General features: G+C 36.9%; 1 protein-coding gene across 5 annotated transcripts; it reads left to right on the top strand.

Moving 5' to 3' along the window:
- The first annotated feature begins 12259 nt into the window (after positions 1–12259).
- On the top strand, positions 12260–69607 carry LOC122841394 (RNA-binding Raly-like protein). 5 transcript variants are annotated; one of them, XM_044134669.1, is made up of 10 exons: positions 12260–12387; positions 37487–37761; positions 61973–62048; positions 64316–64363; positions 64976–65169; positions 65293–65352; positions 66246–66359; positions 66596–66753; positions 67579–67616; positions 68866–69607. In XM_044134669.1, the coding sequence occupies exons 2-9, from the start codon at positions 37506–37508 to the stop codon at positions 67609–67611; spliced, it is 939 nt and encodes a 312-aa protein (XP_043990604.1). In that variant the 5' UTR covers positions 12260–12387; positions 37487–37505; the 3' UTR covers positions 67612–67616; positions 68866–69607. The 5 variants fall into 5 exon arrangements, with proteins under 5 accessions (XP_043990604.1, XP_043990602.1, XP_043990606.1 ...); XM_044134667.1 differs by having other exon boundaries at positions 37484–37761; XM_044134671.1 differs by lacking the exon at positions 65293–65352 and adding an exon at positions 12810–12880 and having other exon boundaries at positions 12373–12387; positions 37484–37761.
- Positions 69608–72089: the final 2482 nt, after the last annotated feature.

The raw sequence follows: 72089 nt of genomic DNA, 5'->3' as shown, positions 1-72089 counted from the left end.
CTGCCTCTAAAGCAGATATCTGACCAGTGTGCAGCTTGGAGGCGTGCTCCAATGAAACAGATGCTTCACAGATGCCAAGGTTAACATGTGCAAAGAGGAATTCACTTTTTGTTTAACAAGCTGTTGGGAACATGCCTCGGAGCTGCTGCCTTTGGAAGTCTCTGTCTCTGTATTATACTGTAGACTTTCAACCCTTGCAGTCAAAGCTCCATATTTTTATGGGTTTTAGTGTGGGATTCAAAGAAAAAAGGAAACAGTGACAAAGTACACAGGATCAAGAACCAAGATGACTATTGACGCTCTCTTGAGCTCAGATTGAAGGCAGCTGCCATCCATGAAGGAGATCTTTTCTCCAGATAGAGTTGAAGAAGGAGCCGTGCTGACTTTTGGGGCTTATAAAAAAAAGACCAGGCTCCTTCTTTTTTACTGGAAGCATGCTGGAGAGAAAAGGCAGTAAAGGAAAAGCAGATTGCTGGGTTGAAGATGTCAGAAATCTATGTAAATTATTTTCTCTGCAGCAATCTTTAAAATCAGGACTTAAGATATACCTTTGTCACTTTTATTTTGGAATGATGTTCATCAGAGGGGATCTGAGTGATATTCTGGGTAATCATGAGGAAAAGGCCGGACGTGCTTGAAGGAAATTCCCTTTCGGAGGATTCTGAGTGATGCTTGAAGTTTTATGGCAGTGAGAAGACGAAGAGGAGGCAGCAGCTGCTTTTTCATATTTGACAGTAACAGCTTCTCACCAGAACAGCCCTCCCATTAGAGTCAGGCCTTCCATTGCCTCAAAGCTATTCTCACATGTGCATACTGGTCTATTTGGGGGAGAGCAAGCATGTCTGTTTAGGTTCGCACTGCACCTCTAAGTGAAAGTTGGCTTTTTAAATTATTCTCCGCATCTTGTGTAGTTTGATTCTGGTGCATACTTGAGGCTGCTTTCAGAAAGTTAACAAGGTTGCCTCTTTGTCATGAAGAAGCTGGAGTGAGTAGAAAATTACCTTGCTGAACACGGCACACACAAAGCGTTTGTTCTTCTGCTCTTTTGGCATTGATAGTCAGTTGCAGGAAAAATCAGACTTGGAAACACATGTCTCTTGATAAAAAAGAAAATGTATTCATACCATAACCTCTTCTTTTCTCTCCGGTCTAGCCATTTGCACACACTGCTCTGCTAGCAGTTAGATACAATGATTAATTAATAATGTGCTCTCGCTAATACCCTGCAGTCATGTCCTGTATCGTCTGGTCTGCAGGGAGAAAGCTTCAGTCACACTGCATCAGCTTCCCGCTACTTTGGGTCGCCGTCAGGTCAGCTCAACAGAACCTCTTTAATAATACAAGAGCGGCACTGTAGGCCTGGGACCCACATGTCGCGCACAATGAGAGAGCGCATGACACTACGGTCCAGCAGGGTGCTCACAAATCATCATCAGCCGCTGACGCATCATGAACCTAAATGAACTGACTTGAGCTTAGAGAGATAAATTAGGTCCAAGGAAACGGGGGGTGAGAACAGAAGACAGTCAGGTTGAAGATGGCATATCTATTTCTGTCTAATGTTTATGCAGCGTTCAAAGGAAAAGTTGAGAAATATGAGAAGTAATGTTACACCCACTGTTTCACTTGTAATCTTTTTGTGGGTTTGAAATAAATGATGTTAGCAAAAAGTAAATAAATAATAGTCTGAAGGCCGCACTTGCTGCGAGAAACACTTCACTGCTCGTTATGGGGTCCAGCACTTTCATACACAGCAGTACACTTTCTTTAATCATTCTGCTGAGTGCTGCATGCAGGCCAAGTGCACAAACACACACTGCTGTTGTCGGGAAAGTAATCCTCATTTCTACCAAGGCTGCTTTATTTAACTATTTTTGTTCTTTATTGAAAATCAAGAAATGCCTCCAAGACAAGATCCTACCAAAACATTGTTAAAATAAAATAACACATTTTCAGAAGATTGTAAAATTGCTAAAACACAACTACTGAAAACATTTCCCTGCAATACAATCCATATAGACGGTAGCATGTTTTTAAAACAGACACAAAGCATTCATGGCAAACCCAAATTCACATTTTTGCAAATGTAACAAAGCACACTCTGATTTTAACTTTGACCTATGTCACTGTGTTTTAACAAAAAGTCACTTCAGATGGCCTTGTAGAACCACAAAATACTTTATTTTTGGTGTCAGAATATTTTGACCCATCCAAACTCATGACCTATCCTTTCGTTTAGCTACTTTGCTCTCCTGTGCTCACAATAAACAAGCATTGCTGCTGAGGATATTTAGCAAAATCTTCTCCTAATAATGCTTAATGTAAGTGCTCATGAGCTTGTGGTACAGGGTTACCACAACCTATGAACATTTCAAAAACCTACAGGAGGTTTAATAATCCCCCTGCTGCTTCTAAACGAACATGGGAGGGTAAAGAGCGTGGGCATCCAACTTCTGCCTCACCTGAATTAATCAGGAGCATTAGAGCGCTCTTCAGCACGCAGGCTAGCATAATATCTAATGAGTGAGAGTTAGAGTACATTGTGTTCCCGCTTGAACCTTATACACTTGAAAAACAGAAGAAGAGAGGGAAGGAAAAATAACACCGTGTACCCCTTACTCTTGAGCGGAAGTTCAGGCTGAAGTCGTACAAAGAGATGAGCTCCCAATGGAGCTAAAGTTGCAAATACAGTTTTCCGCTGAAACAAGAGTCAGTATAAATGCCAGGGATCCACAGACCATATTGTGTTTTGAATTTATTTGCAGGGTTTGGAGTTTATTCTTCCATATGAACTTTGTCACTGCGCAGTACGGTCTTGCTTTGTACAGCTGGCAGTTATTCCCAGGTGGCCTTTAACACATCACACAGTTTGCATAGCAGGCAAGTCCATAGGTCTGCATTTGCAATTCAAAGCGGCTTCGCTCACACGTCCGCTGCAGAGTAATAGACTCCTGTCACTGATGAGTCCCTGAGGTGCACAGAGTGAATCCTCTCTCACGTCCTTATTGATTGGCCTGGGAGTCCGACCTGATTTACATCGACAAGACCATTGGGGCCCAAATGAAAGTAAGCATGTTTTCCAAGTTGGAAACACAAGGGCAACATCGCTCCTCAAACAGGCAGCTGGGAAGGTAAACAGTGATATATGGATTGAACCCTGGTGAAGAAAGCTGACTGAGCTGCTTTGGCTGGCCATTTAAATACCTGCTCATTTGTGCATTTGTTTTCCAAGGGCCATTTCATAGTTCTACATCTGCAAACAATTCTTGTTTTACTTCCTTGCAAAGTTGAGTCTTTAAGGTTTAAATACCTAAACTAATAAATATTCGCTGGACATGACATAGTATTAGATTTACAGGCTCTTTTGTAGCTCCTAAAGTTGGTGATAAAATTTTTCATTGGTCTGTGTTTTTTGTTTTTGGCAGAATAGAACTGCACTCAGTTCAGATAGGCTAACTTCCCCCTGCTGGCAGTGCAAGAAACTGCAGGAGATCAATAAAGGTTGAAACAATGCAATGAAGATGTGTTGTGCACAATTCAGAGGCACAGCATGATCTTCCAGCATCCATCTGACCTGACAAACAGGTAAATAATGCTCCAGCAATGTTTCAAAACAGAGAAACACAATCTCAAGCAAATGTTTAGGGAAATTTAGTTAGGAATAAACATTTTGTCTGAAAGAAAAATCCTTTTTTTCAACCATACTCCTCAGGCAAGATGTGGAGAAAATGGTAAATTGTTGCCAGTTGACAGAGATACCTGTAGGTCCTTCAATGTTGCTGAAGGGCTGTACGCAGCAATCCTAACAATTTCTGTTTTGTTCTATTTTATCCATGAAGAAGAAGCATCCAGTTCTTGTAATGTTACTGTTTTTGCCATATTTTACTGACATATTGATGACTGTATTTACTCTTTTCATAGTTAACTACATAATTCCTTTTTATGCCCTTTTCCTGATTGATACCTTTGCACAATACATTTTTTTAACTTCTCTGCAAACCATGACATTAACTAAAGATGCAGAGGTGCAGAAAATCCAAAAAGGACAGCTGAACTGTCAGATTCTCTTTCCCAAGAAGACAGAATGCATAAAATTGTGAAGCTTGGTTGATGCAACTTTACTAATTTGACAATTTAAGACATTTGTTTGTTTTCATTTGGATAACACAGGCTATGCATCATATAAATGGCAGAAATGTGCAGATATTATTTATTAAGGTCATAGTTTTATTTACATAATTTATACCTGACATGGTATCAATCAGGTATCAGTTATGTATTGTGTAGTTTAAATCAAAGTACATGCAAGTCCAGAAAAAATGAAGAGATCACTGCACTGAATCCCATTGAAAACCTCAAGGTTATTCCACCAAATATTGATTTCTGAACTCTTCTTGAGTTAAAACATTATTATTTTTGCTTGTAAATGAATATAAACTTTTTTTCTTTATGTCATTTGAGCGCTGAAAACACTGAATCTTTTGTTATTTTGACTATTTCTCCTTTTCTGCAAATAAAAACAAAATTTTTGCTTGGAATTTTGGAGACATGCTGTCAGTAGCTTATAGAATAAAAGAACAATGTTCATTTTACTCAAACATATGCCTATAAAAAGTAAATTCAGAAAAAATGTTCACTTTAAGTGGCTTCTTAATTATTTCCAGAGCTGTATAACTTTCATTTACAGGAGTGGAGATTTTAAAATAGATCTTTAACCTTAGAATGTTTTATCCCCTAAAAGACAAGAATCTGTTTCTGCTGCCTTTAAGCTGGCTACACTGGTTTGCTTTTCACCACAATGTTTGGACTGCAGAACATTAAACAGGATAACTTCCCTCCAGTTGATATTTCATTACCAATTATGTATTTGCACAGATTAATAATACCTCAAAGTGAATTGGTGAGTTTTCCGGGTCAATTCATAGTGTGAGCCCGAAACCCGCAGCATCTGGTTGACCATATTCAGAATCCAAATGAAACAGATGGATTAAAGCCACAACCTTTTGGATCTCAGAGCTCATTTCGAAGTCAGTATCAAAAGTGATAGATGTTGCTTTTAAGGTTTCATAGGATGCAGCTGGAGGAGTTTGATTAATTTTTCAAACCAAACTCTTTAACTTCCCACAAAGTCTTTGAGAAAGAAAAAAAGAGTTCAAACATGCATAAAAGCAGAGGAACAATTTGTTTCCAAGCACAAATATTAATGCAGAATTTGACAGAGGCAGATGAGGCACTGATGTAATTATGTCGTTGACGCTGGCTTCGCTTGGCATGAGTGCTGACAGAGCCGTCAGCTCAGGGAAATGTGAGTCTGAAGAATGTCAAGGGTTTTGGTTTCAGCACAGAACACAGCAGATCTTTGGAAATGTCACTCTGTAAACACATTAAAAGGTTACGCTTCATCAGTCACATGCCCGTTGACAAGTGCATGGGACGTCTGATCTGATGCTCGCTCGCAGACGTACAAATGAAAAAGAAACTCACGATTCACACAAACACGCCCACGCACACACACACACACACACACAAGCTGAACTAGTAAATGACCTTTTCTTTAATCATTGCTCTATAGTAAACTGTGTTGTCTTCTTGATTCCCACAGCAGACAACTAAATTACTTTCAATGCATCATAATTTCTGTTGGAAATGGCAGCAAATGCAAAGCAAGGCTGCATAAATGAGGTGTGAGCCGAACATAACAAAAACAAAGCAACAGAGGAAAAAAGAGGAGAGGAAAGCACTCACTTTTTTCTCTCTCTCAGAGCTGTAATTTTAACTCCATTAAAATGCTTTTCTCCCCTCTAAAGAATCCTGAGTAATGTGGGCTGTATTACAACAGAACAAAGCTTATGTGGTGCACAAAGATGCATCACTCAGCCACCAGCTTTCACTTCCATTTCTGCATATCCTAAATTGTATTTAATAGCTTCAATCAGAGTGAGGAGAAAGAATCCCTGCTGCTAATGCACTATTTGTGTTTGAAGAGGGGACATTGTGGGCGAACCATCAGTCCCTTTGCCATTAACATTGCATTATATGTACTTTCCCCCCATTATAATTACAGCTCAGCTCTGCCAGAGCTCAGACTCACATCTCAACCTGATGCCAGGAACAAATGTAGTCTATCAGGTGGGAGAGAGAGAAAGAAAAACCCAACTGTCCAGCCATCCTCTCTTCCCTGTGCAGGATGGCTCAGCACTGGGAGAGTCAGCCAACGTATCAGCTGCAGAAGACGAGCTGCGTGCCAGATATTGTTGAACCTTTGGCTCAGGGCCTGGGATGCCAGCCAGAGAATTACCACGCATCGTGGGGTGGAAGAGGGCGGAGGCAGATGAATGGGAGGCAGAGCCGTTTGGTCAAACTGTGCAGGAGTGGCATTTGCTCTGAGGTTTATGTGTGGCTCTTAGCAGAGGAGAGTGGGGAGCAGTTTCCTTTGTGCTGACTTCTCGGAGCACTCAGATGTGTTGTTCCGGGAACGGGAGACAACTTGTTTCTACAACTGGAGGAGGAGGAAATCAACCTCAGCTGTTATTACTGACATGCATGAAACCTCAGGACTGAGGTCATAAAAAAAAGTGACGCAAGTTTTTATTGAACCAATGAACCTTTAACAATCTGTTTCCCCTTTTAATTTTGTTTAATGGCATCCTGGAATAAATCCTGCTCCTAATAAAATAGAACAGGTAGAAAATAGCTGGATTACAGATATCTATTTAGTTTTTTTTTCGTAGTAAAATGATACAATGTGGGACTGAAAGAAGCCTCATGATAGAAGTGTTTCATATCAGTCAATATTGATAATCGTTGGGTCGTTTTGTTGTTTTAAATATCTGAAAAACTGCCAAACTGCTGACATGATCTATCCTGTTTAATCCAGCTTCCTCTCAAGTTGTTGCACTCATTTTCTCCTGTCACTCCGCTCTGCTGCAGAAGTTACTCAACAGGTTGTTGCTAGGTAACAAAAAAATTAGTGTGTTGCTAGGTAACCAAAGAGTGAGTGAGTTAGTTGATTCCACCAACCTAGCTTAGCTGGACATGAGCGGTCGAGCAGCTAAAGTCTTTCCCCTGCCTGCATCTCCCAGAATGCTGTGCAGCTCTAGATGGGAGTTCAGTGGAAATATTTAACATTTTATCAGACGTATTTTTTTATTAATATTGATTATGTGTCTGTTGTGATATATTGTTATTGATTCAGCCCTAATACAATCTCCTATTCCTAATCTTTCAAGATTGAAAAGATTAAATGCTCATTGAGGACAAATATGATTTATTTGATTTTTTTGCTATAATGTCATCTCCTGTTTTTTTTCCATATTGAATGACTTTCTAAGTTCTTTCTTTCTTTCTTTTTCTTTCTTTCTTTCTTTCTATCTATCTATCTATCTATCTATCTATCTATCTATCTATCTATCTATCTATCTATCTATCTATCTATCTATCTATCTATCTATCTATCTATCTATCTATCTATCTATCTATCTATCTATCTATTGTTCTTTCTTTCTTTGTTTCTTTCTTTGTTTCTTTCTTTGTTTCTTTCTCTCTTTCTTTCTTTCTTTCTTTCTTTCTTTCTTTCTTTCTTTCTTTCTTTCTTTCTTTCTTTCTTTCTTTCTTTCTTTCTTTCTTTCTTTCTTTCCTTCTTTCTTTCTTACTTAAGTAATTAGCACTTGTGGCCTTTCTTAACAGGTACCAGACAGGAAATGGGCAAAGAGAGAAGAAGGTAAACTCTGCATCAAAGTTTCAAGGTCAGGAATCAAACGCAGGACAGACACATCGAGGATTTTAGCCTCCGTATCCAAGGTGACCACCCTACCGCCACACCACACGATGCCCCAGACATGGTTCATTCTTCTGTTAAGTCTGTTGTGTAAATCTTTATCCATGCCTGTAACACTGTGACTACAACTTGAAGATTTATTCCAGTGTTGTGTCGACAGACTAGCAGCTTTTTAGACACTGACAACAGAGTTGTTACCACAGTAACGCATGCAGACAGGTGATGGATGAATCAGAGATGAAATCATTTCTAGGTAACTTTGTGGATGATGAGAATTATTCAGATTCTATGAAAGATCTGCAGTTCAGGAAATGTTGCAAGAATCATGGGTTGAAGTGGAGCTGCTATTCTATTACACATGCAATTCTGAACTGGATTTTATTTAGGGACATCGGACAAAAGGGGAGCTTTTGTCCGATGCATGCCACACTTTATCATTTATCTTCTAGTTCATACTTACGCAATGCTTCACATTAGGGCATCACTTCAAATCTCAATTAAACACAATAAAGTTTATAGTTTAAGTTAAAAGAGTGTGAATGCTTTTGTAGATCACTGAAGCTCCACATACGTTTTTTAGATGAAACCTGCAGCTTTAACTATTTGTAATTTAATCCCAGGCAAACATTTGCAGAAATCCAGAAGAAGAATCCTAAATAAGATCCTTGCAGTTTCTCATTAAAAACTACTTTAAGGATTAATCAAGTGAGCCCATATTGGGTCTTATGAGAATATTGATGATCAATGAGGATGTCAACACCTGCCGTTCTCTAACAGAGTTTAAAGCTTGGTTAATGTCTGCAACCCTCAGGTGAGACACAATATTGATTGAGCATTTTCCAGATCATTAAGGCACCTCCAGGACATGAAAAGGTGCGTCTTTAATGTAAACTGGAAAAAAAGAAAAGATGTGAAAAACTTTTTTCCATTTTGTCATCATGTTTCATTTGATCTTGTTCTGTAAGGTTGACAGCTCCTGGGTTTGTGCTTCTTCTTGACGGAAACGCAAGTGGTCATGCTGTCAGGGAGGAGCAGAAGTCCTTGTTGTTGCTGAATCGTCTGTCGGTCGTGAGAGTGAAGGGTCTTTGTGGATCAATGGCTTCTCAAGGGGCTGATAGGCAGAGGCGCGCACATGCAGGGGCAGTAAGATCTGTGTTTTGCTTTCACAAAGACTAATTATGTGATAGATTTTTACACAATACACAAGAGCATCCTTCATCAGACAGTTTTGTGTAGGAATGTGTTTGGGATGTTGGATTTTGGATGTTGCTAAAATCTTGGCATGTATGAAAATACATGCGCTTGTTTCTGAAGCAGCTTAGTAAAATGCAGCATGAATATAAATAAGCAAAACCTTTGAGATGGATTGTTGTCCTTCCCTAAACAACTCAAAGCAAAGGTTGACTTTTTCTTTAGTCATGATACTTCAGTAAACAATAATATTTTAATATTTTATGCTTCTTTACGAGGATGCCAATAAAAAAGAATAAAGGTCTTTTCATAAATGTTCCTCTTTGATTCTACATACGACTTCAATACATCTACATTTGATGTTGTTGGATTGCAATGCTGTTTTTGGTTAAATATAAAATAATTTGGAACACATTTCAATTTAGAGTTGAAACTAACTTTTATAATTCCTTAACAATCAGTAACATGTCTTTAAAGACTGTTGAGACAAGTAACAACACTAACTTTAACAGGTAGCATACAACTCTGCTCCCCCTAAAGATGCCCTGGTTTTTCTTTTTTGTTATACTTAAGTGTTTCAAATCACAAAAAGAAGTTAAGAATATAAACTGCTAGATACTCTGGATAACTGCAAAATGCAGTTTTCAAATGAAACTATTTATTAAAAAGGTAAGAAACTATGCAAATCAAGTCACATCTAGACTTTACCACTGCCAGAATTACAGAATCAAGACATTATTTAAACAGCTGTGACGTAAAATAAAAGATCTTAAAGCAACACCTCATGTTCTGATCCTTGGCACTCCAGTTAACCACAATGAGAGCAATTAGGCTAAAAACAATTAGTCTAATTGGATATTGATGATTCATCCAGGGGATAACAAAGGAACATCTAAAGCACCGCTGGCCTCATTTGCCTCAGTCAAATTCAGCGTTCACTGTTCAACAATAGGAAGAAACTGGGTAAAATGACATTTGTTTTAAGAGTTTCATAACCAATATCAACAATAAATAAATAAATGAATAAAAATGTCAGGCTAACATTTGCTAAAAAGGAAAATAATATGTAGGTTGATGGCAACAGAACAGAAAAGAAAAACATTTTGGACGCTGCGTAAAGGTCCATCAGGACTAAAACCAGAAGAAAAAGTGTAAATGTTATAATGAATATAATGAATGTTATACATTCATTTACACTACAATGGTAGCAGTGTGATGGTGTAGGGTTGCTTTGCTTTATCAGGATCTGGACGACTTGCTGTGAATGTTGAATTTCACTCTACATCACAAAATCCTGAAGCAGAAGCTCCAGACATTAGATCGTGATCACAAGCTCAGGTCTGTGCAGCAGGATTATGATGCAAAAAACGAAACAATTAAAGTCTGGACTTAAATCCAATTGAGATGTTGTAACTTAAAGCACGCCACTCGTGCTTCAGAAGCCTCCAATTTGGCAAAGTTATAACAATCCTGCAAAGAAGAGTAGGACAAAATTTCTGCACAGGAACATGAAAAACTATTCACCAGTTGTTGCTGCTTTTAAGCAATGCTGAGATTAACCATCGGGAGAATAAACATTTTTACATGCAAGAAATGCCTTCCATGTTTAAGGAAGAGTAAATTAGGACCACCGAATAAAATAAAAAAAAAAAAATCTGACTTTAAAGTCAGAATTCTTTTTTTTTTTTTCCGGTGGCACCTAATCCTCTTCCATACATGTTGCTCTTTTTCTTTTGAGAAGAACTTCTCAAGTTCAGGTAAAACTAATGATTTTTTTGTTGCTTGCATTCACCTCTGCAGGAGCAGCTATTCCTGAGTATGATCGATCTGTGCTCACGTTCGACTAAATTAGGCTGGCTGGTTCTTACTTTTGATGCAACTGATCAAAGATGTGCTTCTTTACATTCAGTGATATAATTTCTCCTCACAGTCTCAAATGAATACTATAATGACTTCCAAGATGATCAAACTTTAATAAAAATTTTAATGAGACTTCGAACTAAATACCTGAACTCAGGGTTTTTAATCAGGCCGTCCGATCATCTCTCCACATACCTCCCATCACAATTTATATACTGAAGACCTGGAGCTTTGTCTTTTAATAAAAAATGATTGACGAATCTATGAATTTCTTGTCTGTTTTACACCTGAAGATATCGACTGAGTGTTATCTTAAAAAGTGAGAGCAGAAGAAGCAAGAATTGAACATAAAAATTTATTGAACTATGCAATCTTCCTTTTAGTGCGGAAAAAGAGAATAAATAAATGAAACTCTGAACTGGGCTGCACACAGTGGCGCAGTTGGTAGCACTGTTGCCTTGCAGCAAGAAGGTCCTGGGTTCGATTCCCGGCCCGCGGTCTTTCTGCATGGAGTTTGCATGTTCTCCCTGTGCATGCGTGGGTTCTCTCTGTGTTCTCCGGCTTCCTCCCACAGTCCAAAAACATGTCCAAAAACATGACTGTCAGGTTAATTGGTCTCTCTAAATTCTCCCTAGGTGTGAGTGTGTGTGAATGGTTGTGTGTCCTGTCTGTTTCTGTGTTGCCCTGCGACAGACTGGCGACCTGTCCAGGGTAAACCTCGCCTCTCACCCGGAACGTAGCTGGAGATAGGCACCAGCAACCCTCCCAACCCACTAAGGAATAAGGGTGAACAGAAAATGGATGGATGGATGGAAACTCTGAATTACTTATACACACTTTTGCCTGTTAACTGCACATTTCTTAAGAACTCTTGCTTGCTTGTTCTGCCAGAAAACATGCAGAGATTTCATTTATTTTTACTTTTAAGTAAAAAGAAACACTTAAAACTTAAATATCCAGTCAAGTAAAAAAATATTTAGACAAATTTCAGCAGGATTTTTCTATTCTTTTTTGGTTCAGACGAGTGATGCCAATAATTAGAAATTAAACCTCAATCAAGGTATTTGTTAGGCTTTATTTTTTTAAATTCACAAATAAAAGTGGTAAAATCTGAATCCTTTGCATGCCACACTTTTATTTAATGGAAAATGATTGCATTTTGTGGTGATGCATTCCATAATAGATGCATTAAAGTTTATGACTGCGAAGTAGAAAACCTCAATGGGTTTGGGGGCTACATTAGGAATCGAAAATATAAGAAAACAAAACAATGTCTTTCCGGAGGGATCCTCCACAGCCACCAAATCACATTCCCCCGAGCTCTGAAAAGGAAATAGTTTAATGAGTGACAACAGAGGGGAGGAAAAGCCCCCATCTCTCCAGACTCGGACTGCCTGAGAAACTCCGAGCCAAGCCCGCGTCACGTGACTCAGCCACCGGCAGCGAGGAGCGAGAGCGCAGCCGGAGCGCCGCAGATCCTCGGTGCTCACAAGCCTGCTAACACCAGCAGCCCTTCACCGCCCAGTTTCTTTTTAACTCAACCCTTTTACTCCCTCCCGGTGAGTACATTTTCCGCTGACCTTTTTATTAAGCAAATTTTTACCTCGTTTTTGTCCTCCTCCTCCTTCCTTGCCTCGGTGTTTCGCCAACACTGGGGTTAAGCGAGAGAGAGAGAAAAAAACAATGTTTTCTGGCTCCCTGCATGCAGTCATTGAGATCTTGGATGCTGAGTGTTGCTGCTCCGGCAACATCCGATGAGAAATATAGTGCTCGCACACACTCTTGATATTTTTGCCCCTCTTCTCTATTCTCCCTCTTCTTCTTCTTCTTTTTTTTTTTTTAAATGCAGCTTCTTAAAACGTGTTGATGTAATTCCAACATTTTGCTTATTTTCTGCCTTTTGCCCCTCACTCACCTTTCTCATCATGGCTTATTTTGGTGCGATTTTATCTCATTTTGAATTGTTTCTCTGCTGTTGGAGGCTGTACCTGTGCCAGGTCGCAAAAATGACTCTTTTGATTTTCACGTTTAAGGATTTTGCTTTTCTAATAGGTGAGAATTTTAACTTTTGCCAGAGTTTGTTTTGGTGTTTTCATTGTGCTTCTGTTTTCTTTTTGACTGAGCTGGATTTGCACTCAACTGACGAGAGGTTTCAGATCTTCTTGTTGAAGAAAAACACAGCTGAAGCATTACATTATCTATCCTTCAATAGTTAGAAACATTTTGATCTTTATTCCTTGAAGTGTCTTTTTTAGAGAACTTGTTGAAAAATGAAAGGAAAATGTATTTCTCTTTATATACAATTTCAAACATCACAAAATGTGAGGCAATAAATACATGTAAACATGTAGATAAACAACACAATGAAATGCTGTTAATAGGTGTCATTTATCACCTTTTAGTTTCCACATCTAAATTTATGGTAATTGCCAAGCGACTACAGGGCTGAACATTAAACCTTTTTGCTGTTCTTCTCTTCATCCATTCCCAAAAACAGGACAAGCTGATGTTAGTTGTTTAATTAGTCAGGGTTCCTGCTAGCCTGCAGTCTGCTGCTTAGCAAACAATACTATCTTAATTGAGGTTATGAGTGGAGTTTTGCTTTATGCGTTTTTTGGGGGTCAGGCATGTTTCCAAACAATCAAATTTGTCTTTTCTGTTAGTGTGAGAAAACTTGTGGACTATGTTGTTGACCAAATCCCCCTTATAGGAAAGAGTTGCAGAGAGAGCAACTCGAACGCTTTTAATCAAGTCCTACACATTTAAGAACAAAGTTCTATGTTTCTGAAACAGGAGAGTGGTCATTATTAAACATTCCTGTTTAATAATGATCTTAGGCTATAAACTTCAGTATGAGATGGTTACTTGTAAATTACTTGATATCAAGAAAAGGAAAACTCGTGATCAAGACATTCTTAGTATAAATTCTTATGCAAGGTTGTTCCATTCTCTACTAACCTTAGAATAAGGTAATAGTGCCCCTCCCCTGCCTGTTACTGCACATTGCCTTCAGCTCTCTAAGGGAGGGCTATTATAATCTTTTCAGAAATACCTATAGAACAATTTCAGTGGTTTGGAAATACACCAAGCTGTGACAGAGAATCAAGGTGAAGAAACGACATGTTATTGTTCTTCAAGGTCTTAAAGTCTGTATTTAAAATTTTAATTGCTGTTATACAGCTCAGTTCCTATGGATTAAATACCCTTTAATGTGATGCCAAATAAAATGCAGGAGGGACCTTTAAGTTTTCTCTGGAGTTTTGGAGTGCCCCTCCCCCACTTGTTGTTACATGGTGCCGTCTAGCTAGCTGAAAAAGGCTAATTTACTTTCCCCTCACTTAACTGAAAGGACGATTTTGCTCTTTCAAATATTTCCACTCAAAAATACCAAAACACAAACAGCCATGGTAAAAGATTGTCCAGGTATGAAGAAGATTCAGAAGATGTACTGAAAACCAGAACACTTCACGTTTAAGGTGTCACCTCAAATCAATCAATCAGTCAAATTTTATTTGTATAGCACATTTCAGCAGCAAGGCATTTCAAAGTGCTTTACATCAAACCAAACACAGAAACACAATACAAGCAAATGTTGCTTCAAGTACAGACAGTGGACTTAGCCTTAAGTGTAAAGATACTGATACAGATTCAAAGCAATACAAGCTCAAGAATGTTTGTTTATTGATTTGGCTGTCAATCAAGTTGCATTTGATGTGAAAAATGTATTGTTACTGTCAGAGATTGCTACTTGATTAGCTAATTAATCAACCCAACAACGATTTCTTACCCACGTTCATCCTACTATGGAAGTCTCTGACTGGCTCCTGTCTTTTAAGTAACACTGATGTACTTAAAGTGTCTGCACCCGCCAGCTGATATGGCAACAGGGAGGGGGATCTTCAAGGCAAATTCTGCAGCAATTCATTATGCAAATTTTGCTGACGGATTTGATTAATAGCTTGACCTCCACTTGCTGCCTGAACTCACCCATAAAACCTGCAGGCGACAACCCCTCGTCCGACCCAAAATAAAACACACACACACAAAATGCCCTAGAATTCGTGGACAGAAAGTCCTTGAAGTGACCACTGGAATTGCTTCTTTAAAATCCTTGACAGAAGTTTTGTTCCTGAAAGCAGCTGGAGACGAGGACCTTTTCAATCACGCTCCAGAGATACCCGAGCAGGGGACATTCGACAGCTTCTCCTGCCTTCAGACTTTGCAGGTCAGAGGAAACAGGTGGGGGAAGCCGAGCATGAAATATGCTGCTACGCAAACAATACTTATCTCTCGCCGGGGATGAAGTGGGAGGCTGGCTCTGGGATGCACATGCACTGAATCCCTATATGAGCTCGGAACGGCAGGAGGAAGTGTATCCAGCCGCCGGTAGACCGAGTCAGTAATCTGTCACTGTCCAGTTCAGGCACGTCCTGCTGCACCCGCAGGTTGATCGCTGACCCTTAGCAGGTGCAAATACAGACAAAAATCATTTTTTGAGCAGCCCCAGAGAGGTCAAGGAACGGATTAGAGGAGCAGCTTCCTCTTGTCTCTTTTATGTCCCTGCCTGGGAGAGATAAGCAAAGAGAAAACAGATGAAGGACTCAAGACAAGAGAAAAGAGAGATGATGCCGGTGTAGGTGTTTCACACATATATGAGATCTATGAGATACACAATGAGGCAACACCCTCTGCTTCTTATTACATCCTCCGCTGCTGTATCCCTATTTTCACCCATTTCAGGACATGGCCTGTGTGTTTTGCTACTGGGAGACAGCAGTTTAAGCCAGTGTGTGTGCCTATGCATGCATCTGATACTTGGGTTTTGTTCTGAGTGCCATTTGCCTTGCAGTGTCGGTATCTCAGCTCGGCGGCCAGTCGCTTTATATTCCCCCGCTCAAAGAGATGGAGGCTGATTTCAGCACCAGGGACAGCTGCCAGCACTTCATTACTCTGGCAGCTGGAGCTAGCTGATTCCTGCCTGAAAGTCTGGAGTGGTTATAGTCACTAACCCTGCGCCCTGGCCGCCGCACGTCTCTCTCCGAGCTATTCCACCTCCCATTCACAAAAGCTGGGTTGAGGTCTCACCCCAGATAAGAAGCAGAATGACAATATTCATCCAAAGCGAGTTCAAACAGGGTTTACGAATGCTGGAGTTTATTTTCTTTTTAAGATTCAAAATCCTAAATCTGACAGGACGCGTGTAGAAGCAACGCCGACATGCGATCAATTAGTGGTGTTTTTTTTTCTAGTAAGCATTTAAGACTGAGCACCTTAATAAAAGTTTTAAGTTTTACTGGGAAACATGGGAAAACAGAGTGCTGATGAAATTAAATAATTAATTGTTTTAAAACTATTACAGTGGAGCAGAAGTGAAAAGGATTTAGATGTTTTCAGAAACAACACATTTCCTTATCATTTTTTAAATATAATTTCAGATTGGCCTGACGTTTCTAAAGAAAAGCTTAATGGAGAGCTGTTCTGAATCACTTTAATGCAAAGGTTTAACAGAAATCCTTTTTTCATTTGTGTTTCTTAACCTATCAGCTGTCAGAAGTACAAATGCCAAAATCTATAACAAACATACAGAAGACAGCGATCTGGTCATGGGGGACCAAAATTTAACTTTTCTGCCGTACGAAGTCAGAGTTACAATGAAACATACTCACTTGTTCAAATGGACCAAAGTCTACATTTTAGTTGAGAGTTGGAAATTTCTGATCACAAACGCTCTCCATCCAAAATAGCCGCTCTTGAGTTGTTTTACAAAACAACTAATAGAAAGCTAATAGAGTCACTCCCCAAAACACCTGCAACACAATGTAGTGCTGCAAAATATTGACTCATAGTTCAAATGGACACCACACGTTTTAGATCTCCATTTATAAAATATGTTTACTACATTGTTTTCATCTAATTTGGGATTCCTCAATATTTAGCATTGAAATAATATACATAAATAGAGTAGAGTAATGAAAAAAGTTTCATTATTTCAGTTGGTTGTTTTATGACATTAAAAAACAAAGAAAGATGCACTTTTATCCAAGACCTCAAAATTTAGGTTGGAAAAAATAAACAAACAAGTCCATTAAGTCATGAGAAAGTTGGAAGTTTCTTCCCTACCTTGCCGTCACATTCCAAAATGTCTCTTTATAAAACCTTAGTTGTACCTCATTACACCCACTATACCACAAGTCTCCCATGCTGAACATGTAATATGAAATATATTTTCCTAAGTGGGGCTGCACAATTACAGAAAATGGTAAATATTGAGAGGATTATATGAGTTACAATACATGAAGTTTTCTTTTTCTCTCTCTTTCTCATCACTGATGAACTTGTCATTTAAACGTCTCTTGCTGTGAGTCTCTGTCCAACTGGCCAAATATTACATTAAAATGTTACATTAAAACATGGCTTTTAGGTGCGCCATATAGTACAGAAAATACGGTATTTATCTAAGTCTTTTTAAAATGTTTCCATTTTTTAAGTCTTTGTAGTTGGTGTTCAGGTACTAATCTCCCAATATTCCAATCATAATTATCAAGTGATATTGTAAAATTTTCTGTGAACTTAAAACATTTTTTAACTCAAAAACAGAACAGGCTGCTGGATGAAGGACTGCTTTAGCGCCCAACTGCCTGACTTAAAAAGCTTTCTGGAAGAAAACTTGTATTAATATTGTCCTGAAGTTAATTTTATAGTTATGATTATATTACAGAGAACACACCAATTTAAATATGAAACAACTTGGAGTTTTTTCTGAGTTAGGCATTTGCTGCCATACTGTGTAAAGCAGAAAACACTTTAAATAATTAATATGATTTGCAGATGATTTTTGAGTAAAATGCAAACACTTTGTGTCTAGTATATTCTCTGACTGAGCCACAGAGCCACATTTACTTGATGGGTCATATCTGCTTTTTTGGCCTCTGATCAGTAAAAGTGTCCTGCTGGTGGAGAAGTTCATCTTAATAACAAAAAGACTTCAAGAAAAAATTATTTGATCCGCAGGTTGCAATGCCACTGCACAGGCCAGTTTTCATTCCTCATCCAAACTGCACGTTTATATGCTTTTATCAAACTATAAAGCTGCTTTTATGTTCTGTTAAGAAATAATTAATGGCCCACTCCTACTGTGAATGTTTTTAGCCTAATAAATAAGAGTTGTTCCAATTTTAGTACCAATGTGGATTTGATCATAAGTGCCCCTTTGTAACCTCTTGGTGCTTAAGTGGTCCAAAAAAAAAATAAAAAGATAAACAGAAGACAACAAAAACTCAAAGCCCTCAGCAAAAAGCACTGGTCAGAGGTTTTAAGTCGTCACAGTTTTTTTGTACATCTCTTTGTGAAGCCAAACTTTAAAACAAAACACTTCTTGTTATAATCTTAAAGTCTTAAATGCAAGGAAGACTAATGGTTGTTCCCTGAAGAAAAGATTTTGCTGCTGTTGTCTAATGACATATTTCAGCCAACTGGGCCTCCTGTGGGAGGTGGAGAAGGTCACCTTCTGCTGCACTGGGGAATAAAAACAAACTGTAATGGCCATTTATGCTGGCAATACTTTCAAATAGGAAGGAGCTGAACTACTGCACTGAAACATCAGTTGCTCTGAAGATATGATCACTTTAAGTAAAAATGGCAAAATTACGTTTCTTATACAAGAAAATCTTACAAAATGGAATAACTTCAAGCAATTGTTTTTATTAAAACAATCTGCTGCTAAAATCATAAAAAATGTTTACTTTATCTAAACCATGTTTACATACTAGACTTAAAATTGCAAAATTGAAAAGCAGTGTTTAAGGTACTGATGGCCATCTATTAATTAAGTATCATCTTTACCTCTGTAGGAGATATGAGTGATTCATTGTCGGGGTTTTTTGCAGAGAGAAATATTTACAGTGAGTCAGTGGCAACTTTTATATAAGCAAGGGAAAAGCGTTGTATCCTCCTTTTAACCAGCTGACCAGCAGTGAACACCAAAAGGCAGGGGAGGAACAACTCAGTTCACTCTTTCTTTGGTATCTTATGAAACTGTAAGGACAGTATGCCGGAAAATCGTTTTAAAACCTCCGTTTACCAGGCAGCTAGTACCTAGAAAACACTCATTTAAATTTAGGGCTTCCTACTGAACATGTAAACTAGAATTTTCTTTTAACATGTTTTTTATTATTACAAATCTTTTAATGCAATTTTTGTTGTAATTTTTATATCAATACCAAATTTATTTGCACTACTTTATTTGGCTATTTGGTTATTTGATGTTCGTTTATTTTTGTTTCCATGCACCTTCTGTTTCTCATAGAAACAGATTGTTTTATGCTGTAAAAAAATAAATACACTTCAATCTATTAAATCTAAAAAAACATTTGTTCATTATAATAACTACAGAAGACCCTACTGCTTTGATTTGTTCTCACTCTTAAAATTTTCCCTTTGATACTAAGAGTATTGTGAAAGAATATTTTTACTTTGTTTTCCAATTCTTTTGTCAAGTGTGCATGGCTGCACCCAGAAGGTCGTAGGTTCAAATCCCAGCCTGGTATGTTTCTGCACAGGTGTGTTTCTCCCTGTGCATGTATGGGTTTTCTCCAGAACTTCCTCCCAGGGTCCAAAAACGTGGGTGTTAGGTTAATTGGTCTCTAAAATGTCGTTAGTGATTGTGATGCACCGAACCAGGCGCACCAGCTTCCAGTTAAACAGTGACCCTAAACATACAGCCACCGCTACAGTTGAGTAGTTTACTGTTAAAACAACCCACTTAAAGTCCAGAATTTAACTTAAAATGTATGTTCCCAGACACTTTCCACCTAATTTGACCGAGCTTGAGGTTCTCTTAGTGCTTAAAACTCTAAAAAACAAATTATATAGCAAATGTTACCTCAAAATCCTCTTCTTTTTCTTTTCATTCAGCATTTTGTCCTTTACTCTAGCTCACAAAACTCCAGCAAAAACAAACACAACAAGCTCTACAGGTACATCATTTATTGCTTTATAATTAAGTTTAAACACCCTATTTGAGTTGTTTATGAAAGGAGAAATCCAATGTATCATCTGGAGCAAAACCTGTCTGCCATTCCTTTAAGTTCTGGTTCGTCTTTATTGGCTTCATCTCAGAAAGCATTAAATCAGCATTATTTAGCTCTTTGTGTCGCTGCTTTTAGGATTCCTGCTGTCACTGATCCTCAAAAATTGTATTTTTGTTTTATAGAATAAACTGAAAACAGAGGCAGTCTGTAATATTTAACAGCAGACTGGGACCCATTTTCCCATTTAAATTGCAAATTGTTCTTCGAATTAAATTATAATCAGCTCTTTGTCATGTTGTTTTTCTTACTCACACTGTGGAGGCTACATTTTTACACACAAACATTTCGCCCTCGTGCATATTTTATATTCATTTAATATATTTTTCACAGATTGCCCAGAATTTTCTCTACAGATTTACCTGGTTTCACCTCTGACCTTTTAGCTGCTTATCATTACCGAGACCTCTCAGCTTGGTTTCATACAGAAAACATGTTTTATTATCAGCTAATTAATCACAGCTCCAGTGACCCAGTTACTTTAACATGGTGAAGCAAAAGCTATATTTGGCAGGTACACAAAAAGGGAAATTAGGGAAACGAAGAAATGTGTCCATGCCAGGGGATCTGGGAAAGCACATGTTCATACACCCTTGAGCAAAGCAGGGAGTCTCTTTTATAGAAAGATGTGGAGAAGTGGGACCAATCATTTATTTTAAGTGAATTCCTAGGAGTAAGAGCAGCAATTTCTTCATTAGAAAAAGACATATAACTGAGTATTCTCAGAGGTCAACAGTGTGGTGCATTCAAGAGTTTTTTGGAGTCAAACTTCTGGGAACCCAATATTGCTTTAAAAACAACGCAATGATCCTCCTGGTATCAAAATCACCCCCTTGGAAAAATAAGTGAGCTAATGCTGCGAAAAGATTGCAAACTGACCTTAGGTATGCAGTCAAAGCACTCCGATTTCAAAGATAACCGGCCTTTCTATTATTGTGCAATGCGAGATAAAACATCTTGCAGATATGACTTCATCCCGCTGTGCCTGTGCAGGTCACGCAGTGTTTTATCTCCCTGCCGTCGTCGTCGCTGGCCGGGGCTATAGGTCGCCCCAATCCGATTATGGTGCAGCTATAGTTTTAGGCGACTGATCGTCTGCCCTCAGTCTTCATGCTTCACAGAGGCTCCATATATATATTTTTTTTTCTCTCCGCAAGCAGGGAGAGAGAAGGAGAGCACGGAGGAGGGAGGGGAGATAAAGCTGATGGAAATTAGTGTGTATTTTTCCTACAGAAGCTTTTTGTGTCCCTGCACAAACGAGGTCTCTAAGTTCAGAAAAGTCCCTTCATTAAATACATGAGAAATATGTAAATGATTAAAGGACCACGGAATGGTAATATAAAAGGACAGAATGACAGTAATAATTTATAAGGCAGCACACCACCTACCGCATCATGTATGCCTGCATATTCAATCTTTGATATTCTGCTCTGAAGCCCAGTTGTAGGCTGCTTGAAAGATGATTGGCAATACAAATGTCTTCATTTTTCCCCAGAGGTTGCTCATTCCCTCAGTCTTTATGTAGTTGCAGATTTTCCTAGGGTTGTGTAATTAATCATATTAGTATTTCATTTTGGACTTATTTTCATTTTGCCTTCAAATTGTAACAAAAACATTGTAGCTGATTTTGCTGCATTCTGCTTTACCTTTGACTTATGTAATGTAGAAAGCAATTGCAGAAATGCAGGGCAGTTGCATCTGATATCTTTTTAACTGTAGGTCTCCAGAATGAATCAAATTAAAATTGTTATGGCAAGATCGATGTGTACAATGCAGCTATCATAACAAAGAAAGTGTTAGAAATGGGTCAGCAAGATTTAGCTGAATTATCATCACATTGTTCCTCAATAGTGGGACTGCAACTAACAATTATTTTAGTAATCAATCATTCTATTTTCTTCTATGATAATTAATCAGACTATAGAAGTTGACACATTTTGCAGATTTTTAATTTTTTCATTATAAAAGAGGCAACCGAATTGGTCACTGCAGTTTCCTTTCTGTATATAATGTGACTTTTATTTTGCTACTGGCCACCTTAAGGTAAAGAAAAATGGGTGAAAATGTAGAAAAAAATTCTGTAAAAACTAAATGGAAAAAAAATTGATTCAGAAAGTATCTTCATTATGCAATGTTTCCAAACTCTGTGAGGAATTTAAAAGAAATTATCACGATTTTGAGGAGTCCAGCTTTCCCATCTCATTCCCCTCTTATTATTTTGGAGGAAATGTGATGTAACAGTCTTATCAGTCACATTTCCTTGTTTAGATCCAAAGCAAAATGATTCCTGATACCCAGTAAACAGCTGCTTCAACACTGCTGCCACACTCTGGCTACTCATTATGTCCATACAATTGGCTTTTCTGTGTGTTCTCCACGCTGATAAGCAGTTGTTACTGCACATGTCCTGCAAGAGAGATTAGATTCCAGCGGGCTCCCCTGGGCTGGAAGCAAAATTGCCCTGCACAGACCACTATTCATTAAGTCCTTAATTGCTAATTGAGGTCTTTGAATGATTCAGCACTAGCTGCTGCTGTTGGGGTATTAGCTGAGTAATTTATGGCAGTGAGAAGGCTGAAAAAAAAGGCACAAGGGTAACAGAGCGCTATTAAAAAAGGTGGCACCGGTTCCTGCATGGCGCTGTTATTCCACGTATCTCCGGATCTGTACATTGCTCTCTTTATAGCCAATTCTCTCCATCTGTCTGAGTTCAATTCATCATGCTTTATAATTATATTTAATTAAGCGCTGCTTAATTTAGACTGTGCACCCCACTTTCTAAATTAATCTTTTTTGATTAAGCACATTATGTGGTGATTGTGGCAGTTCTTCATTTTCAATAATAATATTTCTTGTTTTTTGAGCGACAGCTAGAAAATCAAAGCAGTCGTCTCAGCTGAAATCATTATTTCTGCACCAAATTCTCCCAGTAATAAAACCTGGAGGTGATTTTTTTTAGCCCTATTTTCAGCTATAATTTTAGGTCCTCACACCTCCTGCTGGGTGTATTTTCCCGAAGGAGCTGAAAAATTTGAAAAAAAAAGAAGAAAAAGTCTCTACCTGGATTCAGCCGTGTTTTATAATGTAGCTAAGCTTGTACGTTCTCTCCTGCTTCAAAAGGAACAACTAAATATGCTTATTATAAATAATACTTCTACATCTGTGAGGTATGAAGCCAAAGCTGAAAAAAAACCTAAGGTACACAAGCAGCATATTCTACCAGGGATTGGAATTGACCAATAATCCCTTGATCGGTTCTTATAGGTCAAATACTGAGTATCTAAAGTATTTCTTTCCATCCTATTTGTTGAATGAATCAAAGCTACGTGATTTCCAGTCTATAAGGGCATCAACCAAAAACATGCATTTAAATCTATTTATTTTTTCATTTTTTTAAATTACAAATTACGTTAAAAGTTGGCTAAAAAGGGGCGTGCTCCGGTAGCGTAGAGGGTAGTGCGCCCCACGCCTGGAGGCCCTCAGTCCTCGACGCGGCCGTTGCGGGTCTGATTCCCGGACCCGACGACATTTGCTACATGTCTTCTCCCCTCTCCTTCCCCCCTTTCTGCCAGCCTACTGTGGCATAAGGGACACTAGAGCCCACAAAAAGACCCCCTGGTGGGAAAAAAAAAAAAAAAAGTTGGCTAAAAAGTCTCTGCATTAACATTGTCCAGGATCGCCTGTAGAAAGCATCTCTATAGGTTAAAGTTCACATCTTTGTTGTTTGTGCTTTTTCCTCGAGTCAACCAGAAACTCAGAAAGTTCATCTACATAATTTGTGATGCTTCTGCACAGAGAATGACTTTCACTCTTGTGCAATTTTTAACAATTTTGAAAGTGAGCACTTAAGACACTAGAGTATATTTTTTATATTTTTACCTGAAGGTCAGGTTATTTGCAGCGCTTGTTCTCAAAGTTGAAGTTGGGATTTTACTGGTAAAGCCAGTCTGATACTCAGCACATTGAACTGTTACTGATATACTTTCACTAATGGCTATATCATAAAAAAAAACATTAATAAATGTATGAAAATGTAACAATTTCAGGTTGTTTTCTCTTTTTGTCTTCTTTTCTTTAGATGTATTAGTGTTTGTAAGCTACTGAAGTAATGTCTGTTTCCTTCAGTTTGTGTTATAACCATCTGTCATTGTTACCCTGTGGGCTGGAGACATAAAAGCTTAAAACTCAGAAATTGACAGAGGAGAATTCATGCATCAGATCAAACTAAGAGTCAGTCTGCCTCTCAATTTTTCATTGGCCAGAATAAACTTTGATTAAAGGAACATCAGAAGTGGGTATTGGCAAGGAAAAGACCGACACAAATGAATTTTGTCTGAATTGTTTCAGAAAATAGCATTTTTTTCACTTACTTATATTTATAGGTATATAAGCACATAAGGAATATAAACATTTTTATTACGCATGAGAGATAAAATCACTTAAAATAAGGAGCATTCCTGTAAGACTCGTATCATCAGAACCTAATGATGAAGTAGTGCTGTTAATCCGTGTTTCAGAGCTTCTTGTGAACATAGTGTGTGCTGCCCTTAACTAAATCTGAACATTAGAGATAGAAACTAAGCAAACTATAACTGCTGTGAAAACTGCTGTCCAATTTTTAACCGCCATCATCCAAGTTTGAGTGAAAGCAGCATGATGGGTGGAAGAAGCTGAGTGCAGATAAAGATGGTGGGACTGGATCATTTTGCTGGCAATGTGAAGTGTAACGTAGAACTGTACTGCAAATCTGAAGGCCTGAAGGTCATACAATGATGAAGTGGAGAGCCCAATTGCAGACATGAGGCAGGCAGGTGAGAATAAACCATGTTTATTGAAAGAGGAAAAACTCAAAACATGCAGAAAACTAAAATCCAGGGAAAATCTGGAACAAGAAATCACAGGAGGCGCATGATATTGTGCCAATACACAATGCTGCTGTTTAAAAGCCGTCATGTGACACCTGCATGTTTTTGTGTTTCTCTTCCATAAGAGGTTCAGGCAAAATAAGCCTCAAATAAGAAATAAGTTAAACTTATAACATTTAATTTGTTTATTCAGCTTTGCTGTAAGCAAAGTTTTAATTTACAGTTTGTAAAAAAAAAAGTTCAAGAAGAAGATTTATTTGCAACCAATAACATTTAATTTGTTTCTTTGGAGCTTTATTGCTGTTTTTTTTTTTTATTTATATCTGTAAATTGGTCTGTTGTTAATTTTTTATTTATTTATTTTTTCATCTCATGATGGATGGTGATAGAGTCATGATGATTTGGAGCTAGGAGTCATGAACAAACCATAAAGTCGTCTGTTTTTCAACCTTTTCGAAAGACAAATGTGAGGCAACAAGTAGGAAAGCTAAAAGCCTCGACAGTGATCTCAGATGCAGCAATAAATGTAATACAGAAAAAATAGTATAGTCAAAGTCCAGACTTCAAATTGATTAAAATGCTGTGGGGAGATCTTTAAGAGAGCAGTGTCTCGATGAACTGAAGGAATGGGGTTGAAGGACACTGGGTGATAAAATATCGTGAAACAAATTGTCTGTTTTTCCACCTAAACCAGCGACATCCGCCAGTGTGTGCAGAAAGTAAAGTGCTAACCTTCACACTTCCAAAATACAAAAATAATAAAAAGAAACATACTTATAAAGCATAATATATGACCCAGAACAGACAACAGAGCAGAGATTTTGTCTAGCTTATTTATTTATTTTTCTGTCTTTGAAAACTGCTGACGTTTGCACTGAGAGTATAAAAAGTTGAAATTTCTTTTCTTCACATTATTGACGTCTATTTTTTTGTTTTAACTTTTTGCCCTTGAATGCTTCTAAAATTTTCACCAAGCTATTGCTTTCTTTTGTTTGTTTGTTTTTTTGTCTTTATATAGTTTTCTCTTAATTGCTCATTCTTGAAAAAGCAGTACTTATAATGAACTATAACAGGAGAGCTTTTGGAAATTTATATTTCAATGCATGTTTTTTTTTACGTCAATGAAAGAATATGTTCATTTTTGTTTCATTCTCATGTGTTGCTTTCTCATTCTTTATTTATCCAGACTTCAATAATGTTAAATGACATCTTGAACTGTTAAAAGTAAGTGTTTAAATTAAAAACATTCTTCTGATGTCTTCGAGTCGCTCTTAAAAATACCAGGAAACAAAATAGTGATTTGCTTTTTATTGTGATATCAATCTTTTTATTATGGTAGGATTTTTTTCCATATTGCCCAGCTATAGCCTATCAACAATATGAAAAATTTGGGAAATCACACAGAAGTGGCTCAAAGGGTGAACTTAATTTTTCCCATGACCTCACATTTATATAACTTGAAGCATAATCATGCTTAATTCAAGATGTGTAGTTCATAGACTTTCAATCAAAAGAGCCAGGCAAAAGAAGAAAAAGAAATGTTTTCAGGAGTCCTGACATATAGTCAAGGAAGTTCAGTTTAAGTTAAGAGGACAAATATGAAACAATGACTTTCCCTCTAATGTGCATTAGAAGTCTGTTGCTGTTTTCTCCAGAAAAAAAAAAAAATGCTGCACTGCAACATTTCAGTGGCGGAGGGTGAGTGTGGCCTGAATGCTTCCTTCTCAAGCGTTTGTCAGCATGTATGAGCCGCTTTCATCTTCCCGTTTTTTTCCTCAGACAGCAGAACGAGTCAGTCAGGATTGATCAGGGAGAGAGAAAACACTAAAATGATTACTTGCACCAGTTCTTTGCTTTTTTATCTCCCAAGGATTCCCGCTCTGAAGCCTCTGACAGTCGGTGTAAGAGAGCCAAAGAGGATTCATGAAATACCTAAACTTGGAACCTTTGCGGCGCTTGGAGGATGCTGTAGAAGTACCAGAGAGAGAGAGAGAGAAAGAGAGAGAGAGAGAGGAAAACATTACTGTCAAGAGCTCTCACTTGGTTGTAAGAAAGACTTTTATGAGGCAAAACAGAGCGCGTGCAGCAGACAACATGCCAGGGAAGAGCTAGGATGCACTCCCAGCTCCACTGATGCATAAAGATGTTTAGCATTCATTTCTTGAGAATTAAGCGTGCCAAGAAGAATCCGGCACCATCTCCACGTACGCTGCTGTCTTTCCTATCAGGCTGCTTTGAATTCTGGGTTTGCTGGCCTGGGACATTTCTGCCAAGCCTTGGCTGGCAGTCATGAAAGGCTTTGAGGGTCTTAAAGACTCATGAATATTGTAAAGGAATAATCTTTGAAGTTTGCTTGAATCGACTTGAGAAACAGTTTGTTTGACTTGAATCATTTAGTTATTCATTTAATCATTTAGGCAGAGTAATTAATGATAATTAACAAAGTAATTATATAATTTCTCTAAGAAGAGAGTGAAGATTTATAAACACCTCCTCATAATATTCTTCAGTTATTCTACCACATGCAGCCTGAGGTTATTTAGAGTCTGCTGCTTACAGACGTTTGACATTTTTCTCAGGCTTTAGGGACTATGGACCATTTGTTGAGCTAATGTTCTGTGTCCGCATGTGAGTAGCAACCAGCTTGAAGTTCACAAAAAGTCCCAACAAACATCTTTTGTTTGTTGAAGACTATCCGGTAGTCCTCATAGATCTCATCTGCAACACTGGATTTGCTTGCTCAGCGTAGATTGGACTAGAGGATGCAGAGGAAATGATATCTTACAGTAAAATAAATGCACTACCTGTCTACGTTTATAGTCTATTGCAAAAATATTAATAGTACTTTTTGTTTTTGACTTTTTGTCACCTGGCAATATACCTCAATACACTTGATGGGGATTTTATGTCACAGAACAAAACAAAGTCACTGCTGAGTAATAACAATAACAATAACATTTACAAATAACAATTTTTTGTTATTTTTGTTAGAATAAGAAAAACGATGCAGACCTCAAATAACACAAAGAAAACAAGTTCATATTCATTTAGAAACAACAATATTAATGTTTTAACTCAAGAAGAGTTTAGAAATCAATATTTGGTGGAATAACCAAACTTTTCATTTTTTCCAGCGCTTTAGACAACATAAGATAGCTGTATTTAATTAGGGTATCTAAAGTAAAAGTGGTTGAACATTTACTTTACTGTAGATCTGCCATGTAAAATCCTCATTAAATACATTGAAGTTTCTAGTTGGCCCATGAAGAAAATGTGAGAAAATGCAAGGGGTGTGAATATTTTTGCTCATTAGCTTAGGACTCATCGATTTGCTCCGTCCTTATTTGTTTTTTTCTGCAAACGTCTGATCTGCAGTGGAATTGGGCTGTGGCTCAGCAAAGCTCAGTTCTGGCATTACCATATTGTGGAAAAAGTTAAACCACCTGTAATCTCTTTTTACTTAACTTCACAGGAGCTTCCTTGTTATCTCTTAAAGTGGTTTTGATCAGCTGATCTCTGGGTTTTCTGAATGGTGTTCTCTGGATTTTGGCTGTTTTTTTATTCTCCTTTTCAGTCAGATACCTGAACATTTTCAGCAGACACATTGTGAGGACTTTGCCATCGCCTCTCAAAGAAACCTTATTACATTTAGTAATACATTTTTCTATTCTCTACTTCAAATAGATGTTAAGGCTGAGAGCTGCATGTAGAAATGAGCGCAGGAAAGAGAGGGACACAAAGGGGCTTCTTCCAAACGCACATCAGATGTTCTGAAGCCTTTTGTGTTGAGGATTTCTTTCAGATTGTAAGGATGTGGTGACTCAAGTGTCACAGGAAACCAGTGAAAAGGGTAGAAATGTGTGTCTTGGAAGGCATAATGTTCCTGTTCTTCTCTGTTTGAGGAAACAATGTTAATTATAGTAATTATTACAGAATGTTTTGTTATAATTTTTACTATAATTTATAATTTGTTCTTTTTTACCTTCAGAATTGCCATTTATGTGACAATTTCACCTTTGTCCTTTCTCCTCTGACACCAACAAAGTCTGCTCACTGGAAATGTACAACGAGATACACTGCAAAAAAACAAATTCTTACCAAAATTATTACTTTTGTCCAGTTTTTCCGGGTATTTATACTAATTTACATATGTATTTATGGGTGGCAACCGCTGCGCGGCCATGTGCGTGCGCACGGCTTTATGCATCCGATTTTTTTTTTTTTTTTGTGCGCCGCACTTTTTTCCGTACGCCAAGTTTTAGTGTGAAAGCTAAGCAGTCTTTTATGCACGAGGCCCCTGCTCTTTTGAAGGTAATTTAATCTCCTATACATATACAGATGGCTACACTGGCTTTCTCTGCTCAATAAGAAGACTCTGGTTTGTTCAGGAAAGCTTTTTAGAAAACTAAAACCGAGATTCTATTACGTTAGGATAATCTATGCTTTTCATGCAGTTTCTTTCGCTATTCCCTTTGTCTACACTTTCATTTCTGATTTTGATTTTTCTGACTTTTACATCTTGGAAACATTTTGAGGGGGACTTATAATGCAAAATTGGCTTTTTACACATTTTCGTGCTTCCATTTTGGTATCTACTGTGTCGAGAAACAACCTTGGCATTTAAAGAAACATCCAGCATTGTATTGTTTTGGCAATAACTTCAGTATTTTGGTGACTAGAAAATGAGTTGTTTTAAAACCCTTCTGAAAATAACATCAAAAATCAGCAAGTGGAACTTGAGCATGTTCAATCAGCTGGTTTTACTTCTGTACAATGGCTGCTGGAAAGTGTTTTGTTGTTGACATTCCAGTCAGAAATCATTTGCTCCATTCTTGATGTTTCCTCTGATTGTGGGTTAAAGCTGTATTGCTGAACAGTTGCACATCTGTTTGCAGCCATTTTCACACGCATAAAGCGAGAGGGTTGACATGGGGTTGGAGCTATTTTTGTCTTTAAAGTGACCAGAGTCTCCAAAACAACTCTTTCTGAAAAGAACTCAGAATAGGCAGAACTGAGTAAAATAAAATCTCATTATCTGAGAATGATTTTGTGCAAAAAAAAAAAAGTTTTGTATAGCCTGTAGAGCTATCCTAACCTGTTCAAAGCATAACAGGTCATATTTAAAAGTATTCACTGTAATAGAAGATGGCAAAAATGGCTAGCGTGTTATTTTCTAATGTAATTTCACAAAAGCCTGTTATATCTATCTTTAATAAATTTAGACTCTTCTGATTAGGCAAAATTGCTTCATTTTGATCTTTTTCTGAAGCTATGCGCAGAATGCTAGAGGTAAATGAACAGAAAACGGTGAGCACATGTGTTGGCAGGGGAATAAAGAAGCATAATGGCAGCATGTGGAGGAGGAAGCAATAGTTCAGATTTTTCCTGAGCAGCTAAATGTCTGGAACAAATACATTCATTTATTATCCAAAAATATCAAGGACCAGGTACCCTGACTGTGTGTATAAACTTCACAACCATCTATTCAGTGATGTTGATGAAATGCTTAAGGTTTGGATCAGACTGAGTAGTTTTTGTAATGTTGTGAATGAACAGCGAGGCAGATGTGGCTCAGTTCTCTGTTCACTCGCTCCTGTCATACACTTGATTGATTTTCTGGAGTCTTGGGACTTATTTGCTGCAACAAGGATCATTTGTCACCATCACCAGACAGCCTCTCTGTCCTTTTCTTTAACGGTACCCTGGATGGTAGTCATGCACAGTTGTTATAGATTATAAAGGCTTCACTTTAAAGAACAGAGCCAGCAGACGGAAAAACGTAACGTCTGCTTTCAAACTGATGCTAGGAACAGAAGATGTGTGTGAAATTTTCTGCATAACGATTTCTTGCTGTCTTTAATAGCAATTTTTTTTCCCCACACTTTGTGCTCCCACCAATTACAGAGCATTGCAAAAGTATTCACACCCGTGATGTTTTTTCCATTTTGTCACATTGCAGCCACAAACCGAAATCTATTTTATTGGAATTTTATAGGATAGAGTTACATAAACTTGTGTGTGTGTGTGTGTGTGTGTGTTGAGTATTTTTTTTTAACCCACATGAGTCAACACTTTGTGCAAACACCCTATAGTGCAATTAGAGCAGCAAGTCTTTTGGGGTACAAGCTTTGTACGTGCTGAGACTGAGAGTTTCTCCTTTTTCTTCTCTAAGCTCAGACACAGATTAGAGTATGTTAACTAGATCTGGGCAATACATCAATAACAACATTTATGGAGACAGAGACGTGATTGATATCAGTAGAAAATATGTCAGAATATCCTACAATTTCACTGAACTCTTATCCAAAATCACACTGCATTCTGGGGGATGTAGGCAGAGGAAAGACTTTAGTCACTCTACCTCTCACAACCCAGCTGAAGCAAGATTGGTGGCTCAACTAACTCATTCATTCTTTGGTTACCTAGGAACAACTTGTTGAGTAACTTTCAGTTACCTAGCAAGTTGGTGAGTAAATGCCGCAGCAGCAGTTTCAGATTTTACAAACATGACTCATAACTGCTTGAAAATAAACATCAAAACTATGAGGGAGAAAAGCAGTAAATGTCACTTCATCACTTTGGTAGCATGTCAGATATTTAAAGCAAAAAAATATATATATATATCAACAATTATTGATATTGAAACCATTATATTAGTCATCCATATCACCAAATATCATAAAGTCTTGCCACAGATTATAAATTTAATTTAGAAGTCAACCTCTGTTTCATGTCTTTCACTGTGTCCTGTCAGGTTTCTTTCAGTATTGGTCTGGATTTACACCATATTCCATGAACTCTGATCATTTTCTCTTGCTGGAGAAACAACATAAAACCGCCACTGCCATGTTTAATTGTTGGATTATCATGTAAAGCACTGAACTGCCTCGTTTCTGAAATACAAATAAACTTGACTTGTGGGGATTGTGTGGTCAGGGTGACATATTGTCTTGGTTTTCCACCATAAAGCTTGGATAAAGGCCAGTTTGATTTTGGTCTCAGCTGTTCCCCAGACAGTTGTGACATGAACATCTGATGCCCTTCTTTGAAAACTCATTGAAAAAAGCCAAATTTGTTAAGTTGAGTACTTATATTGTTCTTATAGACATATTCCCCAACCTGAGCTGCTACCATACAGCCATGGCTGCTTCTCTAAATAATTCTCTCTGAGCCAAACCTGTCAGTTTATATCTTGGCGAGCCACCATAATTATTTATATGACATGACGGCACATGATACACCAGGGAATATATGTGCACATTGTGTTGTTTAAAAAATTAAAGTAAAGCACAGCAGCCTACAATGAAGAGAGTAGCCATGTTTAAAAATTGATACACTCTTTCTACTTAGAATCTTTCTTCTTGGAGAGATGGCTGCAGTGTCACAGTTTCCATCTCCAAGTGAAGGTGGATGTCAGAGAAACACTGCAAGAGAATAGGGATTTATTTCCAGTGTTTTATGAAATATACTGTATATACAAATAGACAACTACATTTTGGTAGATATTTTGACTTAAAACAGGATGACTTTTCTATCTCGTAAGTGAAATTGCCAGGGGAGCTAATACTTTTTAAATCAGCATGAAGGGATTGTAGATTTAAAACAAGCTCTTATAGCTTGCTGAAAAGTTACCTGTAAGTTAGTTTTGTCCTCTTTAAAGTGTATTAAATAAAAATTAATATTACAATATTTGGTATAATTTTGTGTTCTCACAGTGTGATGTGTTAGCACATTAACCCTTAAAAACAACAATTGGTTCATCCATGCTGTTTACTACTTGGATGACTTCTCAAGAATATTAACTTTCCCCTTAATTAATTTAAGGCATTCAAAGTAGAGGAGGCTGAACACATGCACACCACACTTTTCAGATGGTTCTTTTAATTTAACATTATGACCTAAAGTCTTTTCCAAGAAATCCTGATGGTTCACTGAAGTTTAACTTTGTGAAACATCAATTGTTTCAAGGATTAAAAAACCATAAAACAACACAAAGACATATATAAGCCAGCAGCCATTGGATGACATCACTTTCAAGCATATTATAAATCGTATTTAATGAATTAAAACCAGTGTTTTCATTCTGCCTTGTAGCACGGCTCTGCACACATCTAAATGGGGGAAACTTATATTATCTCCCATTAGATCTACTTAAACCTTTCTCTTGCTTGCTTAATCTGCCGTCTACCATCTAATGGCCTCACTCATGCACATTCAGTTCACTTCTCATCCATCAGTCACTTAGAGGGTGGGACGGGATGTTGAGGCTGTTCAGAGAGAGAGACAGAGCGAATGCAGTGGAGGTTTGATTGGATTGACTGGTAACCCTTTTAAATGCAGGTTTCCTTGCTCTCCTCTGCTGCTAATTAAGGCAATTAACTTCTGAAAACTTAATAACAGCATTGCTGCATTATGAGACTATCAGCAGAGGTAAATTATCTTCCTTTTAAGGCCTTGAAAAAAGAGATTTTTGGTTTTTTTTAAAGAGCAATGCGGGGATTTAGGGCGGATTATGCGTGGGTGGAGGCAAATGATGGAGGTAAAGAAGAGGTAGGATGGGGAAAATTGTGACGTGAATGGAGCCCCGGAGGAGACTGCAGAGAGAGTCTGTCTGTGTGTGTGTGAGAGACGACGCTAAAGGTAAATACGATTCTGCACGCTTTCTCCTTCATCTTCAGAAGAAACAATGTGGAGACGTATTTTTAGAAAATACTTTGATATAATTTTGACTATAAACTCCTTTTCTACATGCTCTGTTGATGGCGCCTCATAAGCTTTGGACTTATAGCTTTTAAATTGGTCCTTATATGTTCTATAAGTAAATGAACAAGCAAAAGATCTTTGAATCTTTTTAGAAATGTATGGCAACTGAGAACCTTTATCCAGCTTAACGATAAAATAGAAAATCTGACTTTATGTCGTTTTCCCCAACAATAAATTTATTTAATTATTGATTTTGACTGGGGTGTTTTCATTGCATCTAAAATAGGAGTTTAAATAATTATTATTTTGTTGCTTAAAATGTAATCAGGGATTCAATTAGGACTTGATCTTTTTTACTAATTTGGTTATTTTTGGTGTTACTGCTGTCAGGATCCTGGATTGTTTGAGTTGGTTTATATTTTGTTAATAGATTTTTTTTTCTTTGATTAGATCAGCTGTGTTTCTGTTTCGGTCCGTTGCTGGGAAGAAATAGTGGTTACAGTAAGGTTCTTGTTCACGTCTTGACATTGTGTAAAGTGACACACCTGCAAGCTCCGGACCAGCACATTTCCAAAACTCCTGGTTACATACAGGAAGTGCATCTATACGACAGCTGCTTTTTGATACTTTCTTTCCTAAATCCAGTGGTTGCCAGATGTCTGGTTGTACAGAAGCCTCATTATAAAAGTCTCCCCATACTCAGAGCCAAACAAAACCACAAAGACTACGACCAACAGGGAATTCCAAGAGGCGACTATCCTCAGAGTTTCTGCTTTCATCTTCATGTGCCACATTCCTGTGGTGACACTCGATGATCGTCCCTGGGGGGCTGAGGCTTGACGAGAGGAGAGGGTGCAGTCCTCAGAGGGTGTGAAAAGCTCTCGAAGGACTGCTGGGGTGACAAACAGACTGCTTCAGGATTCATATAAGATGCTACGTCCAGTCCTTTTTCATCTCTAAGTCCTTGGATCCAAACACTCGGTCAGGAACCTTTAGTGTCACGCAGTGTGTCAACATGAAGGCAAATCCAGCTACAGCATGTTGTAGTGTGTCGGATACTCCAGCGGGTTTTCCTCATGAGTGTTGTTAGTGAAACTAACAACATAAGACGGGAATATTCTATCCCGATGCGACACCAGAGATTATGTGTCTAAACAATAAGTGAAAAAAAAAAAATCTTCAAAAGTAGTTTTTCAACTCAAAAACGATGTGCATTTCTGGAAATCAGAATATCATTAACAAGTTAATCTATAACAGCAATTTAATTCAAAAAGTGAAACTTTTATATTATATAGATTCACATTTGAAATGTATTACAGAGTGAGGATTTTATTTGTGAATTTCTTTTAGTTCTGACGATCACAGGTTAAGGTGAGTAAAAGACAAAAATTCTGTTTTTAGCAATAACAGTCTGTTTTCTCCATACACCAGCTAAAACATGCATGATGTTTCTATTTCAGAAGGATGTGAAATAGACTGTTTACTTGCACAGTTTTTCTTTCCTCTCAACTTTACATTTATGCTGCTTTCATACAGCACACTGTGAACATCAAAGTTTCTTGAGCAGTGACCTTTCAGTGGTTTACTCTCCTTGTCTCTGACTGCCCTCTCTGCAGTCTTCTCTTTCTTTTGGCCATAATGACAATCATGTAACTTTTCTCTTTTCAGCCTCATAACAATCTCTGTATCATGAATAAATATGTTTCATTTTTAAAATAAATTACTGAAATCAACTTTTGAATGATATTCTTATTTGTTGAGTTTGTCTTGTATTTTGTAATGGTGCTTTTGGAAATTTTTTGTTATTTGATGGAAGATTTTTCTTTCTATAACTGTGTCAGAGTAGCTCAGACAGATGTATTAGCCGAGTTTAAGCTATTTCCTCATTTTATATCATCATCATCATCATCATCATCATCATCATCATCATCATCATCATCATCATCATCATCATTTTCTCCTAAAGTTTATATTTGTCCAGCAGGTCAAAAACAGCAGCAGACGGATGAGTTGACTGGCTGCCTAGAAACAGCTTAAAGCCTTACAGTATCTAACTTTGTTCTGCATCCGGAAAATAATGTACCTTTTAATTCAAGTAATCAAAATGTCTAAATATTAAAGAACAGACAATTATATTAGCTTTTTGTTAAATATTTAGTTATATTTCCCAAGATAAAAAAAAATCTGTTTGGGTAGCACAGTATAAACTACTTACTGTGACAATCATAGTATGGTAAGTAGTTTATTGTTTTACATGAATATATTCTCTGTGTTCAACAATCCAAAAGGACGTAAAAATGAACACTGAATAGCGAAGAGGACTCAGAAAGAGGAAGAATGAAAATAAGTGAGAACATTGTTGTGATATCGGCGTGCTGAGCTATTTTCAAACACGTGAAAACAGTTCACATGCACAGAAAGGCTCATCAGACCCACACGTCTGAATCACAGTTGCCTCCAAGTCAGAGTTCCCCTCACCTCCCGCCGACAGCAAACTGTCGCCTTCTGCGCAGACATCAGCACAGTTACATGAAAAAAAGATAAAATAACTGGCACAAGCAACAAAACGGCTTAGATGCAGAGCAATGTGCTTTGTTACTGAGATATGTCACAAAACAAATTACTTACTACATTGTCCACCACGCCTCATTGTCACCCCTGGCAACAGTTGCTGCTGGTTGGATCTGAAAGTGTAGCTTTGGCCTTCTAATGCAATTAAAGTAATAGAGTATGTTGTCTCTTCTTAACTCTATCAGTGTCACATAACTAGGTGAATGGTCATGTGTTTAGGCCTGCACTTGTGGAAGGAGATGTTTGTCTCAACATTCTGTAAAAGGAATCAGAGTAGTACCTCACACAGATATAACTAATTTATTACACATTTATTTAGAGTATCTACTACTTAAACCACAAATGATGTGTGCTACATCATTGTCATTCCTATTGAAAAAAACGATACATTGACCCATTAGATTGATATTGGATGAGAGGTGGAAAGACTTCAAGATACAAGAGAAGTCCAGTTGACTTCCTCTATGACTCCCAAGGTCATTCTTACATATTTATGTTAGATTTTTTTTTTCTTTGAATGCATTCATTTGACAAGGGAGACAAATATTATGAAGCACGTTTTAACAAAAGCATCACTGCAGCAAAAATATCTAAAATAAATCCAAATGAATTTGTATTTATTAATGTATTTTCAGGTGTAGCAGCATTGTGTAGCTCAGACTTTTCCTTTTTTATTTGGATATATAAATATTAAGTACTTTTGCCAAAGGCTAGAGTGGAGGCACAAGATTAGCGACAAATTAATCATTAAAATTAATTCAATTAAATCTGTCTTTTCAGTTTATTGATCTGAAAGATGAAGTAAAATCCCTCTCAAAAAGACCATATTTTATTTTATTTGATGCATCTGAAGAGGTCAGGTGTTTTTCCTTTACCTATGTATTAAAGTCTTGCATTAAAGTCTTACTAAGCTTGTCACAACAAACGATAGATTAATTAATCACACGACAAATAATGAGCATCGATTATTTCCAGTTGCATTATTGTTTGTTTTTCTCGCGTCTCTCTTTCTTTCTACCACAGAATGAATGACAGAAGTCTTCAGGCTGGTGGATTTGTCTTAACTTTTTGAAATATAGTTTTGTTGACAGACTTCAGTATCCATTTTTTTTGTTTGTTTTGGTTATCTTGTTAATTTATCTTGGATATCTAAAATGTCTTCTTGTTCTAGTATTACATGTTTACTAAAAATTAACATTTATTTATCCCTATTAGGGTGTGCTTGCATTATTGTGCCATTACCATTACAGTCTTGTAAATTGCCTCAAAACAACATCAACTTCAGGGTGATGTATCATGTAGGAAAGTTAGTTATTGTGACAGGTCTAGCAGTTATTACAGGTCTGTCCAGTGTTTACATCCTGCTGTTGGTCTTTCTGAGCCTGATCTCTGCTGTGACTCTAAGCGGCTGGCTCACATGTATCTCCCAGCAGGCAGAGCTCCAGGACTAGGATGACTGGGAAGACCCAGACCAGCAACGTGACCAACAAGAATGACCCACGCTCCCTCAACTCCCGCGTCTTCATCGGCAACCTCAACACGGCCGTCGTCACCAAGGCCGACATCGAGGCCATCTTCGCTAAATACGGGAAGATAGTGGGTTGCTCTGTTCACAAGGGCTACGCCTTCGTTCAGTACGTCAGCGAGAGGAACGCCCGGGCGGCTGTGGCCGGGGAGAACAGCAGAGTCATCGCTGGACAGTCTCTAGGTAGGAAAATATCTGTTTCAGTTTTCCATATGGTGAATCTAAGAGCTGCCATATAGTGAGAAAACAAAAGGCTGCTTTATGTACTGCTTACATCAATTTGCTGATTGATTATTTGACATGAGATGAAAAATTACCCGCAGTTTAAACTAATATTCTTTAGAAAAGGAAACAAAAAATAAAACACAGTAGGCCAGGGGCTCAATAGTTTGAGCAGCACCAAATATTTTTCTTTCCTTTTTTTTCCCTTTTATTTTCCATATCAGGTGAGTTTTATTAATATTAATGATATTTATGGATATAAACAAGTTATAATACATCTTTTGGGGAACAATAAGGGGATACTTGCCAGGGGACACATTAACCCTTGGAAAAATAAATACATAGCCCACATCCTTCTAAGTCCGGCCCTGCTAATTTTACTTAGTTTCTGTTCACTTCAGTGTATATTAGTACTTTATAATAGCTATCTTGTCTCAGATTTTGCATTAAATATATGTATGTACATATATAGATATATAAAAAATATTTGAAAATAATGCTACAATGACATTACATGTTATTAGTAATTAGATCTTTTGTTGCTAGTGACAACTGAAATAAGAGGGTGAATAACATCTGCTGCTTCTATATCACAAATAAACTTGCACTTATAGGTCATTATTTGAACTAAACATATATCTCTAAGGAAAAACGGCATTTCAAACAGTACTACATTCTTTACATGTTTTTGTGAGAGCATCTTTTTCAATAGCTTTGTTCAAAACTTTATTACAGATAACAAATCAAATTTTATACAAAAGCAATAAAATGTGAGTTTAAATAAAAGCTAGGCAAGATTCATAAAACCAGAGTCAATACAAATAAGAAAAGTAAATTTCATATATCCATAAAAAAATAAACTTTAAAGTTGAAGATTCAGTTCGTATTCTGCGAGTCTGAGATCTTCCAGCTTCATTATTTAAACCCCCAAACCCAGAAAGACAAACAAATGCTCCAGTCGGAGTTTTAATATTTTGATCTGGCTCACATTGTTTATGGCAAAAATAAAGAAAGCAATATATTTGCTTGGCAATATTAAATTGAACAGTTAAATCTTAGAAACCATTCCATAAAATTGGACGTATTTACTGTGAAAGTATGAAATCCTTAAAAGTAAAAGCAACACATAAAAGCGAGAAGATGAAAAGAAAGTGAGGGAGAGAGGGCATTCACTGCGTAATCCATGTGGGAGTTTGATAGATCCCTGTAAAGCTTTCCCATATTACTTATTGATTTGTTCACAGAGTCATCCATGGAAAATAAAAGTCTTTTCTGCTTCCTCTTTAAAAATTTAAAAAAGTGCCGCTTGGTCACAAACCTCGCTTTGCCCAGTTTCATGTTGTTTTTTCTGTGAAACTGCACATCATGCTAACACTGCACACGGACATGAATAAATATAAAAAAAAAATAGGCTTTGGGATGTAACAGTATTAAACTGACAGTTGCCTTCTTGCATCATACGACATTAAATTTCAACCTCTTAAAAATAGTTGTTGACTGCAGCTCATTGAAACTATAACCAACTGAGTTTTAGTGCTAATTTCTGCTTAAAATCCAGTAATGACCAGTTATGACAAACGTCAGGATCGCAAATTTAACCACTAACTTTATTCAATTTAATTTCTTGTTAAACGAAAAAAATAGAGTTGCTGAGGTTCAAACCCAGCATGAGAATGTGGTGCTAATAGAAATTAAGTGGCTTTAAATGGTGCATGGCTGTGGATGTCAGATGTTTCAGAAACTTATTATCTGTGGAGGTTTTAAACCAAATCATTTTCTCAGTTTTACAGATAATGGATAAAAAAAGCATTTACCCAGTGAGCTGCAGCCTTGTGGACAAAAATGCATAGTTGGTGTCAGAGATCAGCTGAGAATCTGCAGACTAGTCTGAGATGACAGAAAGAAATACAGTAGCTAAAGCAACCATTCATAGAAACAAGCTGTGCTATACACAATCTGTTAAAATGTTAAATCTAACGGGAAATGACAAGCTTGAGAAGTAAAAAGTCACAGGAGTCAGCTAATTATAAAATTCACAGACTAACCATAACTGGTTAAAATCTGATGAGAACAGATGGACTCATCCTGCTGCTTGTTTGTTTTGAATTTAAGGTGCAACATTCATGTGGTATTATGAGAATTTATCATAAAAATAATCAAACATGGATCCATTGTGCCTGGTGTTAATGCCTCAGGCTGCTGGTAGTGGTGCAATGCTGCAGGGAATGTTGCTTTGGGCCTCTTAGTGCCAATTGAATGTTGTTTATATGCCACAAACTGACTGACTATTGTTGCTGACCATTTTCCAACTCTTTATGATCACAGTGTACCCATTCTCTAATGGCTGCTTCCAGCAGGATACTGCACTGTGTCACAAACCTTAAATCACTTCAGGGTGGTTTCCTGAGCATAACAATGTGATCACAGTACTCCAGTAATCTACTAGATCTCAGTCCAGCTGAGCACTTTGGGACGACTTGGAACAGGAGATTTACATTGTGGATGAGCAGCTGATAAATTTGCAGCAACTGTGTGACAATATCAAATCAATAGTATACAGCTTACCTAGGAAAGGGGCCAGTGAGTGTTCATGGAGTTAAGTACAAAATTATTCATGCTTCTGGAAGATATAGATTTTGTATTTTACTAACTTGTTTCTCCTGATTATAAGTAGTATTAAAGGAGAGTATTTGATATTTTTTAGCTTTTTTTCATGTCATAATGTCATTTCCTTATCTAAAACATACCTGGAGTGCTACTTTGATAACTCCCTCGTCCCGCTGTGATACCTCGCTCCTCATGGCTAGCAACAGCATTTAGTAAATACCTAAACTCCACAATGCAAACCATGTTGAAGGTGTCAGAAAGCTTCTTGAAGAGACAGAGGTCAAATTCTAGGCATCAAATTTTGAAGTCAAATTTTTCATTTTTGATAGATCTCACATTTTAAACACAATTGAAGGCAACATAGTTACTTGATTATGCTATCAGATCACACATTGTGCCTAGAAAATATGTAATATCACAATGTGTGGAGATTAGTGGCTTTCCAACCTGTAATGTATGCTAAGAATTTGAAGAACATTTAAAGAAATGAAATAATTAAAATGATGCATTACTTGAATTATTATAGTCAACAGCTGGTACTTTTACTGTCTGAAGAAGTCCAGTATGAAAGAACCAAAAAAATAAATATAGGAGGAAAATGACCTGCAACCTTTCAATCTAATGATATATATTTTTTTTCTATTTGAGAACTTTTGGGTCTTTTTCTTTTCAGTTTGATTTAATGTTATGGCACCGATTTTTATCCATTTTCAGGCTTGTTTGCTACAACATATGTGAAACGCATCACAGAAACATTGCATAACCCTTTCCTCATCCTTATGTTGCATTTACTATTAACAGTAAGAGGTTTTCTAAGTCAGGCGGACTGTGTTTTCTGACATTTCATTAGACTGACTTCCTGCCAGTTTTACGAACAAATTAAGCTTTTAAAATGAGTGGCTCTGGATTTCCAGGTATTGATTAAGCAGCATCACCATGTTCAAACTATTTATTCAAATAAGTGCAGTGCTTGACAAACTTTGGCTTGAAAGGAACAATATGCCACTTAGCAGGGCTTTTTTGCCAACGCTCTTTAGTCTGGGGCTGGAGCCAGCAAGTGATTCACTAAGCATAGCATAAATAATGGCAGGAGCTAGCATGTTCAGTGAAGGTGGTTTAAAAATATGTCTGCTGTTGCTGGTTTTAAGGCCGTTAATGGAGATGTTGTGTCTATGAACTGTTTTGGTTTCTTAAAAGGGACAGCTGTGGGGTTAGCAGGGAAACAGATGTGCCTCAAGGGATTCAGTTTGTCTTTCGGCTATAAGCAAAAAGAGGATCGCTGTCTTCACTTCTCTGTTTGTAATACCTGAATAAGATATAATGTATTAATTAGTGAGCATTAAAAGGTAATGGTTTTATAAATAAAACAGAGTCTGGCTAATAGTTTCCCTCAGTGTTTTAGGCTACACTAAGCAACAGCTTCTTGCAGATATATTCCTACCCAGCAGGGTTTTTCATATTTTGTCACATTACAATCACAAACAGTGTGAGCAGGCACAACTACAAACCTACCAAGACATTATTATCCATCTGAATTGATGCTACAGAATGAGAACATTATTCATGGAAGCAGCGGAAAGCCCTACCGAAACTCTGGAGGAGCTGCAGAAATCCACAATTTAGGTGGGAGAAACTCATGAGAGGAAAAATATTAATTTACAAATCATGTCTTTTTTGAAGAGTTAATGGTTGCACTGGATTTTAGTTTGGAGCATCAGGTTAAAGAGAGATGCACGCCACACTTTTTAGATTTGTGTCACTTTTCTTCCACTTCATAATTAATTATTAGTTATTAGAGTTCCTGTTATCTGTTTGCCACAAGCTATCTAAATGACAGTACATATTTCAGTTTCAGATTTGATTTAAAACCAATATTAAGGGATTATTTACTTAAAACAAGCCTCTATATTTTGCTGCAAAGTTACTTGTATGTTAGTTTTGTCTCATTTCAAGTGTATTAAGATATTTAAATCTAGACCAAAAATACTTGGTAAGATTTTGTGATTTTGCAATGCAGTTTTATAAATCTCAAATTAATTTGAGGTTTATGGTGGCAATGTGAGAAAATGTGAAACCTCTTGAGGTGTGAATACTTTTGCGAGCTACTGTAACTGGTGGAAGCATGTATGGGTGGACCCAAATTGCACCAAGTGACAACAAGGAAAAAGTTAGACTGACATTATTATGACACACAATCCGTGTTCCTACCACTAATTTGAATGCAGAATTTTCACTTTTTCATTTTCTAGAAACGTTTTTACATTTTCCATCAGAGCTGAAACTATTTCAATCTGCAAGACATCCAGGGTACCTTTAAAGATAAGGACAGAGAAGTTGTCTGGTGATGGTGACAAATGATCCTCCTTGCAGCAAATGAGTCCCAAGCGTTTAGAAAATCAATCAAGTTTACGATGGCAGCGGACGATCTGAGAACTGGCCCACGTCTGCCTCGCTGTTTCAGAACTAGTGAAGCCTGATCCAAACTGAGGAATCTGATCGACCTCACTTAATGGATGGCCACAAAGTTCACACACAGTCAGGGTGCCTAGTGCCTAATATTTAGAGTTTTACTGAAACTTCATTTTCATTCATCCACGAAGTGTGATTCTCATAGGAGCTGAGTCATAAAACGTCCAAAAGAAAAGACTGAATTTATATATATTATTAAAGATTGCATTTTGAACGTTATTTATATGATTCTCAATGATCAATGGTAAAATCTTTTTTGGTATTACAGCAGCGAAACCTGTTACATAACAGCTGAACAGCTTTTTGCAGGTTTTCTCTGGTATTTGATCATTTATCTTTAGTGATGAACTTCTAGACTGGAGATCCTCATTGACATTGCATTAATCTTTAGCTCCCTTGAAAGCATCTCTTATTGAATTCAAGTCTGGACTTTTTAACATTAATATACTCCAAGTTACTTCTGGTCTATAAACATGCAGACTAAAGGTTGGGTGAATTATTTTGCTCTTAATTATAATTACACAATGCTGAAGGTTCAGTTTGACAGCAATCTTAAACATAAAGCCAGAACTATGACGTAACTAACTTTCCCGCAAGATATAGGTGCTTATTATAAGTAAATAATTCCATAATATTAATGAAATGTACTTATTCACTTATAACTTGACATTTTTCCATGTTACGACATAATCTGCCAGTTATTTCATCAATCTTAAGGGATTATTGACATAAAATAAGATCCTATGTCTTCCTAAAAAATTACTTGTAAGTTCATTTTGTCTTACTGCGTTTGTGCTAAAATATTTGTACAGAAAACTAGACTAAAGACTTGGTAGGATATTGTGTTGGGTTTTTTTTTTTTCAATTTAAGGTACAAAATTAGTAGATGCACCCAAAAATACTTGTTACTTACAGCATACAGTAATTATTAGATAATGGTAAATCTATGTAGCAGCTCAATGTGATAGTTTTCCAGGTGCATTTCTCATAAATGAAGCCAGTTGAAGTTCTGCTCCAGTGGAAATAAATATTTCAGTAATATATAATGAGAGTGGAGCTATAAAATGACCCCTGAAAGAAAATGTGTAGCTTTCACTTAATGAGCTGCAAGAAAAACTAGTCGCAGATAAATAATCCCTCTAATGTCAGCATAAATTCACATGCCCAACCTGCATGCACTTAAAGAGCCCCAACGTCATTGTTACGCATACTGACAAACCATATGTCTTCAGAACAAAGCTTTGCTTGTCTTGTCCAGAGAAAAATGAAAATATAGTAAATGATCCAACATATCTTGGGTGAGCAAATGTTTTCTTGTAGCAGCCAAAGACAAATATTCCTTTGCTTAACGTGGCACGGTACATCCACAGTGTCCTAGTAAACACACAGACACAAACACTCACAATAAATCCAGCATATTAACAATGCACCGTAAGTGCCAGAGGTATATTGCACGTGCCTGCAGTAATGCCTCCTTGTGCTCTGGAAATGATCTCTTCTGCTTTTATTCTGCTGCCTCAGTGAAATTTAACCCTCCTCGCCTTATGTTTTATACATAAACTTGATATCTGATTAGGCTCCAGCGGTGTGCGCAGCCTGCACCCTATGAGATTCCATGATATTTTCTTCAGGACTTTTAAATTACACCTAGCGAGACGCAGCAGGGAGCTTCTTGATGGCATGACATGTGACAGGAAGGTCAAACCTGTGACGCCCTGAACGCACTCGGCCCTCTAAAGGTTCCAATGCGCCCCGCGCTTGAGTGGATTTAAAAGCTAAAAGACACTGAAGCTTCAACGATGTCTTTACACAATTTAACTTTTCTGGAAATGACTGGATTGCAATGATGTTTGGGTAAAAAAGAAGCATTCACTCAGAGTGATGGTGGCTGTTCTCCCCCAGCAGCTACTTAACTTCTTGATTCAACAACCCGGCGTTCCTCCATCTTGTTCCTCCTTCTGCAGCTACAGTCTGGATATTGATGTATCAGTATAACCATGCTAATGTTTCTATAAGCAAGCATCTGTTTGATTTGATCTGCTTTAGGGTTAGCTGGACTCAGAGATAGTGTGTTTGTCAACTCTTTGGTAGTGTGTGAGCGCCACTCGGTGGCTAAGATACGTACTGCACATCATCCTGGAAAAAGTTTGCGTTTATAACAGAGGAGGGCGACATAAAAAATCAAAAGAAGGTTGCTATTCAATTTGGGGAAGGTAATTAGCTTAGTAAAAAGTAAATAAATATAAACTGGACTTTTCTGGCTTACATATTATAAAAAAGTTAAATATATATTAATGACAATAAACAAAGAACTTTAACCTGAAATTAAAATAAAATACAGTATTGCAACACAAGATTGTCTGGATAAACCACACAAGCCCTCCTCAAGAATTCTCTTACATTTATAGTGTTCTAGATTAATTTGAATGCTGATTTTGGAAAGTTTTGTTGATAAAATAACATAACAAATGCACTTAACCTCTAGAATCTGACGGACCCACCGGTGGGTCCAGCTGCCATGTGACCTCGGCTCGCTTAGGGTGTAAGAGGTTAAGAAAAACCTTAATAGTTTTTTTAAAAGCTGAAGAAGATTTTAGCTATTAAAAGTAAAAACATGTACATATGTTTTTTTATTGGACTTTTTTACGGTGACTTTGTTTCTCTTTTAAAATCGGAAAACACTTCCATTCGATTTTATTTTTGTGTGCAGCGCTGTAGTGGTGTAACCTGTTGGGAATCAAAACAAGAAATTTAACAGAATTTTGTTTTCATTAAATTCCCAAGCAAAACAAAACAACTGAACCTCGCTTTATTTTACTTTTCCTGCTTTCTAAAGCATTTTCACAAATCTTATGGTAAAATAAAGATGAGCTTCAATTATAAACGTGGTGTATGAACACTAGAGGGAGCCATAAGCGCACCAGTGTGACTAAACCTTTCGAACTCAATCAACTTTTAAAATTCATGCATCACTGCATGAGAACTGACCTTACTTCTTCCTAAAGAGGTTTAAATAATGCATAATAACAGACAAGCTTCCAAATATATGATTTTAAAATAAACCTTGACTAAATATGTTGAAGTGTTGCAGATTTCTCATTTAATTTCTGCATCTGTGAAAGAACCTTTACTGTTGATGACATTTGTATTTGATCCAAGAGTCCGACCTTGACGCCATGTATTTGTGTTTGGAAGAAAAAAAATGCCAGTGGGCTTTTGAAAACATCAGACAGAAACACAGCAACCTCCATTTTACTGTAATTAGATATCACAATTAGAAGACTCCATCTTCCATCGAGTCCAAATAGCGAAGCAGCTGGAATGGCTTTGCCTCTTTGTTAATGTGTCTCTTCAGTCCAAAGCCATTCATCTTTAAAGACTTTTTAAAAAATTGCTCATGGAAGGACTGTGGCTATAGTGAGATGAACTGCCTGATGATTTGAGAATATTGCTGAAAGCTTAAAGGTCATGAATAAAAGGATTTTCTGAGTTGAACATTGAATACTGAATAGCTCATCTTTATACGAAGCTCGTGGTTTTCTTTCCTACAAAGTAGCTGGGTTGCATTTGAAGTGTCCGCATTCAATCAAATGCATAAAACGTTCCATTTGCTTTTCCTTCGCTTTTCTTCTAATGTAGTTTTTTTTTCCAACTTTTATTTCCTTTCTTTAATTTTTTTGATGCCAACAAGAAAAACAAACACATTTTTATTGCAGAAGAGATCTCTACTCTTTATGTATTCATTTATTCCTTTTCTGTGCGTGTGTTTGTTGCTTTCTATCATCAAACCAACACTCTGATGAAGGACTGCAGAGAGCAAAACATTTCATCCTTCATAAAGAATTACATTGCTCCTGAAATAATGAAGAGATCTGTGCATAAAGAGTGAAAACTGCTTTTTAAAAGCACTAACTGCAATGAAAATATCAGCATTTTATATAAGTGTCTGAATAAATGAAAATATTCACGTCAGAATGCATGTAATTCACTTTAACTCCAAGCCCTGTTGAACATGTTCAGTGTTTAAATATTTTTCTCTGAGTGTTGATCTTTGAAGACAGAATTCTGCATAAATATGTTAAATCTGCTGGATAGTTTCAGAATCAGAAGCTGGTTTCTGTTAGATTTGCTATGTTTAGGCAGTCTTTAGCTGGATGCATGTTAAAATGTTGGAGGAGAGAGAATCCTAACACCTTAATTATTCATCCATTCATTCACTCATACATTATCGATGCCTTGTTGTCTAAGATTGAGTCACAACTGACTGAGGATGGAAACCCAGATATCGTTCTTCTCAAGAAGACTTTCTAAGTTATCATAAGGTGACAAAGTATATTTATATATAGAAAGAGAGTCTCTCAAGCAATTTCCTGTGGATTCCAATGTGTTAGTATTTTTTTGGTGTGATGAAAGATTACAGGTTTTACTTTTGCAGTGAAACTGGTGAATCTCTGGTAGAGTTTTAGAGATTCTGGGAATGTTCCCGGTTCTGATGTTGTTGGTGGGTGTTGGAAAAAAAGCCAGTGGCTGACAGGAAGAGGCTTGTGTGGAGAATTGGAGAGGGAAATCTAAGCAGAACTTAATGTTTGAATCGAACAAACTGGCAATAAACTGTTATAAAATATGAATAATTACTGACTCCAAATGACAACTTCTGAGATAAAATAATGTTAAACATCTTTTCACACCAATGGACTTTTTAGCTGTTTGATAAAATAATATTTAAACACACAACTGTTAGCTGGAAGGTTATATTTCTCGAGCCTTGAGGGCCACATAAAGACTTCTATTGGGTCGGATTTAACCCGCGGGCCTTGAGTTTGACACCTGTGGGTTACAGAGAGAAGAGTTTGATCTGATAGTGAAAGCTTTGTTCTTTTCTGAAACCAGGAGAAGAAAGCTTCTCTTTTGAAACTAAAAATGTTTTCAGAAGGCATTGCCTGAAAGACTGTCTGAAATATGACCACTACTGATGAAACTCAGGTGAAGAGGAACCAGCGACAATTCTTTTAATTAGGCAGCTAGATGTGCGCATTCAATAAATTACAATAATATGTAAAGGTACATTAATTTCTGTAACTCCATCATATTGTGTAGATGAATTATACACACAATGATGTTTTCAAGCCTAATTTCTGTTAGTTATGATGACCTTATGCTTAGAGTTAATGAAAACACAACATTTAAGGTTAGAACATTGTCAGGCTGATACAAAAAACATTTTTAAAACAGAAATGCAGGCATAACGAAATGTACGCTAGATAATTGGGTAAGGGTTGTTAATTTCGAAAAGTACTTTGAGTCTGATAGATATATTCCAATTTATTTATTATGCCTCTATATATAATCTAACTAATTTAAATTAATTATTTTATTATCTATATATTTTACATATTTAACTATCTCTTCTATTTGGGAAAGGAATTATTTGATCAACTACTTCATGTAAATTGTGCCATTGTAAATAATTTTGTCAGGTAAAATAAAAGGAGAAAAAGAATGGATAAAAAGATAAAGAAATAATAAACAGTTAAAAGTAAAATACATTCAGACTTGAATGTAATAAAAGAAGATTACAATTATTTTAAGTTCTTGACAAAAGAAAATATAATAAGGCTTAACATGTTTGTGAAGATATGCATCTCCTGAATTACGCAAGTTAGCATGACGCCGGCTCCACCCACCTGCAGAAATGGAGCAAACCTCAGACAAACAAACAGAGGTGGGGGAACTCAATGAATTAATAGACTTTAATAGATGTAAAGTAATAGTGCTACACACTCGTAGGTGGTGGTATGAACCTAAAGTTGTTTGAAATCCAGCTTAATAGAAAAGAAGAAGAACTTAACGCATGCCATTAAGTAATGCAGCCAGACGAAGAATGAGAGGCACAAAGTCTTGTTGGATGTGAATACGAAAGCTCTGTTGAACGCATTTTGCACGTACGCAACTGGTGAGTAATCACTTAAATAATACCATCTGCCTTCAGGAAAATGCTTTAAAATAAATATTAGCATAAAATGGTGCTTATATGTAAACATGGTAGTTACTGCAGCATGTCATCATGCTGCCATAGAGCTACCGTTGGAATTTACACACATTAAATCAAGCACCAATAAAGAAGGGGAAAATACTTTTCCAGGGCCACCAGAACTTTGATCTGGGAATAACCTGAGATCCAACAGCTTTTTAAATTTATGTCTATGTATTTGAACTACAAAAAAAAGTTCAAAAAGAGGGATTTAACAAGTGTGAAAGATACAATTTATGACTGCAGTATAGCAGCCATGTTGGATTTTGAGATTGAGGTTAGTCACCCTGAGTTAGTTAGTTAGTCACTAACTAACTAACTAACTAACTAACTAACTAACTAACTAACTAACTAACTAACTAACTAACTAACTAACTAACTAACTAATCATTTTCATTTGAAATACAACTATACTTCTTTCTTGCTTGCTTTCTTTCCTTCTGTCTATCTTTAATTCTTTCTTTCTGTATCTAATTTGTGAATTTAAGGTTCTTGTACAGCCTGTACAACTATAACAGAACAATAAAAAACTTTTTATTCGGTTCTTATCCATAAGGAAGAGTAAACGGCGGTTTTAGATTAATTTTGGGCTGCTGTATTGAGCGCTCCGCCTCCCCGGCTCCCCCCCGGAGCAGGCGGTCAGATGGTTCGGTCCGCAGCGGCTCTGCTGGGGGTCTGGAGGTTCCGCCGCCAGCAGACAGTCCGCAGACAGAGAAAGCGGTTCGGCTGCAGCGGGGTTTTATTCGCATCGACATGACCATGTACAAAGGCAGGCGTCGCAACCAGATATGTGAGTTGTTGTTTCTAATTAGTGAATTTAAGGTCGCTCAAATTTACGTTGGCACATTTTTGCTTTGTTGTTAAATTTTTAAGTTTTAGAAAAAAGATAAAAAAAGTTAATTAACCACGTTTTTACGTTTGTTCATGTTGGATTTTCTTCTAATTCTAATAATAATCTCCGGATTGAAGAGCCTGAGCTCTGCCATTAAGTGTAATATTATTATTTTAACATGCCAAAACAATTTTTTGTTTGTTTTCAATTATTCAGGAGCTCTTTATTCTTTTGTCACAAGAAGAACAAGCAATGATGCAAATCTTGCATCAACACTAGCAGCGCTTTATCCAAGCACATGCTTTCTTTTCCTGTGTACACAGATGTTATGTTGATAGGCAGTGAGACTGCTGCCTGTATTGTAGCGTGTTTGCTGACTGCAGCCTTAATCTGCTTGTTTTGTGAGTGAAATGAGCACTCAGGCTGTCACCCTTTCAGGAAAGAGGAGCTGTTCAGAGGGTTGGATGCACATGACAGCTCCAGGTGTGTGTGCTCCTGTGCGTGCCGGTGCTGACAGACTTTTTTTGCGTGGGTAATATAGCTGTGATTAAATGAATAATGCATAGTATTAATGAACCTCATATGCCCTGCATTCAACCGTCACGTCAGGCAATTCAGGATACTCCTGGTCTCTGGCCTCACATAAGCAGGGTGTTGTATTTTTACATGCACTTTGCATACATTCTGTACATAGTAATCACTTATTCCTAAAATAGATATAGGTGGATGTACTATAATTACAATGCAGAATATTCTATTGTAATTATTACAGGAGAAGCCTCCCTGTTTGTTTCAGATTTTAATCACACATTGGTTATTTATTGCATGCAAAATTAGGTGATGTATTTTATTTGATAGACCAACACAAAGAACACGGTAATTGTGAAGTGTAGAAAATGTATATATTTTAACATGGTTTGCAAATAAACATCTAAAGGAACTGGCATCCAAGTTACATTCCTACCAGCTTTGCAGATCTACAGACTGAAATCATATTCTTTGTCAAAGCTCAAACTTAGTTGAGATGAAGAGTCTGCCAACAACAATTTAAAGCTTCACAGCATGTTTTCCATTGGATTTACGTGGATTGGCTTCTTCTGCCACAAAAGGAGACTTTGATCTAAGCCGTTCCTCTGCTTGCATGTTTAGGATTGTTGTCCTGCTGGAAGGTGAAACTCCAACTCAGTAAAGTTTCTTCCTGGACATGTTTTCTTGTTCCTGTTGGAAAAAAAACATTCCCACAGCATGATGCAGCTACACCATGTTTCACTGTTGGGAGTTCAAGGTGTTAGCTATGCCAGACAGTTTGTTTTGTTATGAAGCCTTTGCAGAATGTATGTTCAATTAAATACAGGCGGACTATGTTTACTAAAGATTGGTTTTATCTAGAGGTATCAGAGTAAAGTGATCTGAACAAAATGCATCTTTGAAATTTTTATTTGTGAAAAATTAAAATAATATCTCAATTTTCTTCTACTTAAAAGCTATACACCACATTTTTAGTTTATAAAGTCCAGATAAAATGCATTGGTTTTTTTTTTAGGTTGCACTGTGACAAAATGGTGTTTTTCAGAAGGCAGTAAGCTTGTCTATCTGCAGTTCCTATGAGCTGATCTTGATTCTGCATGAAGCTTGTTGAAAATAACAGATTTACATCTTCATAAAACTGTTGTTTCATTTATCTTGTTTATTTTAAATATCTTATGAGTTTGACAAGTTCAGGGAGAATCTAATAACATTAAAGCCATTACAAAAACTGTTGTTCTCACAGGTTAGTGATTAGCAATTAAAGATGAAGATTTTTTTTATTTATTTACAGCACAAAAATGTTCTTTAAAACGTTGGTGACATTTACATAACAGAACTAATAAGAAAAAAATCCTTATAGTAAGTGCAATTGAAAACTGTAATGCTAAGACACATCTAACTTTAATCAAAGCAAACATTATAAGATTTCAGCGTCCTTGAAATTCTGTTTTGTTTTTCAGTAACTAAATGTCTCTGTATACAAACGAGGTCCAGCAATTCAAAAAGGCTTTTTGATCTGCAGCAAAGTTTGTTTGTCATTCTTTTTCAGTAACTTGCCTAAAGTTGTGATGTGCACGTCCAGGGATTCTGTTGAAGTTGTTCAAAAATACTTTGAATTTTCTCAAACTTCTTAATTAGTCCTTTAGAAATAAAATATTTGACGTTACTGAAATTTTGTGAGCAAGGCTCACGCTACCTATCAAACTGAATATTGACTGCTGAAGGGATATTTGTTCATGGAGTTTCATATGTTATTTGGAAACTTCAGCTCTGATGGGTTGGATATCCAAATGTTGAACAAGACTTATCTTTATTAAGAAGTATTCCCATTGATGTGCATGTTAATAAGTCACATAATTTCTAAGCAATCTGTAAAACAATGACATTCAGGTATATTTAGGTCAAATGGGATCCTTCCTTCCATGTTCTTTCTGTCTATCTCTGGTATGTAGAGGTTCTGAACTTAAAGCCTGGTCACTGCAGAAATATCTTCCACAAATTCATAATTCATGGATAATGAGGACTGAGAACTGTAAATTTGAGTCTGGAAGTTTGGAATAAAACATGTGCAGGAACGCTGGATGTATGGAATATGGACAATGTTGCACTCCAAATATATTTTTTAAAGATCCATGTTTCTACAGTCACCTCATGAGGGAGACAGCTGGCTTTTTTGAACAGATGTACAAGTGGTTTCAAGCAGCTGCCAGTTTGTTTTCCAGCTGCTTGCTGGGATTAATGAGCCTGTGGACATGTGGAAGTACCGGACTCACAGATTCATGTGTTTCACAGCATTGCACATAAAAGCCAAGTTATTGCATCATAATAAAAAGATGCCAAAATGGAAGAAGATGGAAATCCTTTAGCAGCTAGAGGAAAGATGAAAGTTTAAATCATCTGAATTGTCAGGTTATGACAATATGCTTATTGTGGGTTGATAAAAAAAAAAAAATCGATACTCGTGTTGTAAGGTAGCATGGATGTATTTGTTTGTGAGTGTGTATATTTTTAAACAAAAACATCCACCTGAAAAGACTGAAAGCTGAAAACAACAAGTCGATTCCAGTCAATCAGTGAGGTTTGAGTGCTGTCATCAGATTACACCAGAGCCGAGTGTTGAGTTTTTTTTGATGTGTTGAAACTTCAACTTTCCATACATCAAAATTACCTTAGAAAAACTCAAAAAGGCTTAAAGGAAGGTCACTGCTGCACAAAAATGGTAAAAAAATTTTTTATCTCAGTCTCATAAAGGAGCATAATGTTGGTTGCAAAGATGATAGAACATTTTTTTAAATATGACTTCAATTTTATAGTCAGGATACAGTAACTAAACTAACAAAGTAATTTGTATGGATTTAGGTTTTTTATCTTTTTGAAGCACTTAGAGGGAAAATGAGAATGTAGGTTGTTCTGAGGTCAAAAAGCCATTTGGAAATGGAAGAAAAGCAGTTTCTGGTACTGCTTAGGATGCTTCAGCTTTAGATGCATTGAAGAAAACTAATAAGATATAGGTTTTTTTCCAGAAACTGAAACCTTTCAAGCTTATATCTCAATTAATTTATGGTTTTGGAAAGAACTGCTTAAGAATTCAGCTTCATTAAAATATGATGCAGCCAAGGTAAGGGAAAGTAACTGCAGTATTTATATGTGCTGTATAGCATGTCCAAGGATACATCCTGTGCCTGACTGATGAGTCAGGAGAAACACAGCCCTACTTGCTTTAAAAAAAGAAAACTTCACAGAGCTCGGCTCTGCATTTAGATTTTAGGTCGGTAAATTCTACCTCAAATGGGCTGTAGAGAGGCAAATTGGTTTGCCTTGTGTATTTATCCCAGTTTTAGTTTAAAGAAAAATGCTAATTTTGTTTCAAATGATCTTTTAGTTCACTCAAGAACCTTACAAGCTCAGACAAATTGATATATTGACTATGTAAATGTTGTTTACGTGAGAAAATGTGCCTAACTTATGGTATAATTGTAACGTGTACGTCAAACTGATTTAATCCTTATTTGTTTTGACAGCTACAGTAAAGGTCTCCATGCTTGAATACACATAAAATTATACCTACAGCTGCAGCCCACTCCCACTCACTCTGCCTTCTCCTCGATCGGAGCTGTCGGTCTCTGAGCCCAGAGCGAGCTGACAGTCACAGGTGCAATAAAAGAGCCCTCTGCCCTTGAACCATGATGGGAGATTAATACAAGTCCCAGCTGTCAGATTTACAGGCTGTAGATGGAATCTGTGGAGCGGTGTCATGCAGGGCGTCCCTCAGGTGCACATTTGCATTCATGCAGGTACCCTGGATGATCTCTTAATCAAACACAGCTCACCTGCTCTTGGGATGCGTGTCATTGAGGCGATGGAGCTTCCTCTGTGCAATGAGTGATCCAATTTCTGCCAAAAGTTCTGTTCAGCCAAAAGAGGAGGAAGGAAACAGCCTCCCCTGTTTTATTTCCCAAACAGCATTTACCACAAGGCCGTGTATGTGTTACATGTTTAGACAGCGCACCGCTGCTTCACTCTGGCTTAACGACAAAATAGTAGCAGAAGACCTAAAGTCTAATGATCAATGTTAAAGTAACTTCCCTGGAAGTTGTGCTTGGCTCAACAGAAACAATTAAATAAAATCCAGTGCCGCCAACCCACTTTCTGAAGTCATCTTATTAAAAACCCTCCACATGTGCGTAATTTCATTTAAGAGTGTGGCACAACTGCAAACTTACATTCTTGTCCACCTAAAAATGGAAACAATCCATTGTGAGCACATCTTTACCCTGAAACATGGTGGTGGCAGCATCAGACTACGTGGATGTGTTTCTTCTGTCCACCAAATGACTGGACAGAAGACATGTTTGGTGCAAACCAGGTTCACATCTTGGCCAATATTGTTTATCTCTGGCTGTGAGCTTAAATCAGTGGTCATTAGTAAGAGAAACTTTATTCCAAAAATAAGAAGTTAAAATAAAATAAATTTGGTGCAGCAGAAAGACTGCAGTTTTTACAGTTACTCAAGTTGAACCTCTAAAGATAACCTGCTGTACACATGAAGCAGCCTCTGATGTTTTTTGGCAACATCATGCAGTCTGAACCCTGCTGGGACTGACGATTAATCCTTCCATTTTTTTACACATTTATGAGTTTTCTCAGCTGTCTCTTTTCTGCCCTCTTCCTCCTCCCTTTTTCAGCGTTTGACTCCAATAAAAAGCTCATCAATTGCTGTAACCCGCTGTGTATTGTTGGACTGGGATCCTGTGGGGATGCAGCAACAAGTCCAGCAGTCTGGCATGTAACCAGAATCACTTGGTGTGAGTTAACATTAAGATTTAATGATGCTGAGCTCTATTAGTGCAACATGTTCTGATACTGTGCTTTTTGAAACTGCACATTCGTGTGCCAAGCTTAAGAGTTTTAAAAAGTCATGAGATTAGGGTGGGGTTTCACTTTCCAGCAGTACCGTGAGCACGCAACAGATTAATTTATTAGAATGGTCTAATCCATTAGGCCATTCTAACCCATTAAAGTTCAAACCTAAGTCTTGGAGATTGAAGTTCTTGGATGGTCTCCATTTAATCTCACTTTAGCTCAGTGTTTCTCAATTCTGGTCCTCACGCCCCCCCCTGCCCTGCGTGCTTTAGGTGTTTCCCTTCTGTCACACAGCTGGATTGAATATGTGGGTGATTAACAGGTGTCTGCAGCACTTGATGGTCATGCAATCATTTGAATCAGCTGCTCTGGAGTAGAGGTACATCTAAAACTTGCAGAGCAGGGGGGCCTGAGGACTGGAATTGAGAAGCACTGCTTTAGCTATTTTAAAAGAAAGAAGAAGAATTTTAAAAATTCAGTCTCTAGATGTGCAAATGCTTTGTAGCTGTAGCTGAAACTAAATATGGTTCTACAAAAATATTTCCTCAGGGGGCATAAATACAAATGCATACCAAACTTATCAGATATTTATTTGCAAAATATTTGAAGGCGATCTTTCAAATTTGTGCACTACTTTGTGTTGGTCTTTTAAATAAACTCCTAAGAAGAAGAACAAAAGTTTATGGTCATAATGTCACAACATTTTAAACAGTCTTTAAACAGTTTATACATCGTTGAACCTCTGACACTTTTGTGTATATTTGGTTCAAAACAATCTGAATTAACAGTTGGAGGTATTGAGATTAATGTGTTCGCGTTTGCCCAGTTCATCTAATAATCACCACTCTGGGGCGCGCAGAGGTAAGTTAATAGAGATAAACACGGCCTCACTAACAGAGCAATATACTCACAGGCTCGGCTTCATTAATATAAATGAGTCTTAAGTGAGTCAGGAGCCCTGAGGTGGAGATAGTTGTCTTCTTCAGGGATCCGGTTTGGATGGATAAAAACTCATCTTTTCTGTTGGAGACGGATAAAGTTGCACTGGAATCTCATAAACCTGGAGCTGGTCCTATAAAAAACAGTATAACTAATTTAAAAACCGACTATTTGAGAATAAAATGAAAATTAAAAGGAAACTAAATTGATAATCCAGATGGGACTTTCTTTAAACCAGTACATGAAATTATAACTGGAGGTAAAAAAATAACTGACATTGATACAAAAGATGTTAATGCCACAGTTAGGCGAAATGGTCCCTCAATTACTTCTCATCAGTTCATTGTTTATATCTGCTTGTCTTTGACTCCAGGGAGGGCTGGTGATTATATCCAACCATATATACACACACACACACACACACACACACTCAGGACAAACTACAGTCAACGCTTTTGGACTGGGAGGACGCCAGAGAACCAAACCATTTAAACTCCATGTAGACCAGGATTTAAACCCAGTACCTTATTGCAGCGCTATTTGTCAGCAATTCTTGCTATTTAAAAAAAAAAACATTTGAGTTTATGACGGAAATACGGAGAATTCAAATGAATGTTAATAGAGCAGAAAAAGAACCAAGATAAATAAAATGTGAAGTAAATAAGTAAAAGTGACCTTCAAGTATCCCTGCTAGTAGAAATGTAGAGTTAGAGAATGTCAACGTTTCCTGCACAGCATGTAGAATATGGTAAAAGGTTTTATACTTTCAGAAAGCCTGGATTGAGAAACAAATTACTGCAAATCAATAGCCAAAGACATTTTGTACAGCAATTTTTTTATTTTAGCAGCTTTCCATTTGGACATAATCCCTCATTATAGTGAGACCAAAAAGGGAACACAGCATCTTCAATTAAATATTAAGTGCAAAATGAAATCCATTGTGTTTTTAATCCAAGCCTTCTGTCCTTTTACTTCTCTATTTAAAGTTTAATGTTCCTTTTTACAAACAAGGTTTAGTAGAGTCTAACGACCAGCAAATTAATGTAATGAAGATTTCCATCATCCCAATTGGAAATTCTGCCATTTTCTGTCAAGAATCAAACTATAAGGAATAAATTATAATGAGTGAAAGAAAAACTCATTAACTGGTTGGTCTCATTATTGACAATACCATGTCCTCCCAAAGGAAGGAGATTTAAGACCTGGATACAGCCCTCTGTGTCTGAGAACAGCAGGCACTTTAACCTCGCAGACTCTCCTAAATTACACCAAGTGTGTAGCTTTGGTTTGTACGTGTGATGAGAGCATTTCTTCTTAGCTGTTTAGACGTAAGATGTTTAGTTTGCTGTGCTCCTCAGTTTGTAGAATCAACAGATTTTATCAAACTCAACCAAACCTGGTAAAAGATTTGAAGATGTTTCAAAATAATTTATGAGTCTACAGGTGGAAGATATTGACAGCATCTACTAACATAGTCTGGTCTGGCTTTCCAAGCAGTTTAGCCCGGGCAGCAGGACACTAAAAGAAATCTTAATAGACCTTAAAATGTCACAATAGAATAGGCAACATCCTTTCTTGTTATATGATCTGAAAGGATGTGACTCTGCAGTAAGAAAGAGACTGATAATCTTTACATATTTGAACTGTTCTAACATGTGCTTTAGGATTATGAGAGAACATATTTTTAAAAAAAAATGGATCAGAACTGAACATAACAACTGCTACAAAAAAAATTGCCCAATTGCCAACAAATGTACCGAAGACTAGATAAAAAACTCAGAAATGGAAAAAAAGAGCTGAAACAAAGCCCAGCTTTTAATTTTACTGAGGTTTTAATGGGATGTTTTGTATCTTGCTAAAGTCTTATAACTGTTGAACCTTATGGTATTTGCAATATATTTTATCATGCCTATGGACACTGTGTGGAATAAGCTCTCTCTGCTTTGCCACTCTGTAGGTTATCTGTCAGAGCTCAGTCTGCAGCTGCAAGAAACAAAAGATAAAAAGCTTAGTTCTCACAGCAGCCTGTAAAAAAAATAAAAAAACTTGTGCTAAAATCCGAAGGTCAGATCTTAAAATCTGAAAGAGCTTCCTGTGTTGCAGGTGCTCTGTGTTATAGTCTTTGCAAACCTTTGTGCAAGATATTCTGATTGAGTGATTTCCTTATTTTGCTAATCATATTTTATCCTTCGCAGAGTTATTGTTTGGCAACCTTAAAATGTTTGAAAAGCAAGAAACTCGTTAAACATTTAACAGATTAAACTGAGGATTTTAGCACATTTTTCTCAGACTGTTGTTAGCAATTAGCTGAAGTGTCCCAATCAAATTATTTCAGCTAATAAGACGGGTTGGAGCAGCTGGTAGTGGTATTGCCTTGCAACAGGAAGATTATGGGTTCCAATCCCACCCTAATTTTTCTGGATAAAGTTTGTGTGTGGGTTCTCTCCAGGTACATCTTATTTTTTATGAAGTACAATTTAATTACTTTGTCTTCCCAACATACATAAAAAGTAAGTGCAGACTTCATTATGTGAACATTTCACAAGAAAGAATTCATTGTTTAATGGGTGTTGTAATCTTTTCCAGTTTGAATGAATAACTTCTTAATTCTTAAAGGGACTAATATTCTGCTGTTTTGCGTTACCGATATCAGAGTCTAAAAGTGATTCCTTAAAGCTGTTTTTCAAGCAATGTGTCCTGAGCAAGAGAACCTCTCAATAGTTAATCGCTTTGGGAATAGTCAACTTTCTCATACTTCTCTGTCACACCTTGAGTTAGCTGCCAGCTCCTGCTGCAGCCAACCAGTTCATCAATCATAAATAGCCTGTTAATTCCCCCCTCAATGTGATGCTGCTCATAGTTTACAATATCCATCAAGTCCTAAGTGGCTATTGCTTAGCAACACAGTCTCATTGTGCTCTTCATCCAGTCTCAACTTTTATGGATGCTCGGCTAAACAAGTCTGTCTGCAAGCACACACACCCATATTCATGCCACTTTTGACTATGATTAGAGTAATGACTGTAATTAATCAGGGGCTCTGTGTGTGTGTGTGTGTGTGTGGGCGTGTGTGTGTGTGTCTGCCAGGAGGTGGAGGGACGGAAGTGGTTGTTTTAGAGTGCTTTTTAGTGCCCCGCTCACTCTTTTTTAATCCTAGTGGGGAACTAGAGGAGAAGACGCTCTAACAATGTGAAGCTTGCTCACATCTTCCTCTGTCCTAATAATAATGGTGCAGCTGTCCCCAAGCACCTCGGAGCTGCCGACATGTCCCCACTCCATTAGTCCATTAGGGATGGGAAGAGGAAATAAAGGCAATCTAAAGAAAGAGAGTAGATGAGGAAGGATGCACTGTGGCGAGTCTACAGAAAGTATTTGGAAAGATCTAGATGTTGTCTTGATGTGAGCCTGAAAGAAAAGAAACACCGGAGGAAAATGGAAACATATCTAAGAGGCTTTCTAATTCATAAGTTCAGAACATTGCAGCTGAGGACTTATTATCATCTTTTGCACTTGCTTCACCTTCAGGTACATTCACTTAACTTCAGATCCTGTTGTGGCATGTTTCTACAGCCAAATCCCAAGAGCTGCAGATGTTTTATCATTAGTGAGTTTTTTAAAAAGGTTGTTTGTGTTTTTGTATATGTCCTTGAGCAGCACTCAGGGAATATTGAGCTGATTTGGAGCACAGGCGCTGACAGCAAGCTTGACAGACTGAATGCAATGATACGTGCCGGCTTTAATGCAGCACAGTTCTTGGCAGGTAGAGAGGGGATGTCAGTCATGATGGGAGCCGTGACCAGCATACAGATCAGTCACAGTACTCTCACTAATGCACTTAAAGGAGATTTCTTTGTTGTTGTTTTTTTTCCCACTCTGTCCTAACACTGACTTTGAGCTTTCTTTCTGTCTTGCATAATCTGGTTCTTTCCATTAATGAAATTCACTGCCATCTCAAACTTTGGCTTCCTTCCTGTTGTGACAATGCATCTTTTTAACAACTTTGTAAACAGAAAATGTTCAGGATCTGAGTTGTTATTCAAGCAAGTTAAAACTATATAAATCCAAAATAGCATTTCTGAACTTAATATTAAACAGAGTGTACTTGTTGAAAACATTCAGTTATAATTTAAAGAAATTTGAAATGCAACCTAATGGCTGGTTGTGTCCCGCCAAGCATTTCAGAAAACTGGCTGTAGTCTTTCAATCTGATTCACTCTTTCTTGCTGAATTGTTTTGGCTGAGCCATATTTGAAGCTTGTTTTTTTTTTTAGCATTAAAGACCTGTTCAAGGTCAGCCTACAGTATTTCAATCAGTTTTTACATCCAGACTTTGACTACGCCTGTATAAAGCCAGACAATTTGGATGTGGACCAAATGGATGTGGTGTGCTTTAATGATCGTCATTTTGCATAACTTAAATCATAAGGTCACAAATTGATGTGGTCAGGATGAGAGAAGCACTGATACTTTCCAGACATCGTTAGAGACTTTCTGTCAAAAAACTCCCCAAAGTAGCTCAGTCAAAAGGTCATCTCGGGTTGTGTTTGGAATAATTCTCATTTTGAAGCGTTCAAGAACGTCTTATTCGCAGCTTTCCGGATGATGAGTGCAAGTTTTACAACTTGCTGAATTCATTTTTAAGCTCCACATTCCCAAAACATCAGTAATCAACTTGTCATGCCAAAGAAGTTCAGTTTTGGTCTAATCTGGCTTTTAGGTTGGTCACTATCATCACTCAGCATATTGGAAGCAGAATGCTTTGTAGCACCAGCTTAGTAATGCCATTCTTCTGGATCATGTGTTGCTCTCGTTTATCTTCAACTGTCTCCTTGAAGCAGTCGCGCTGCTTTTTTCTAGATAGTCCTGTAAGTCAGCTGAAGGTTTTTGTAGGTTTTTGTTTGTATCCCAAACATTTTCCTGTTCTATCTGACTGGTTTCTCCAGATTCCCACAATTTGAAGATTATTGATTTGCATTTTAAATTGGTTGTATGTCTTCCTGTGTCTTTTTTCCAGTTTTACTTTAAATTTAAACTTTATTCTCCCACAGACAATTACTTTAATTTTGAGGGGGGTTTTTTTATTTTACTTTTGCCTACATGAAAAAGTTCCAAATTAATGTTGAAACACATTATTATAAACTAACTTTTAAGACTTTTAAGCTCAGTCGAGTTCATGTCTTTACAGAAACATAACCCTAGTCTGTGTTATCCCTCCCAAATCTGAATGTAAATTTGAGATTATTGTCATGTCAGATCACCTAAAAATGTCCAAGATTCAAACATCTGACCGGCATTACAGCTCCCAAATGAAATAAAATGGGAAAGGATGTGTGCGAAGAACCACCAACACTTATTTATGTCATAGACTAGTTAACTAAACAAGTTTTAGATAACCATAACCTCAGAGGGTCAGACTAAGAAAGAATCTATGGCAGCAAAATTTATATTTTTGAAATTTAATCAAAGCTAAAAGTTGCTGTGAGAATTTTATTTCCCACTAGGGGGTCTTTTGTGGGCTCTACTGTCCCTTATATGACAGTAGGCATGCCGCAAATATCACCGGGTCCGGGAATTGAACCTGCGACGGCCGCATCGAGGACTCAAGACCTCCAAATGCGGGTCGCGCTATCCCCTACGCCACCACAGCACACCCCAACTGTGAGAATTTTTTTTTTAATGGTTTACATTCTTTGGATTAAAGAATGTAAATGGAAGGCTTTCAAGTCTAATACTTACTGTTAAGCATGGTGGTGGTAGCATTATACAGTGGTTCTGTTTTGCTGAAAAAAGAACTAAGCTTAAGATTGATCATTTAAAAACCTAAAGCTGACATGGCATCCCTGCTGATGACATGTTTTGTCTGAATTGTAGGGTGACACGCTAATAAATGTGTTAACTTCCAGATATCAACATGGCAGGAGAACCAAAACCATACAGACCGAAGATGCTCTCCAAGAGACCTCTCTCATCCATTTACAGGTGTGTGATGGGTTTATATTATTTCAGTGTTTCATTTAAAATTTTTTGTTGTCAACTCGGATCATCTTCTCATTGTCTGCAGTCAAAGAGAAGGAAATGGGGAACTCTATGTTGGTGCTTTTTAATGTTCTCTTTGCGTATGTTACACGTCTTCCCTTTTCTTTACAAGCAAAAAACCAAACACAAAAATACAAGTCACCTTTTGTTATAGCTTTTTAGTAATGATTTTTTTTGTTTTGTTTTTATTGTAGAAATGTTGAATGAAGGCACAAGTTTGTTGACTTATCTTAATCTATCTTAATTAATGCAGAAGATACGGGGAACTTTTTGGACTTTTTGTTGTTTCTGTGAAAACACAGAACATTGTGGATAATAATTTACTGCAGGATGGAGGTGAAACTTTTGAGGGTGGGGTTTGGATTGTGAAATGTTCCTGTTATTATTAAAAGATGCTTTCATATTTTGTAAATCGTGCCTGTTTGAATGCAAAATCAAGCAGATAGAACAATAAAAAAACATTAGTCTAGAAAAAGCCCAAAGAAATAATGCAGAGAAATAAAATGTTTTTGTTTCTGTACTCCACCACATTAACACCTCAAAGCAACATAATGCTAATTGTATCTGCAAAGTTATATATTTTATTACTATGCAAAATAGCATAATTAATTTATTTTATGCTATTTTACAACAAAGCACTTATTAGTATTTAAATTGCAGTCTAAATAAAAACCAGTATAGTTCAATCACCTTCTCAAGATGAGAAAAAGCAAATTGTCAGACAAGAATGTTTGCAAATTTCTGATGTCAGCTGTAATAATTTTTTTTTTTCACAATTTGTCACATAACAGCTAAAAGCTTTTTCTTTACTTTATTGCAGTTTGTATGTGATCAATGTGGAATGTGAAATGGAAAGAAACAGATGCAGGATTTTCAAATGCAGCTATGGAAATAAAAAGTTGAAAACTGTGGCGTATATTAGTAGCCAAAAAAATGAATAAGCAAAGTAGAAATTCAGACAGTATGACAGTTGGGCTTTGAAGGCTTCATATGTATGTTAGACAACATTAGTGAACAAACAGCATCATGAATACTAAGCAACACAGCAGTCAGTTCAGGGATCCAGTGCAAACTAGCCCAAAATGGCAAACTGAACATATATTTTCAGATACATCTGGATTTTTTGATGTAAACAATTCAAATTGTCACATAAGTATTCACAGCAATGGCTTAGTTCTTATTTGAGGTACTTTCGGCAGCAATCACAGCCTCAAACGTTTCTTGGTATGGTATGTTTCTTGGGTGGCAGACCTGTTTTGGGGTATTTTCTACAATTTGTCTGTGTATATTTTCTCAACTTCAGTCAGGTTGGATGGACAGCCTCAGCACACTGATGTCTGATTTAAGTCCAAGCTCTGTCTGCACCCCTAAAAGACATTTACAGGATACTCCAGAAGCCTTCTGCTGATATTTTGAATGTTTGCCTCAGGTCATTTCTGTGTTGAAATATGGTCTTCGCCGGAGGTCCAGAGCACTGTAAAGCAGGTTATCTCTCTCTATATATATGGCTGCTGTCATCTTGCCTTGTATGCAGACTGGTTTATCAGTTTCTGGTATAAAAAACCATCTCAGAATGATGCTGCCACCACCATGCTTCACAGTAGAAATGGTGTTAGTCGCATGGTGACTTTTGTTTGTGTTTCTCCTAGAATGATGTTTGGAGTACAGTCTAAAACTTTGTTTCTCACAATCTGACAATCTCTCGGCTGTATTTCAGTTAAATTCATGCAGACCACCGTGTTTATCTGGTCACATTCTTGATCATTCCACAAGTTAGAACTGGAGCTGTGTCTTTGTGACCATTAGATTCTTTGTCACCTCAGTGACCGATAGTCTTCCTCACTGAATTCTCAAAAAAAAAAAAAAAAAAAAGTTTTTCAAATATTATTAATGCTCCTGACATCTATATTAATCCTAATCACAAAAGAACTGGTCTACATAAATAAAGTAACATATGCTTTTAAAACCCTTTTGAGTGACAGTACACCTCATGTATACTCAAATCAAGAGTCTTCTCTTATAAAAACTTTAATAAGATGATGGTATTTTCCCAAAATGTCAGCCTCTTACTTTAAAAACACCACTGAATACATTATTCAGCCTAAATGCCAATGTTCCAGATTTTACCTCCGTTTTTGTTTTTTTTCCCTTGTTCCTAATGTATGCACAGAACACAATGAAAATAACGCTTGTTTTATTTTTGTCCACAGTGGCTATGAGTTTGACTATGACTACTACAGAGATGATTTCTACAGCAGGTATGCAAAAAGCTTCAACCTATCACTTCTTTGTCAGCAAGTGTCTCTCTTGTGATATTTTTGCCCTTTAGTGAATAAATCCTTCCTGCCAATTTTCCATTTTTTGTTCAGAATAGCCCTCATTTCCATCTGAGTAGTAAATGCATTATCATAGCCTTAATGAATGTCATATTGAGGAGGGTTTTTTTCCCCTTCTCCATTGGGCTTGCTAATGATGCTTTTATCCGTAGAATGTCAGATAGTCCCCTGGCTGGTCATTTGCGCCAGCGAGGCAGAGACCGTTCCTTACTTTTGACATTTTAAGCAGCTTGTTTACTTCTTCCCTGGTTTCTTATTTATAGGAGAGTTGAAATCTGCAGTTTTCTGTGAAATTTAAGGGAAATTTTGCTTGTTTTAACAAGTTGAGGTGGATTGTGGCAGTTTTAAAGTCTACCTTTATACTTTGAGTCTTTTTTTCGTCTCACTCTAAGTGAATGGGGCAATAAACAGCATTTTTTGTTTATAGTCCACCATGAGTTACTTTCCTCCATGTAAGACATCTTTTCTTTTTTTACATTTTAGAATTGTTTAAACATTTCTGTTTCCCAGCTTGATGGTTTCTTGTGCCTTCAGACTCTTCGAGTACCACGGCCGCGTGGTGCCCCCGACCCGAGCCGTCATCCCCATTAAACGTTCTCGGCTAGTTGTTCCATCCAATCGCAGAGCCAAATCCTCCTTTCCGGTCAGAGCCTGTTCTTCCTCCTCTTCCTCCTCCACTTCATCCTCCCGAGCAATCAACATTGGCTCGTCCATCACTGGTCCTAAACGTATGTTTACTTTTTCTCCCCCTTTTTCATTCCACTAATTAATTTTTTCTGCTTTGCTTGGAGAGAGTTAATTATTATGGATTGCTACAACTTTGGTGTTGTTTGTGTTGTTTTCCTTAAAAGAATGTACTCGCCAAAGTAAAAGCTGTGACCAGGGAACAAAGGCTTTGCAAATGAAAAAAAGTAAGTAAATTTGAGTAAAATATTAAAGTGACAAAATTACCTATATTTATAGCAGCATTTGACCATTTTCAAAAATTCTTTCCTATTTATTTTGATCTATTTTCCATGAAATAACTTTTTTCTACATGGTGCTATAAAGATAAAAATATATATATTATTGAATCATAATGTGATTAAAATATTCCTAGAATTGTGTCTGAAACCTAAATATGGGACAGAAAGTTCCATTGATTGGTGTTTCTCTCACATCAATATAGCTTTATTCCTTTACCAGGTTCAAAAATTTTACAGATGTTTTTTTTATTCCACAATAAGGTTGTTCAAAATGCTTTTTATTCCAGGTAAGCTGTTAATCTGCAATAAAGAAATCAAATATTCAAAAACAGTCACACTTCAAATCAAATCGTTTCATATAATGTTTGTTGATTTCCGCTTTCAGTTTTACTTAAAACCTTCCAGAATGAACCTATCAGCGACAATCCAGTCAAATTAGCAGTACCGTAATTCCGCCACACTTTGCACTATCTGAAAAATTTCAACCGTTTCTGAAAGGTGAGATGTTGGGCTTTCCAACAAATATTCTGTAATTACAGTAATTTCATTCTCAACGTAGCAGGGAGTGAAATTAATCTGAGGGGCACTCCTTTAATAAACGGTAAATTGTAAAAATTACTGCTAGAAATTAAAAGTTCCATTTGTTATGGATAAAAGGGCAAATATATTTTCTTATAGCACTTTGAAAGGACTGCGTACAATTAAAATAAGCAAGAATACCCAGGTAGAGATTTGAAACTTAGGTCTTAAGGGGTTTTAAAAGGTCTTTGATGTGCATTTGGTGAAGTTAATGTCTCACATTAACTATGCTTTATAACTTTATGTATGTGTGCTCACAGTGAAGACAGACCAGCTCCTAACCATCAAGAAGGAGCTGTCGCAGATCAAGACAAAGATCGACTCACTGCTGGGAAGGCTGGAAAAGATTGAGAGGCAACATCGCTCCGAGAACGGTGAGAAACAACAGAGAGGGAGGGCAGAACCTGTCTGATGTAGGAGCGCCTGTCAGTATATTAACTGGAAGAGACAAAAAGTGTTTGCATAATTTAAAGTATTGAACAAAGACACACAAACAAAGAGGCAAACTAATTTGGAAATGTTGCTTCTATAAAACTGAAAAAAAAAAAACAAAAAAAAAACTGTTTTGTTCTGGCATCGGCCTCTCACTGTCTGCGTTGTCTTTTGCCAGAGATGCAGAGGAAACAGGAGGAGGTGTGTGATCGTCTCCATGGTGATGCCGAAGACAACTCCGGAGGAGAGGAGGTGGAGGGAACAGCTGAGGTAGAGGCAGGAGAGATGACGGACGGAGGCGAGGATGACTTTGAAGATGAAGGAACCAGCGACATGGTGAGGAGCCGATGCAGGTAGTCTCTCTCTGCGAGGAGTGAGTGGGTTGTTCACTTTCTCAAATGAAAGCAATGTACCGTCTTTGACTATGAACAGAAATGGTAGTCTGAGTTGAATTTGTGCCCAGTCACTCATATTAAACCTGTACCAAGTGGTACAAAGACCGGTGATGAAAAATTGTAACTAAAACAGAACCGTTTTATGCTTCTGTGTGATATGATACATTTCTTTGTACAATTTAGAATATATATCCTAATAGAGACAATTTCTGAAAACACAAAAAGGAAGTGATTTCAATGCTTTTTTGATATTAATAGCACCTTAAACTTATGCAAGATAAAAACTGTTTGATTGGAGGCACAACCTGAAGCCATCTAGTTGTATAAATTTTAAGCAGTGGTTTCTTTACCAGTTATTTTTTTATGGTAATATTTACCAATAAAACAACTCCTCACATAGTTTGGCAAAGCACATATTTGTGAATTTTGACTTGGTCATGTTAAATACTCCATGTCTTCAGAAAGTTTTTGAAATTCTTGATAACCTTGTAAAAACATTACGTCAAATTGAGATGTAATAGATGTTGGTAGAGTGGGGATGCCTGTCTGCCTCCTAAATAAAAATACAAAAATTGTTTCATAAGGGAGTCTCTCATTCAATTTTCAGAATTAAGTTTACATCTACAGCCTGATCATATAAAACAGTAAAATTGCATTTATACCTCATACTTTTTTTTCTTAAATTACAAAACCAGCTGAATAAAATACATAAGAATATCTATATCTATAGATTATTGCACTGATGCCTCAATTGCTTGTATTGCAGATAGAGAACCACATATCGGACATTGACAACTGAATAAGGTCAGTATTTACGTCATTTTTATCAATATAACTCTCTTACTTATTTCTTTTGAAAAGTACCTGTAGGTGTCTAGAGATAATGAAAGTCACAGAAACAGTTCAAGATTTTAAATGTTTAAATCTATCTTAAAGGAGACAGAGAATTTGAATTAAACAGCTTGAGACTTTACTCAGTGTTCTTCTAAATGACACTGTGTTTTATTCATCTGGGTGAAAATGTAAGGCCCATTTTTCTGCAGCTACCACTGATGGCTGCCTGGGAATAAGGACGGATATGAACCCTCTAACATCCGCACTTTTCATCAAATGACATTTAAATTTCCCCTGATTTACTTTATGGGTACAAATGGCCATAAGAGTCAATCTAGCGCTTGCCTGACATTTTATTCCTGTTGTACTCAAGTGCCCGAGAACAGAAATCTTTTATCTTGGGATTTTCTTTCGACAAAATAGATTTATACGCTCAGATCAGTTTAGCTTTTTTAGTTGAGAGTTTTGATCTTGATTTCTGGATTTACAAATGTATGTGAAATATAATGTAATGGGTGATTTAAAAAAAAATGAGGCCTCTTTTAATCCTTTAAAACCTTCTAAACTTGTGAAATCTTCTTTCTAGTGGCCCCAGTTATCTCTTTGCATGTTACCATGAAATTCATTCTCACTTCAGCAGTCACACAAGCTAAATGTTTAAAAGTTTTAAAATGGAAAAACTCCCACAAATTACAGAGTAAAAGTATTCTCGTTATGTGCACCTGATGGGATATATCTTTGTGTAATTATAGTCACTTTAAAGTGTGAATAAATGTGGGAGTGTCCAAATTTAACTTCTTCCCAGAAACTGCTTTTTAAAATGTTTTACAAATCATTCTGAAAGATATTTTCTTATGTTTTCCTTCTATTAAGTTATTAGTTAAATATCAATGTATTTTCAATATTCATAGGCAGGTAGGGAGATATATGTAGACAGTCTTTTGGCCCTTTGTACTTTGCATATTTTCTTGTATTCATACTAATTGGAGGATCCCTGAGCTGGAGCTGCCTGTTAAAGGTCATTCAGCAGCAGCTAATTACATTTCAGACGAGTCTTTATCTGGAAGAATGATCAGGGGCGTTCTTTATTGGTAAAAATCTTGAATAGTAAAATGTTTGAGACAAGACAGTCTCACAAGGTAGCCACCATTTACACATGACTAAAATAATACATTTCAAAGCACCTTCTTAATTTTCTTTTCTTTCTCCATCCACAAAGACGTTGCGACACTGGATACCAGCAAAATCCTCTCGATCAGGGAGGTGTGTTTAAAGTGAAAGGAAACAACGTGGGAAGTGACTGACAGCAGAGGAAGATGTTTTCAGACGTGTTGCAGCTTGTTTGCCTCATCCAAACATCACACTCCTGATGTGTGCTTTATCTAAATGCAGGATATAAATATTCTCCAGAATACTGCAAGATGCAAAGAGCATTGAATATTCTCAACTCAGTACGGTTGCTTTTCTAAAAAAAAATGCAGACAAACGCAGTATATTGTGTGCTTATCATCTATTGTTCTGTATTGTGCATATAAAATACAGTTATGTGAATGGAAGAACATGAAATGGTCTCTTTTTGTTGTATTTTGCTGTATGTTCATGTTTCTGTGACTCAGCCACACTGCAGGGAGAGAGATGAATATGAATGTAAGTTAAACTTGTATTTTTTGGCACCTGATGACAATGTGATTTGTTTTCATTGTACATTTGGGTGAAATCTACTCATGATTTATACTGTGTTTCACACTGTATTGGATGCATACCATGTTTCTCATTTGCTGTTCACAACAAGGAGCTTTTTAAAATTTATTTATATTCTTTTCATAGTGATCTGAAGATGACTAATTGTTTTCAGCATGTTCAAGGTGTGACTATTACAGATAATTTGTACTCATTGCATTTGTTGTACAGTCCTGGATGATAACAATTTTTGAAATAAATCTGCCTCCCATCCTTGAAAATGTGTTGTGGCTTATTTTCACAGTGTTAGGGAAACATATCCAGATTGTGGAGTTTCTCTTGTGCTTGAAGCAACTGCGTTGGTATTATTCTCTGAAAACAGCAAAATACAGAAGAAACAGACTCAAACTGGGATCACTGCTTGTGTTATGACAGAGCTACTGCGCACTTTGTGACAGTTATATTTAGGATACATTTTGGAGTTTTTTATTTTAAAATATTTCACAGATCATAAGCTTAAAAAACAATAATTTTTGCTAAACGTTGCACCATTTACAGCATCTTCCACACTTATTTTCACCATTAGCACAGATAGTATCAAAAGCGTTAAAATAAAATAAGGTTTTATAAAATAATGTGGCATTGAAATTGTTGGAGTAATTAATCTGTTTAGTGAAAAAAACTACCTTTTTCTGTTTTTCTTCACTAAATTCGAGACACATTCCATAAGAAAATGCAACCCAGCAATCTCAAAGAATGTACAATGTTACTGTGGTGTAGTGTATTGAAACACAAAAGCACATCCTCTTTTAAAATAGCTTAAATAGAAGACAAACATTGATCTCCAACAGTCTAGGCAATGACTCCCATAGATGTGGTCAGGATCACACATTGGGTCTTTAATCAACCAGTGTAGGCTTTTTGTATTTTCAGAAATGAAAATAAATAGCAAATAAATATCATGGTACAGAAATATTTACAAATATCTACAAACAACAGATAGAGAAACAGTACTTACAATTATATTAAACAATGTTGGTTGTTCACAGTGTTTGAGTGGTGGCAGTACGCTTAATAGTATGCAGGATATTGTATACTATTACATACTGTCTTGCTAGACTTTTCCACTGTTATTTTTGGGTCAAAAGCAAACAAATTTTTGAGAAAGGACCCGGAACACAAACCTTTAGATTTAGCAGGAAAAGTCTTTCTGGACAGAAAATAAGAAAACCAATCCACTGCTGTATCAGATATATCCACCTAATAGCTTAATGTTAAGTTAGTAAATGACAATAAAGTTACAAAATCTAAACTGTAATCACCATGATTGAGTCTGCAAATGATACTGCTGTCCAGATCAGAAATAAGTCATGAAAACTGAAAAGAAAACATAACTGACAATTGTCCAATACATTGAATGTATTAGTTGCATCAGGTAACAATAATCGAGGATTGCTGAGTCAACAAACTGAAAGGATGTCGGTGGAAATGTTAAATCTAAAAATCACAGTGCTGAGAGTACAACTACAGCCATGATACAAATATAAAATAAGGCGAGTTATTTGCTAGATACAATTTTACAGTGTTGGAATTTTACAAGCATACATGAATGCCATTTATGATAAGATGGGTGTTATTTTATTAATCAATCTCTTATTCTCTCAAGAGCAAAAAAGTTGATTAATGCATAGTCAAATGAATGTGTGTCAAATTCAGATTTGATGAGAAAAATTTAAAGCCATAGTAAAATATTGCCTACATAATGTTGTAAATCAGTTATGTTACAAATATACAAACAAAAGGTTTAAAGGTTTATAGATTTATACCTAATACATATAAATTGGATATAAATTTGATCTTATTTATGAGGCATTTGCAGAGGTGTCCCTAAATCCCAGTTTTACTGCAGGATTTATTGTAACCATTTTCCAACAAACTACAGGGATGTTTAGAATGTTTAGAAAGACACATTGCTGTGCTAAAGGAACAACTTTTCTACTAAGGATGACTAACAGTACTCATTCACATTAGACCTGTTACCTAATTGGAATTGAGAGTATCACTTTATTTTTAACACAGGGGCCTTATGAATCGTAGCCGTTGAAAAATATGGTGGCCTGGCAGCAACAGATGGCATTTCTAATTCAGTCACTTCATTAGCACCACATCATCATTTTCACAGGTCAAGGTGGGCCACTGGCTGGTTTGCAAGTTTAATTGGTTCTATCACAGCTGGCCAGGAGCCAGTGAGTACAGTGATCAGTCATGCAGCTCCTATAATATGGAAGATGTTCAGGTGCGATGCACCGTATCTCTCACTGGGCTACGAAGCTGCTGGAGGAATTATGAGCATAATAGGGGTCAGGATCTTTATGATTCAGCTGTGATTACCTGACGGTCATACAAAGAAAGCAAAGCATACTCCAAGCTTTGTCTAATAGCTCTCAACTTTCAGTGCTATGAATTTTATCAGAGGAAAATAAAGCAGAAACAATGCATCTATGTTTAATCTATCAAAGCTCTGCAAATCATTTCAAATTTCTCCTGCATTGTATAGTTTTTTCATGCTCTTGTTTTTGTTTTATTTAGTTAAAGTAGATTTGTTTTATTCTGTCATGCTCAATGTTCAATTCAGTGCTTTTGTTACACATTTGTTACATCTGCAAAACAATTTAGTCACACATCATCCTGACAGCAAGGAAAAGAGATTACATTACATTATATGTGAGCTTCTCTCTTTTTTTTGTCCTTTTCACTCTTGTT

The sequence above is a fragment of the Gambusia affinis genome, linkage group LG12, assembly GCF_019740435.1.
Source record: "Gambusia affinis linkage group LG12, SWU_Gaff_1.0, whole genome shotgun sequence".
NCBI classification, from domain to species: Eukaryota; Metazoa; Chordata; class Actinopteri; order Cyprinodontiformes; family Poeciliidae; genus Gambusia; species Gambusia affinis.
This window is presented reverse-complemented; position numbering and strand designations above follow the sequence as displayed.

Excerpts from the sequence above, each read along its gene's own strand:
- LOC122841394 (XM_044134669.1), top strand. The coding sequence starts at position 37,506 with ATGACTGGGAAGACCCAGACCAGCAACGTGACCAACAAGAATGACCCA. Across the intron at positions 64,364-64,975 it reads AGAGATGATTTCTACAGCAG|ACTCTTCGAGTACCACGGCC; the intron begins GTATGCAAAAAG and ends TTGTGCCTTCAG. Across the intron at positions 66,360-66,595 it reads GCAACATCGCTCCGAGAACG|AGATGCAGAGGAAACAGGAG; the intron begins GTGAGAAACAAC and ends GTCTTTTGCCAG.